Genomic DNA, 56,403 nt, shown 5'->3' on the forward strand with positions numbered 1-56,403 from the left:
ACCCAGGGTCTTGAACTTAATGACGAGTTTGGAGGGTACTATGGTGTTAAATGCTGAGCTGTAGTCGATGAACAGCATTCTCACATAGGTATTCCTCTTGTCCAGATGGGTTAGGGCAGTGTGCAGTGTGGTTGAGATTGCGTCGTCTGTGGACCTATTTAGGCGGTAAGCAAATTGGAGTGGGTCTAGGGTGTCAGGTAGGGTGGAGGTGATATGGTCCTTGACTAGTCTCTCAAGCACTTCATGATGACGGAAGTGAGTGCTACGGGGCGGTAGTCATTTAGCTCAGTTACCTTAGCTTTCTTGGGAACAGGGACAATGGTGGCCCTCTTGAAGCATGTGGGAACAGCAGACTAGGATAAGGATTGATTGAATATGTCCGTAAACACACAAGCCAGCTGGTCTGCGCATGCTCTGAGGACGCGGCTGGGGATGCCGTCTGGGCCGGCAGCCTTGCGAGGGTTAACACGTTTAAAAGTTTTACTCACGTCGGCTGCAGTGAAGGAGAGTCCGCATGTTTTGGTTGCATGCTGTGTCAGTGGCACTGTATTGTCCTCTAAGCAGGCAAAAAAGTTATTTAGTCTGCCTGGGAGCAAGACATCCTGGTCCGTGACAGGGCTGGTTTTCTTTTTGTCATCCGTGATTGACTGAAGACCCTGCCACATACCTCTTGTGTCTGAGCCGTTGAATTGCGACTCTACTTTGTCTCTATACTGACGCTTAGCTTGTTTGATTGCCTTGCGGAGGGAATAGCTACACTGTTTGTATTCGGTCATGTTTCCGGTCACCTTGCCCTGGTTAAAAGCAGTGGTTCGTGCTTTCAGTTTCACGCGAATGCTGCCATCAATCCAAGGTTTCTGGTTTGGGAATGTTTTAATCGTTGCTATGGGAACGACATCTTCAATGCACTTTCTAATGAACTCGCTCACTGAATCAGCGTAATCGTCAATGTTGTTGTTGGACGCGTACCTATGATAAAAATTACAGACCTCTACATGCTTTGTAAGTAGGAAAACCTGCAAAATCGGCAGTGTATCAAATACTTGTTCTCCCCACTGTATGTTTGGGCCAAACAGGCCTTGATGTTTGGGCCTTGACAGGCCTTGATTTCAACGTCCACAGACGTCTGTGATTTACTTTTTTATTTGAATGTCTTTTCAACGTCCATGGATATCGGCGTCAGACAGTGCTCACTGGGAGAGCATTTGGACTGCCTGAATAAACACCTGATACTGCAACTTTAAGCAAAGATTACCACTATCATCATGGCCATCAATGCAAAAGTTTTAGTTATGCAGGGATTTCTTGAATGGGAATTTGGCCTAAATCATTTCGGAGGCTTCCCAAACTGTGACAGCAAACAAAGAATGTTGATTCTAATACTAATGTAAAACAGCAAGCCTTTGTTGGACCTTTACCTGTATAATGCATTCTGGTGCATTATAATGCATTTTAAGACATTATGCCCAACTATAATGTTTAATCATATCTTAATGATCCTGACTTGAGTCTGTTGAAATGTTCATACAAAGAGACAGACATTACTAAGGCTCATACTTATATCAAGTTATAAAGCAGTATAACTGCAGACTTTAAGTGGGAACCTTAGGAGTCTGGTCGGTGTGTGGTACTGTAGATTGTTCCAGTCAATAATATTATAGGAACATGAGGGAAATGTGCAGAGAAGATGGAATTCATTCATTTGGTAGCGTCCTCTTTTAGGCCACAAGTAGAGAAATCCTTGGAAAAGGTATCGTAAAACCATTTATAATCCAGAGGAGTGGATAACTTGCAGAAATACTCGCAGTCAATTCAGGGCTCATGTTTTGTTGGGCTTTGTTTGCAGTATAAAATAAACAGCCACCACAAAAGTTGGGATCCGTGAAAGGTGAAACAGCGCCCCTTGTCGCCCCAGGCGCATTTGTTATAGTCATTATATTTTTTTATGGAGGCGGTCATGGTGTTCTTCTCCTCTGCTTTTCTATCGTGCGTGCAATGATGTCCAAAATTATGTGCAAAATTATGTGCAAAAACAATGTTCATCGTTTGAAGTAATGTCAAATATGGTTTAGTATGAAGTTGTCTAGAAACTGCTTCCTCAATAGACATCCCTGATAACGCTTGTTGTCATGGCTACATTAGCTAGCTAAGCTCATGCGCAGAAACCGGTCGTCGGGTCTAATGGTCGTGTTGCACCGAACTACACATGTGCCTGCCATCAAATCAAATGCATTTATTTGGTATAAAGTTGTTTTTGACAACTGAAAACGTGTCAATTTGTCCCTTTCAAAAGGTTGGAGTAATAACATGTTCAGCTACTAAAAACGTTGTCTCGGATCTAGGTTGTGCCTTTAAGAAATCGAGAAAAAAAGAAGAACATCTCATTGACTTCACAAACCCCAAACCTCTTGTTCTCATTGACCTTCAAAGGTAGCTGGCTTGCTACTTGGCTTGGCTACACATATGAATGGGAAAATCTCACTAGTTTTTCACGCAAAACACTTCAATTATACATGACCAAATGACCAAAAACACTCATCACAGTGTAGATAAACATGTCATATCTACATTTTGAAAACAAAACCATGCCTTTTAATTTTACAGAACTGAAATCAGGATAAATAGACACAGAATAGCGTTGGCTTCTTTCAATGGTCACGGACCAAGGGGCAATGGTATGCCTCCTCCTAGTGGTAGTTCTAAGTATACTAATGTATATTAATGCAAAACCATGGAGTACTAGCTAGTATAATAATGTTGTGCACAAGAAAACTGATTTCATTTGATCACAAATGAACCGCTTCCGAGTATATTACTCGCTAATGTTCATTCTCTGGATAATGAAGTTGACAAGCTCAGAGCGTGGATTTCTTTCCAGAGAGACATCAGGGATTGTAACATACTCTGTTTCACGGAAACATGGCTCTCTTGGGATATACTTTCTGAATCCGTCCAGCCAGTTTGGTTCTAAGTTCATTGCACAGACAGGAATAAATATCTCTCTGGAAAGAAGAAGAGCGGGGGTGTATGTTTCATGATTAACGACTCATGGTGTGATTGTGGTAGCATAGCATACAGGAACTCAAGTCCTTTTGTTCACCCAACCGAGATTACCTCACAATCAAATGCCGACCATATTATCGCCCAAGAGAATTCTCTTCGGTTATAGTTACAGCAGTGTATATCCCCCCTCAAGCCGATACCACCAACGGCCCTCAAATAATTTCACTAGACTTTATGCAAACTGGAAACCACATATCCTGAGGCTGCATCTATAGTAGCTGGGGATTTTAACAAAGCAAATTTGATTAAAAAAAGGCTGCAGAAGTTCTATCAACACATTGACTGCAGTACTCGCATTGCTAAAACACTCGACCACTGCTACTCCAACTTTCGGGATGCCTACAAGGCCCTCCCCCGCTCTCCTTTTGGCAAATCTGATCACGACTCCATTTTGCTCCTCCCTTCCTATAGGCAGAAACTCAAACAGGAAGTACCCATGCTAAGGACCATTCAACGCTGGTCTGACCAATCGGAATCCACGCTTCAAGATTGTTTTGATCACGCGGACTGGGATATGTTCCAGGCAGCCTCTGAGAATAACATTGACGAATATACTGATATGGTGAATGAGTTTATCAGGAAGTGTATAGAAGATGTTGTACCCACGGTGACTATTAAAACCTACCCTAACCAGAAACCGTGGGAATATAGCAGAATACAAACAGTGTAGTTATTCCCTTTGTAAGACAATCAAACAGGCAAAAAGTCAGTATAGAGACAAAGTGGAGTTGCAATTCAACAGCTCAGACAATCAAGGACTACAAAAGGAAAACAAGCAACATCGCTGGACAAGCTAAACACCTTCTTCGCCCTCTTTGAGGATAACACAGTGCCATTGACGCGGCATGCTACCAACGACTGTGGGCTCTCGTTCTCCGTGGCCGATGTGAGTAAGACATTTAAGCGTGTTAACCCTCACAAGGCTGCCGGCCCAGACGGCATCCCTAGCCGCATCCTCAGAGCATGCACAGATCAGCTGGCTGGTGTGTTTACGGACATATTCAATCTCTCCCTATCCCAGACTGCTGTTCCCACATTCTTCAAGATGGCCACCATTGTTCCTGTACCATAGTAAGCAAAGGTAACTGAACTAAATGACTATCGCCCCGTAGCACTTTTATTACAAGTACTTGGGAGTATGGCTAGACGGTGCAATGTCCTTCTCTCAGCACATATCAAAGCTGCAGGCTAAAGTTAAATCTAGACTTGGTTTCCTCTATCGTAATCGCTCCTCTTTCACCCCAGCTGCCAAACTAACCCTGATTCAGATGACCATTCTACCGATGCTAGATTACCGGAGACATAATTTATAGATCGGCAGGTAAGGGAGCTCTCGAGCGGCTAGATGTTCTTTACTATTCGTCCATCAGATTTGCCACCAATTCTCCTTATAGGACACATCCCTCTATACTAAACTGGTGATCTCTTTATACCCGTCGCAAGACTCACTGGTTGATGCTTATTTATAAAAACCCTCTTGGCCCTCACTCCCCCCTATCTGAGATATATACTGCAGCCCTCATCCTCCACATGCAACACCCGTTCTGCCAGTCACATTCTGTTAAAGGTCCCCAAAGCACAAGCATCCCTGGGTCGCTCCTCTTTTCGGTTCGCTGCAGCTATCGACTGGAACGAGCTGCAACAAACACTCGAACTGGACAGTTTTATCTCAATCTCTTCATTCAAAGACTCAATCACGTACACTCTTACTGACAGTTGTGGCTGCTTTGTGTGATGTACAGTTGTCTTTACCTTCTTGCCCTTTGTGCTTTTGTCTGTGCCCAATAATGTTTGTACCATGTTTTGTGCTGCTACCATGTTGTTGTTATGTTGTGAGGCTACCATGCTTTGTTGTCACGTGTTGCTGCCTTGCTATGTTGTTGTCTTAGGTCTCTCTTCATGTAGTGTTGTGTTGTCTCTCTTGTTGTGATGTGTGTTTTGTCCTATATTTATGTTGTATTTATTTTTTATTTTAAATCCCAGGCCCCCGTCTCCGCAGGAGGCCTTTTGCCTTTTGGTAGGCCGTCATTGTAAATAATAATTTGTTCTTAACCGACTTGCCTAGTTAAATAAAGGTTAAATAAAAACATTAAAATACACACAATCATATTTCATGTGATGATTCACATGTTCTATTGTAAATATTTTTGTTTTTCTGTCTGTAAGGATGTGCTGTTGCTATGTTTTCGTTGTGCCTGTTTTTTGTTGTTGTTGATGACCATGTGTGAGGTCATCAGATTTTAATCGTAGGCAGCACCCAGTAGTTGAAATACATACTGTAGAGGAGTCCAGTACATGTAATCACAAAGCATCTTAGAGTAGGAGTGCTGATCAGTTTAGCTTTATAAATCATAATGAATAAGAGAGGGGACCTGTACCTACATCAGCACTCCTAATTTGAAAAACTTTGTGAATATGGGTCAAGACAACTCACAGCATGATAGACAGAGGTCTAATGAGACAGACAGGTGCAGTTGCGGCCAAATATATTGGTCGTTGGTAAACACAGCTCTGACCTGTACTGCAAAATGAGTCCACATAACATTCTCTCAACATTGGGGTCTTCCTACGTTTACCAACAACCTAATTAAGAATTGAAAGAAAATGACACCCTCCCTATAATCAAACATGGGGAGGTTGGTTATTGCTGTGGGGTTGCTCTGCTGCCTCTGGTACTGGGGGCCTTGAACGTGCGCAAGACATCATGAAATCAGCAGATTATCAAGGTGTTTTGGAGTGCAATGTTCAACCCAGTGTCTAAAAACTCTCTCAGTTGAAGGTTGTGTGTCTTCTAGCAGGACAACAACCCCAAACACACATCTAAAGCACCCTGGAATGGTTCCAGAAGAAACACTGGACTGTTCTGGAGTGGCCAGGAAAGAGTCCAGATGTGAATCACATCCAAAATCTATCGCGAGATCTGAAAACAGCAGTTGGCGGAGGACACTCCTCAAACATTGAAGAATTAGAGCAGTTTGCTGCTGAAAAGTGGGCCAACGTGCAGGTATAAAGGTGCAGCAAGCTCATTGATTGCATATTTGTCAGCAGTTATCTTGGCTAAAGGATGTGCAACCAAATACTAGCTCCGGGGTGCCAATCATTTTGCCCATGCCATTTATCTTTTCTTCTTCTTTTTTTTTTACAAGAATAAAATGTATTCTGCAATGTTGAAAATCCAGTAATTTATTTTAGAAGAAATAGGGAATTATTTAAGAAAAGTGCAAGGGTGTCAATGTATTTGGCCAGAAGAACTGTACATGTAGCTGCATTTTGAATTTACCACCATACACAGTGTCCAAAAAAATTAGGAACACCTGCTCTTTCCATGACAGACTGACCAGGGGAATCCAGGTGAAAGCTATGATCCCTTATTGATGTTGCCTGTTAAATCCACTCCAATCCGTGTAGATGAAGGGGGGAGAATGGTTAAAGAAGGATTTTTAAGCCTTGAGACATGGATTGTGTATATGTGCCATTCATAGGCTGAATGGGCAAGACAAAAGATTAAAGTGCCGTTGAATGGGGTATGGTAGTAGATGCCAGGCACATCAAGAATTGCAACGCTGCTGGGTTTTTCACACTCAACAGTTTCCCACATGTATTAAGAATGGTCCACCACCCAAAGGACATCCAGCCAACTTGACAACTGTGAGAAGCATTGGCGTTAACATGGGCCAGCATGCCTTAGGAACGCTTTCGATACCTTGTAGAGTCCAGGCCCCAACGAATTGAGGCTGTTCTGAGGACAAAAGTGGGCGCAACTCAATATGTTTTGTACAATCAATGCATAGTTCAATATATCATTTTTCCAACCCCGTATTTGACAACTTTTACCTCTACTTCACCTCATTCCTAAAGAAAATCATGTACTTTTTACTCCATACATTTTCACTGACACCCAAAAGTACTAACTACATAATAAATGTTTAGCAAAACAGAAAAATGGTCCAATTCACAGTTACCAAGAGAACATCCCTGGTCATCCCTACTGCCTCTGATCTGGCAGACTCACTAAACATCATTTGTAAATGATGTCTGAGTTTTGGAGTGTGCCCCTGGCGATCCGTAAATTTAAAAAACAAGAAAATGGTGCCGTCTGGTTGGCTTAATATAAGGAATTTTAACTGATTTATACTTTTACTTTTGAAACTTAGCTATATTTAAAACCAAATACTTGAATAATTTTAATCAAGTAGTATTTTACTGGGTGACTTTAACTTGAGTAATTTTATAATAAGGTATCTTTACTTTTGGGTACTTTTTCCACCACTGCATATACGGTGCTACTGAAGTAAACTGGGAGAACGATCAATAAGTTGTCAACTGGCCATCTCTCCTCTCAGATCATTCTGTTCTTGGGGAGTATTGGTACCCATCTCATGTGTGTGTGTGTGAGTGAGTGAAAATGTAGCCCAATCAGAGATGATCTTTACCTTAGGGCCAATGATACCATGATGTCACCGACTTCATCCATTTATAAATATAGATCTCAACAGCACAACAACAGTCTGAGGAAGGCTCCCTCAGTCCTACCAATCACAAAGGTTTGTATTTCAGATTTCGGTGTACAGATCTATGGACTTGTTAGAACTGTCACCTCTGATTTTTTATATTTTTTACAGATTTTGAATAATGTTAATTAGATAAACATTTAGTTTCTTGTAATAATGATGTTCTAATAGGTTCTCCTCTCAATCTCTTCTTTCTTTTCAAAGGCACTCAGTATGGCAGTAACCAATGAAACCTTTCAGGAGACTTCTTTTATATATGAACAGATGATTGTATTTGAGATGAATGAGAGGACTATGGTTAAAGTGGCAGTGGCAATCCTGATGGCTGTATTTTTTATCTGCATAAATTGCGTGATGATTTTTGCTATGAGTAGCAGAATTACTTTTATGGAAATTCCCCGCTACATTCTCTTCACACATTTGCTATTAAATGACTCCATGCAGTTGCTGGTCAGCTGCCTTATGTATGTGTTTGCCTTGGTTTATCTACGATTGGTAAAGGTTGTCTGTGGACTGTTTGTCATGTTTGGCAGTGGCATGTCCCGTGTTGCCCCACTTAACCTGGCGTTGATGTCTCTAGAACGCTATGTAGCCATCTGCCTCCCTCTACGGCATAGTGACATAGCCACACCCAAAAGATCTGGCATTGCCATTGCTGTCATCTGGCTTGTCATATTCATAAATCTTATAATTGATATGCTTTATTCTACAGTAAAAGATCCCGGCTTTTTTGTTACCCCAATATTTTGCACACGGCAGAAGTTATTCATTGCGTTGTGGCAGATGCAAGTGTTTCAGGGGTTCAATGCTTTTTGCTTTGTAGCTGTATCGCTCATCATCATTTACACATACATTGCCATAATTGTCACAGCCAGGTCTGCCTCTTCTGACAAAACGAAAGCCAGTAAGGCCCACAAGACAGTGCTGCTGCACCTGGTTCAGCTGGGCCTGTTGCTCTCCTCTTTTCTGTACGCACCCATAGAAAGTGCACTGGCCAGTGTAGGCAGTACTACCATCTTTATTGACCTGCGATACTTAAACTTCCTCTTCCTCATCATCCTGCCAAGATGTCTGAGCCCACTCATCTACGGGCTGAGGGATGATGCCGTACGACCCCTGTTCCTACACTACTTAACTTGCAGAACTAGAAAGGTCAAGGCTGCTGTGATGGTACAATAGAAGAAAACCTGGCACTATTTTTCTTCATGTTCCTTCAAGCCAGATAACTGACCGGGTAAGTTAAGACAATTGGGAGCCCATCGTCAGTCTGGTACACTGGCAGAATAGTCCCTAATGGGTGTCTCTTTCACCATGGAAGTAAACAGTGCATAAACCAGACATGCAACAGAACAGAAATTAAAAGATCTGTAGAAATTGTCCTAATGCATTTTTAATCATCATTCTTAAAATCCAACAATGTTATTAAACACATAGCACAACATGGAGTTACCCAAAATTGAACAAGAAACATGCAAGCCATCACAGGAAAAAAAAAAAAAAAAAAAGGTTGAGTGGGATGGGTGAAACCAAATCCCTGCATTATTAAAAAACAAAAAGGCAAAGTCATATTGGCAAAAGATCTACATGTACATTTCGCAAAGTAATACCTAATTTTCAAAAGATTATTTAAATTTAAGAACCAAAGTGCTGAGAATTTTGCAGTTGTACAGTGCTCAAGTTTATTTAATTTATCCCGACCTATTTTCTTCCAGTTGGGAGTAATTTGCAGAAGATGGTGTCCATGATGCTCCAGGCAACTCCTCCATAAGTGCTGTTTGGGTCCAGGGCAAAACTGGGACTTTTCTATGTAGTTTACTATTTATTTGGATCCCATTCCCATTAGCTGTTACAATTTGACAACAAAAAAACAAGAACACGAAAGCATAAAACACATGCCTTTTGGTTTTCCTGTACCAGTTAGCATCCCATTAGATATCAAAAATAATTACTTATACAGTAACTACCAATATTGGTGTATCGTTAATCGTTACAAAACTTTATATTGTATGACGTCCATAATTTATGAGTAGATTTTTTTAATGTACATATATATACATTGAGGGTTTTGTTTTTTATTTGACAGAGTAGAGAGATAGAGTCACAAAGGCAGTGGGACAGATTTGTACCCCCGCCGACACTGGCAAGCATGTGTTGTAGGCAGCAGTCCTAACTGCTAGACCACCCAGGCCATAAATCATGTGATTTTAACAGTTCAGAGAAGCGATACATGTTTGTGCAGGTCTTAACAATGAGATTGTACATTGACTATTGGACAAGCAGACTTAAAAGTAATAAACAATATTGTAAACAAATGTGTGATATGTTTCTATTCGAGTTAAATGAGTCTTACCACAGGAAACCCTCCTTGAGTTCAGTGAACTTGTGACGGACCATGAACGAGGCCAGAGCGTCTGCTACCTGGGGAAACAAAAGCAATATGGATTTAGTTCGCAGACTTTACGTCCCAGACATTGAGAATAGGGTTTGGCGGTATACCATATTTAACTACATACACCAGTATTTATGCACGGACCGGTTTGGGTTTTTACATTACCTTCTATAACGGTATTTGAATATTTTGTTTGTTAAATGTGATGCGCCGTGTGTAACGTCCATTTTTACAGTTTACTCCGCTACTTGAGACTTGAGTCATCCCTCTCTCCATGCCCCTTCCACACAGACCTAGTCCCATCCTGTCACTCAAGGAGCGCATGTTGTTGCTTGACCATGAGACACTTTAGTTTAGTCTGCATGCTCAAAGCAGCACATGTAACAATGTTGATGACAATGATGCTATTTCCACTTTGATCTTAATATAAATCCACAAGTGTTCTATAATTACAATATTAGTTTTTGATTCTTACATCTGCAAACAGCTAGTGTGTATTTTCTTAGCAAGTTAAGCTAAAACGTGTTAGCCACTCATGCTAAATCGCTAGTTAGCTGGCTATGGCAGGAGACTAAACTCAGCAAAAAAGAAACATCCTTTTTTCAGGGCCCTGTCTTTCAAAGATAATTAGTAAAAATCCAAATAACTTCACAGATCTTCATTGTAAAGGGTCTAAACACGGTTTCCAATGCTTGCTCAAATGAACCATAATCAATGAATGAACATGCACCTGTGGAACTGTTGTTAAGACACTAACAGCTTACAGACGGTAGGCAACTAAGGTCACAGTTATGAAAATTTAGGACACTAAGAGGCCTTTCTACTGACTCTGAAAAACAAAAAGAAAGATGTCCACGGTCCCTACTCATCTGCATGAACGTACCTTAGGCATGCTGCAAGGAGGCATGAGGACTGCAGATGTGGCCAGGGCAATAAATTGCAATGTCCGTACTATGAGACGCCTAAGACAACGCTACAGGGAGACAGGACAGACAGCTGATCATCCTCGCAGCGGCAGACCACGTGTAACACAGGATTGGTACATCCGATCATCACACCTGCGGGACAGGTACAGGATGGCAACAACAACTGCCCGAGTTACACCAGGAACGCACAATCCCTCCATCTGTGCTCAGACTGTCTGCAATAGGCTGAGAGAGGCTGGACTGAGGGCTTGTAGGCCTGTTGTAAGGCAGGTCCTCACCAGACATCACCAGCAACAATGTCGCCTATATGCACAAACCCACCGTCACTGGACCAGACAGGACTGGCAAAAAGTGCTCTTCACTGATGAGTCGCGGGTTTTGTCTCACCAGGGGTGATGGTCAGATTCGCGTTTATCATCGAAGGAATGAGCGTTACACCAAGGCATGTACCCTGGAGCGGGATCAATTTGGAGGTGGAGGGTCCGTCATGGTCTGGGGCGGTGTGTCACACCATCATTGGACTGAGCTTGTTGTCATTGCAGGCAATCTCAACGCTATGCGTTACAGGGAAGACATCCTCCTCCCTCAAGTGGTACCCTTCCTGCAGGGTCATCCTGACATGACCCTCCAGCATGACAATGCCACCAGCCATACTGCTCATTCTATGTGCGATTTCGTGCAAAACAAGAATGTCAGTGTTCTGCCATGGCCAGCGAAGAACCCGGATCTCAATCCCATTGAGCACGTCTGGGACCATTGAGCACGGCTAGGGCCATTCCCCCCCAGAAATGTCCGGGAACTTGCAGGTGCAGCAAGAACTGGCAAATTTAGTGCAGTCCATGAGGAGGAGATGATGCATTAAGTACTGCAGTGCTGGTGGCCACACCAGATACTGACTGTTACTTTTAATTTTGACCCCCCCTTTGTTCAGGGACACATTATTCCATTTCCATTAGTCACATGTCTGTGGAACTTGTTCAGTTTATGTCTCAGTTGTTGAATCTTGTTATGTTCATACAAATATTTACACATGTTAAGCTTGCTGAAAATAAACACAGTTGACAGTGAGAGGACGTTTCTTTAATTGCTGAGTTTATAAAACAGTGTTAAGTACCTCAATGGACCGTAAAGGTAATCACTCCACAAACTATCACCGTGCCCTTAAGGAAAACACAAATATTATGGACACATTAGAAATAGTGGATATTTGGAGATATTTGAAAACCCAGACCTAGTGAGATAGACCGAGGAGACTTAATCAAGCTAGTCGTCTTGACTACTGTCTCTTTCTCTCTTGCTTCAAAGTTGTAAAAAGTTTTGATAGGAGACAGAATGTGATCGGATCATCATCTAATTGGCATTCACATAACTCTTATAGATTTTCGACGGGGATATTGGAAATTTCATCAAAGTTCACTGGAGGATAACTTATTTTTGAACTAAGACAAAATAATTTTAACTGAATTTGTCCAGTATAATATAGGTTCAGCAAATACCCTTATTGTTTGGGTTACCTATAAAAGTACCTTCAGAGGTCATTCAATTCAATATTCATCAATAATAAAAAAGCAGTTTCTGGCTAAAGAGACAAGACTAACAAGGTAAATCCATGCACTAATAGTACAGGTAGATATAAATAAAAACTACAGAGATACAAAATAAGTAAGAGGAAAAACAAAAATAACTTGAACTTTTTCAAGTACAATCTAATGTAATCTATTACAAAAATAAAGCAAAAGATCTGAAAAATGCACAAAATTCTTCCTTTATCTCCAATACAGGAACGCTAACAAAAAGAATATGCAGAAACTCGTTACTGAATACAGAGTCATCTATGATTCTCCGAGTAATATTTTAAAAGAGGAAGCTAATTATTTTAGGCAGATGTTCTCCTTTCTGTCTCATCCTCTCCCACTGAATGAAGATTACGGTAAGGAATTATTTCCAGTACTTAATTGAGGCTATTAAATCCTTTCAGTCTGGAAAAACCACAGGGCTTGATGGCATACTGGTAGAGGTATATCAAGCCTTTTTTGATAAACTAAAAGCCCCCTTGTTAGATTGTTTTAAACTACTCACATAGAAATGGCAGTCTGTCAGGTACTCAGCAGGAAGGTCTGAGTTCTCTTTTACTAAAACAAGATGGCTAAGACCCAGATGGCAAATATAAAGACCCAGTCTATCTAAAAAACTGGAGGCCCCTTACACTTCAATGTTGTGATGCAAAAATACTAGCGAAATGCATAGCACTTAAAAAAGGGTTTTACCAGGTATTGTTCATCGTGATCAGACAGTTTTTTTTACATGGACGATACATTGGAGATAATATATGACAACTACTAGAAATAATAGATCATCATGAAAGCCAGGCCTGGTATTTATAGCGGATTTTGAAAAGGCATTTGATCAATTAAGACTGGATTTTATTTATAAATGCCTGGACTTTTTCAATTTCTGTAATTCTCTTATAAAATGGGTAAACATAATGTAAGGCAACCCCAAGTGTAAAATAGTAAATAACAGCTACTTCTCAGAGAGTTTTGAATTGTCAAGAGGCGTTAAACAGGGGGTCCGCTGTCACCATATCTGTTTGTTATGGCCATCAAAATGCTAGCTCTTAAAAATCAGGTCTAATAACATTAGAGGATTAGAAATCCAAGGCTTAAAAACAAAAAGGTGTCCACGTATGCCGATGATTCAAGTTTTATATTAAGTCTGGAAGCTAGATCCCTGCAAATGTCTCACTGAAGATCTAGATAACTTTTCTGTACTCTCTGGACTAAAACCTAATTATGATGTGTACAATATTATGTATTAGATCTTAAAAAATACAACTTTTACATTACCTAGCAATTTACCAATAAAATGGGCTGATGGTGAAGTAGACATACTTGGTATTCATATCACAAAAGATAGAAAACTAGTAAAAATAGACATGTGCTGGTTGATAAAATACCTGTATTTATGGGAAAGATGTTTGAAAAGGGTATTTTCTTCTTAAATTATATTGTAAATTGGAATGGTAGAGTTTTGTCCTTCATGGAGTTATGAGAATTGTACGGGAAGGTTTGCTCAATCCAAGAGTACAACCAATTGATTAAAGCATTACCCCAAAAATGGAGGAGGTGGGTGGCAGCGGGAGGAGGTGGGGGACTGGTCTGTCTGCCCAATATAAAGGATCAAAACTGGCAGAGGAATAAAAATAGCATAAATAGGAAAGTATACCAGTTTCATTTGAGGACCAGGATGTTGACAACTGTGCCATACAGATTGCAAATTAGTTGGGGAGAAATGTTTGATGTACCGATTCCATGGTACAGGATGTATGAGTTGATATATAAAACAACGCAAGATTCAAGACTTCGTGCTTTTCAGCTAAAATTATTATATAGAATTCTTGCCACCAACAAAATATTTGGGGCATAAAATCATCGAAGCTCTGCAGATTTTGTTGTCAGGATACAGCATCAATAGACCATTTATTTTGGTATTGCCCTCAGGTAGCCGGTTTCTGGTCTCAGGAATGGCTGAAAATGCATAGCATTGATCTAAAATTGACCCTAGAAATAGTATTGTTAGGAGATCTGGAGAAAGTGGGCAAGTCCATTACTAATACTCTTAGCAAAAATATTTATCTTCAACTCGCAATCTGTGGATTCTATTCGATTAGATAGATTGAAATTGTACGTTAAACATCACAGCATAGTTGAAAGATATGTGTTGCATAGAAACCCGAAGAGGGTGGCCAGCAGAGATAGATGGGATGGTCTGAGGGAAGCTGAGGGTTGGGATCTGGAATTGGAGACAAGCGGGAGTGGAGTTGCTGTGCGGGAGATATGATCGTCAAAGTAAAACTTTTTTAAAAGTCTAAATAAACATAATAAAAAGTCTGTTTGAATGACACTGAGGGGCAGTGTTTTTACAACTAATGCCGGTTTGCCTGAGGCTGATGCCGTGCAGGTGTTTGTACACATGCATATACACACTCTCATTCCAATAAACGCATTGAAGAACACACACATACCGTACATGTAATAGTGCCAGACATGCACACAAACATATACAGTTAGCATTGCTTTTATGATTTGAGTGGTCCTTGATGTCCTTTGTTTAAAAAATAATAATAAATTATATAAAAAAAATGTTTGCTGTTTTCTTCTGTCTTACTTTTTTCTCTTTAGTTCATTCGCTTGGATGTTGGTGCATTGGGGGCTTCTTGGGGGTGGGGAATGGAATTAATAGTATTTATTATTATTATTATTATTATTATTATTATTGGGGGTATGACTGTGGGAGGGGTCTCGAACGGTTGAGGAACAGCGGGGGGCTTGGAGGGTTCGGGTTTAAATTTTTGGGCCTGGTGGGAGATCTGTCAACGTGCCCTTGAGCTGGGAATTGACCCTGGATGCTTCTGTGTGTCGCTCTGAATGGGATCTGTTGGATGACTGGTATGATGTAGCTGTTGAGCGGCTTCACTGCAAGTACATTGTATGTTTCGGATTTCCAATAAAAAATAAACGAGCTAATAAAAGTACTGAGTCAGAGCAAACGTAGCTAGCTAATACAGCCTGATACCAGTACTGGTGAAGGCTTAAATCAGCATGTTGTTTGTGCAACAGTATCTTCTAAATCAAAGAGGAATAGGCAAAGCATGAATATGTTGGCTGTATGAATAAATATTTAATGTAGCCAAAGATTGTAGGGTCCCTGAGGAAACACTGAACATGACTTTGGTTCCTACCCTGTCACAATAACTCATCCATAGCATTTTCATTCGTTGTCATGTCAAACACTGTACTCAAAGTGCCCACTATTAATTATATTCTAACTATATAATTATAATAAATATTCTATTTCCAAAAGTTCACCCAAGTGTTTTGATCTAAATCGCAATTGCAACATTTGGATAAAAATAAAGCCTAGTATTTTTGCCCATATCATGGCAGTGTGGAAATGATCTCAAATGAGTGCAGGAAATGCAGAAATTGACAGAAATGCAGGAAATTATTTTAGGTTGAAGTTGAATTGAACAGTATTTAAAAATATATATATATATTTTTTCACCTTTATTTAACCAGGTAGGCTAGTTGAGAACAAGTTCTCATTTACTGCGACCTGGCGTATAAAACAAACGGAAAAAGACCCATTGAAATCATTTGGAATGTATGTCTTGCCACCTTAGGGTCACGCACTACTCAAAGCAAATTTTGAACTTTTATTAATCAAAAACATAAAATACCGTATTTTATTTATTTAAATAACATGATATTTTGGCCATATCGTCCAGCCCTAATTGAGAATAGTATTTTGTGTGCAATATTACTTTCCCTGAACCTCGACTATCGCAACAAAATAGAAAACAAAGACATGCCAACTTGAAGTCATAGTTTCATGTCGGGATTTGGATGAACGTACATTTTTTAACCATTAATTCCGCGTGGTTCAAATCAAAGTTTATTTGTCACGTGCGCCGAATAATACAACAGGTGTAGTAGACCATACAGTGAAATGCTTACTTACAGGCTCTAACCAATAGTGCAAAAAATGTAGTCAGTGAACAATAGGTAGGTAAAGAAATAAAACAGTAAAAAGACAGGCTATATACAGTAGCGAGGCTATAAAAGTAGTGAGGCTACATAGACACAGGGTTAAAACAGAAACAACTCAATGGGTTAAGTTTAGGCATTCATACCAAGTGGTCAAGGTTAGGGCTATGGTTTGGGGAAAGCATAAAAATGTTTATATAAAACTTTTTTTTTTTTAAAAGGGCTTTAATTTAGTATCATCAAGTACTCTCCCTGCTTGCTAGACAATTGTGAACTGCCGGGCACAGTGGTCTAAGCAGCGCGCTCTGGATCTGAGCGTCGTGTGTTCCAGCCCAGAGCTCTGCCGTAGTTTTTAATTTTTGGGGTGAGCGCCGAGGACAGCATATATCGACATTCTCTTTTCAAACGTCCAAAATCGACATGTGTTTCTAGTAACCTGCCTGCACATGCACCAAGCAGTTGTTTAGCCTCATACCTTCATATCCAGACGGTTAAAACCCACTCACTTTTTCAGGGGCGTCCTCATGGACAGCATGGCCACACTGAGGGAGCACCTGCATCTGGAACTTCCCTGAACACAAACAGAACACAAATCTTCATGTGCAACACACTTCTATTGGATTTAAAGGATGTGACAGTAAACCAACAAGGAGTGGGTGGGGGAAGATCTACAGTGGGATTTCACGGTCACTATCAGCGCCATAATTGTAAACAACCAACCAACCTAACACACATTAATCTATGAGGCCGTCCTCACCTTGCATCTGTCCAATTGTGAGATCTTTATCAAGCCTGTCCACACCTGTAAAGAGGGAAATGTTATATCAACAATGTGTGCTCTAGTCCAATGTCAAAGACAAAAAGGTATTTTAATTATATTGAAAACAATTTAAAGTCATGTGGATTAAAACTGACTTAACTAAGGGACTCACCAGCGAGCAGGAGCAGTTTTGGCACAGGGCAGGAGAGGAAGAGGGCAGACAGTCCACTGAACCAGCCCTCCCAGTACTTCTCTGTCTTTGACAGATCAATCTGCCAGGTATAGAGGCTCTCCTTCTTCACCTAAAGAAGACCAAGAGACAGTTTATTTAACTAGGCAAGTCAGTTAAGATCAAATTCTTATTTACAATGACGGCCTACCCCAGCCAAGCCTTAACCCAGACGACACTGGGCCAATTGTGCGCCGCCCTATGTTAATTTACTCTTCATGTACACACTACAACAGACTGTGTAAAGGTGGGAAATGTAATACACTTCCCCAAGATGACATATGCACCCAGATGTATACATCAACTGGGTTGTTCCAAGAAAAAAAATGGCCTTTTATATATATTTTTCACCCCAGCACAAGGTGCATCTGTGTAATGATAATGCTGTTTAATCAGCTTCTTGATATGCCATACTTGTCAGGTGGATGGATTATCTTGGCAAAGGAGAAATGCTCACTAACAGGGATGTAAACAAATGTGTGCACAACATTTTAGAGAAATAAGCTTTTTGTGCTCATGGAAAATTTCGGGGATCTTTTTAACTCATTAAACCAACACTTTACATCTGTATACATTTTTTGTTCAGTATAAATAAAGGCTCGCTAAGGGGCCAAAATTCAGTATTTTGACCTCTCTCCATCAACACTATCACTTCCAGGAAGATTTGAACCAGAATTGAAAAGCCCTAGTTATTTTGTTGCTTTCGATTAATTTCTTATTTATTTCATCTGATTAGTTATTCATTTGTCCCACATTTTATGGTCACCCCTGTAACGTGAACTGAACTCTCATTTTAATATGGTAAAACCATTAATAAAAAATAAAAAAAAATGTCTAAAGAAACAAGTTACACTTCTCAACATGCACCGCATTTGTGGAATGGCCCAGCCACTAATGCCTAAGAAGACTCGTGTATACAAACCCACCTGAATACATACAGTACATTCGGAAAGTATTCAGACCCTTTCCCCACATTGTTGCGTTACAGCCCTATTCTAAATGTATTAAATAAAATGTTTTCCCATCAATCTACACACAATACCCAATAATGACAAAGCAAAACAACATTTATAAACGTTAGCATTCAAAATTTTTAAAACAGAAATACCTTATTTACAATAAATAATCAGACCATTTGCTATGAGACTCTAAATTGAGCTCAGGAGCATCCGGTTTCCATTTTATCATCCTTGAGATGTTTCTACAACTTGATTGGAGTCCACATGTGGTAAATTCAATTGATTGGACATGATTTGGAAAGGCACACACCTGTCTATTTCAGGTCCTACAGTTAACAGTGCATGTCAGAGCAATAACCAAGCGATGAGGTCGAAGGAATTGTCAGTAGAACTCTGAGACAGGATTGTGTCGAGGCACAGATCTGGGAAAGTGTACCACAAAATGTCTGCAGCATTGAAGGTCCCCAAGAACACAGTGGCCTCCATCATTCTTAAATGGGAGACGTTTGGAACTACGTAGACTCTTCCTAGAGCTGGCTGCCCGGCCACACTGAGCAATCGTGGGAGAGGTAGGTGGTCAGGTAGGTGACCAAGAATCCAATGGTCACTCTGACAGAGCTCCACTGTGGAGATGGGAGAACCTTCAAGAAGGACAACCATCTCTACAGCACTCTACCAATCAGACCTTTATGGTAGAGTGGCCAGACAGAAGCTACTCCTCAGTAAAAAGGCACATGACAGCCTGCTTGGAGTTTGCCAAAAGGCACCTAAAGGACTCTCAGACCATGAGAAAGAAGATTCTCTGGTCTGATGAAACCAAGATTGAACGCTTTGGCCTGAATTACAAGCGTCACGTCTGGAGTAAACCTGGCACCATCCATATGGTGAAGCATGGTGGCGGCAGCATCATTCTGTGGGGACATTTTTCAGCTGCAGGGACTGGGAGACTAGTCAGGATCGGGGGAAAGTACTGAGAGATCCTTGATGAAACCTGCTCCAGAGTGCTCAGGACCTCAGACTGGGGTGAAGGTTCACCTTCCAACAGGACAGTGACCCATAGCACACAGCCAATACCATGCAGGAGTGGCTTCGGGATAAGTCTCTGCATGTCCTTGAGTGGCCCAACCAGAGCCTGAACTTGAACCCGATCGAACATCTCTGGAGAGACCTGAAAATAGCTGTGCAGCGAAGCTCCCCATCCAACCTGACGGCGCTTGAGAGGATCTGCAGAGAATAGGAGAAACTCCCCAAATACAGGTGTGCCAAGCTTGTAGCATCATATCCAAGAAGACTGTCGTGGAAATTCAGTACTGAGAGAGACTTGGTCTTGGTAATTTCTTCAAAAAATAATCTTTATTTAATATCGATTAATTATTGCAATAATGAGACCGTCAGCCCACGAGTCTTGATGGACTGTTAGGCGGAGAGTCTAGCCTTTACAGACGATGCAGTTTTCCTATAGCTGATACCAAGATTGCTTAGTCAGTCACTTCTAACCTTCCCATAAGCCACCTTGGTTATCTACACAGGATGGTATTTTACTTAGCTTCCCAGATGCCAGGAAGATGAGACAGTGTGTGTTCTCTCTCTCTCTCTCTCTCTCTCTCTCTCTCTCTCTCAAATTTTTTATATAAATTTGTAAAGATTTCTAAAAACCAGTTTTGCTTTGTTATTATGGGTCAGTGTGTAGATTGAGTGGGGGGGAAATGGTTTAATCCATTTTAGAATAAGGCTGCAACGTAACAAAATGTGGAAAAAGTCAAGGGGTCTGAATACTTTCCAAATGCACTGTAAGTATAAAATGTAGTTGTTTTTAAATCAACAACATTTCCCACTAATCAGCTCAGCCCTGACCTCTTGGTCGTCCTCCTTCTTTCTCTTGTGATTGGATTCTCCTTCCTCCTCCTCCTCCTCCTCCTCCTCTTCAATGATGACTTCACCGATGCTTTTGGAGACACCTGGACTGTTAAGGGGTTCCTCACATCTATGGAAGAGGTAAAGACTTATTTAGTTACAGGTCCTGAACAGTCACATTTGAAAGTCCAGACTTACTTTTTCACCTGGCCTCCCATGGACACCCGGGCTGACTCAACGTTTCGGATCTGTCCACTCTTCACACTGATGGGGGATGGACAAGTTCAGAGAACACATTACTTGGATTATGCTCTATTAGTAAAGCATTTGAGTATTTTTACACTTCAGCGTGTATAGACAGCATCTCACCTCCACTCAATGGCATTCTCCACAGACTTAAAGGTCTTTGGTCGACTCCTGAGGAAATTCTGCATACTGTTCAAGGCATCCATTGCAGTGCCTGAATAAATACAGTAACACAAATATGATTAACTAATCAGTCAATCAATAAATTGATGAATACGCCTAGCTGTGTCATATCACTTTACTAGAAAGCATATAAAACAATTAATTAAATCAATTCTCTTTTTTCAGCTCCCCAATTGCTGCTTGTTTGATCATCAAAAGTCCCGATCATGGGACAAAAAAACAACAACACAAGTACTATACTCACCTTCCACGACGTCAATGACACAAAGGCCAAGTAACGACGGCACGTGGTTGGCTGCAGCGGTATGAACTGCTATAGCTCCACCCATGCTGTGTCCAATCATCATGATCGGAGGCGGGTTTTCTCCATAGAGTGCCTCAACCACTTTGCCAATGTCCCTGGTGGAGACAACACCAGCATCAACCAACTGTAGGAATGATCTCACTCATACATACCAGCCTTATCCAGCTCCTCAAACAACCAGACAACAGAATATGGACAATATAGGAATCTCTGTCCCTTAGTTTCCATAGTAGAGACATCAGTTTCTTCCCACTGGCACTTTGTTGATATAAACACTATGTTGGGGATGCAGCAAGCCTGTTGTTTTCTCCTTGCATCAAACAGCAGATTAGTGTCTCAGTAGGAGGCAGCAGCAGATGGTTCATCTGACTCAGTCCTCTCTCTCCAGCAGGTTCTCTTCACCACCCTGCAGTACACCTATACCACTGCCTCCTGTCCTGTCCTGTTCCCTCCCATACCATCTCAACAACACAATACCTCCCTCATCACTCGCCCTGCAGAACACTCATCTCTGAATGACAGAGTGTGTGGGTAATTTTATCTGTAAATGTTAGTAGCCAAAATATTCCTGACAACTTACTTGGCCATTGTTTCTGCTGAAAGATCATCAGAATTCTTTACTTTGGTGTCACCTGTGTGGGACAGAAAATTGTAAAAAACTAAATTTAATTTTAAAAAACGAATACTATTGAGACGATTGAATGTGAGGTAACCAGATGAAATGTGTGTTATCATGAGGAAGAGTTAGCCACTCACCATGGGCCCTGAGGTCCATAGCCACCACCCTGCAGTTAATTCTGTTGTATATCACCTCCTGAAAACACAAACCAACTCTGTGTAAACGGTTAACTCTGGCCTGAATGCAGTGTCAATCTGTGCTATAAGGCAGGCTCACAAACATCCTGCTCCATATTCAACAGTCACTTAACACAACCTTAAATGCAAGACATGTTGTGATGGTACAGTGGTTCCTCCTTTAAAAAGTTGCATTATACTGTAGCACACCTTGCGGGCTGCTGCAGCATTCTATGGCATGTTATTTAATTGTCAGCCATTTTTTTAAGTTATTGCAAGTTAGTGCTAGTTTGACCACCAGAGCAACTTTGAGAAGCATTTAATAGTCTCCCATATTGGCATTACTAGATAATTGAAAACCTTTTTGTAATAACATAGTATATGGGATTGATTAATGTGGCTTAATTAATTTGATTTATATTATGGTGTTTCTATTCCAAGAAAGACGAAACCCTCAGGATTTCCATTAGGATGGAATTGAAAATATTGGAAAAATATTGCGCTGTTCAACGTGATGGTCGGGAGTAGGCTACAGCATAAGAGGATTGGAGGATTCTAAATTAATATCTAAGGGGCATAACATTTCCACACCCTAGTTGTAGTGTAAGCAATACTCATTTCGCCTATGGCAGGCATATGGTATATGTTTTTCAATGACGTGACTCTCCGCTAATATTTACATTTAGAGGATTTTACATTGATATCTAAGGGCCATTTTCCGTTAGCATCTGTGAGAATATCTAAGGGGCTTTTATATAATTCTAAATTAATTAATAATAAATCACTTGTTTAAAAAGTAAAGATATTTTGGAGATTTCGTTTTCATTTAACCTAGAGTGAGAGAGAAAAAGGCCATTCTTGAACATGGGGTGAGACATTCTCACTAATTTGTAAATAGAGCCAGTTTGCCATTTAGAATAATTTATTTCAGGAGAAACCTAACTTGATTATTTAGCATACATCACTTGCTTATATTCTGTCAACACTTATCTTAAGAATATAATTGAACATTTGTTTCTCCATGCTTGTCTCAGAGCAGCGCAAAAGTGCTGAAATAGACATCCACAGCAGGAAGGCGCAAACAAACATACACACACATAAATAAATGATATTTTGGAGATTGTCATTTTCAAAACAAAGACAGTGAGCAATTGTAATCTGAATCAAAGGCCAAAATAATATTTATAAAGGCCAAAATATAGCTCTGCTAATAGCCATAATGATGCTGTACAACGTGACCATGTGTGTTTGAAAGAGTATTTTCCAGTAAGCAACAATTTCTATGCCTTCATTAGACAACCTTGTTCCAATATTTCTGTATTTCAGTGATATTTATTCCCATAGTAATTCATTATGGATCAATAACTAAATCAACATCTGCATTTTGAAAGAGTATTTCTATCATTATTTTATTAATGACAATAAAGATGCTGATGAAGAAATACAGTACAATATGTTTTACATTTGGATAATGAAAGCATTTTGAAAATATAAGCCACCTGCATTTGTTTATTAGGCTACTGTGCAGTCTGACAAGTAAACATAGCCTACAATACACACAATTCAGTTTCACTGACAGCCGCAATTTATTTGTATTTTTTTCGATTTATGTCACCCATTCATTGTCAGAGACACAGTAGGACCAAAAAGCAGAATCAGAACTAACTCCCCCTTGTGCTGGTCTGGAGCAATGACGTGGTGACGCAGGGTACCGTACTAAATCACAAATTACCTCTAAGTCCCGCAGCGTAATGTTGCAACATTTAAAGGAGGAACCACTGTAGTGTGTACATAGAGCACCCATCCTGTTTTATCTGGTATTTGATAGTATTACTCACAGTGAACACAGCCCAGGAGAGAGCAGAGTGGCCTCCTCCATGGAGCAGTAGAAGCACAGGACCATGCTGGCCACTGCTATAGATTCTGAACGTGTGCAGAGTAGTCAAGGAATATAGAGTCTAGACACATCAGGGCTTCTGTTAAAGCCAATAAAACTTGCCAGGAGAAAAAATATATATCCTATGGCAAAATAATACTTTATATTCATTGATGGAAATACCAATTGATGGCAATACAGTAGACCCTCATGCTTATCGGTCTATAGGATAATTTCCACAACTTTGTGGAATTCGGCCTCGAGTCATCGTGTATCTTATTTATCCAACAACTAAAGTTAAAAAATACCGTCCTCACACTGTCAACTGCGTTTATTTTCAGCAAACTTAACATGAGTAAATATTTGAATGAACAGAACAAGATTCAACAACTGAGACAAACGGAACAAGTTCCAAAGACATGTGACAAACAGAAATTGAATAATGTGTCCCTGAATAAAGGAGGGTGGGGTCAAAATCAGAAGTAACAGTCAGTATCTGGTGTGGCCACCAGCTGCATAGAGTACTGCGTGCATCTCCTCCTCATGGACTGCACCAGATTTGCCAGTTCTTGCTGTGAGATGTTACCCCTGCAACACATTGCGTTGAGATCGCCTGCAATGACAACAAGCTCAGTCTGATGATGCTGTGATACACCGCCCCAGACCATGACGGAACCTCCACCTCCAAATCGATCCCCCTCCAGAGTAGTAACACTCATTCCTTTGACGATAAACGTGAATCTGACCATCACCCCTGGTGAGACAAAACCATGACTTGTTAGTGAAGAGCACTTTTTGCCAATCCTGTCTGGGTCCAGCGACGGTGGTTGTGTGCCCATAGGCAACGTTGTGCCGGTGATGTCTGGTGAGGACCTGCCTTACAACAGGCCTACAAGCCCTCAGTTCAGCCTCTCTCAGCCTATTGCGGACAGTCTGAGCACTGATGGAGGGATTGTGCGTTCCTGTTGTAACTCGGGCAGTTGTTGTTGCCATCTGACAAGTTAACATAGCCGACATACAATGCATACTAGAGGCCAACCGATTAATTAGGGCCGATTTCAAGTTTTCATAACAATCGGTAATCAACATTTTTTTGACACCGATTATGGCCGATTACGTTGCACTCCACGAGGAGACTACCTGTTATGCGAGTGCTGCAAGGAGCCAATATAAGGTGCTAGTTAGCATTAAACTAACTTATAAAAAACAATCTTAACAATCCCTTGTTAACTACACATGGTTGATGATATTACTAGTTTATCCTGCGTTGCATATAATCAATGCGGTGCCTGTTAAATTATCATTGAATCACAGCCTACTTCGCCAAACGGGTGATTTAACAAGAGCATTCGCGAAAAAAGCCCTGTCGTTGCATCAATGGTGTACCTAACCATAAGCATCTACACCTTTCTTAAAATCAATACACAAGTATATATTTTTAAACCTGCATATTTAGTTAATATTGCCTGCTAACATGAATTTCCTTCAACTAGGGAAATTGTCTCACTTCTCTTGCGTTCTGTGCAACAGAGTCAGGGTATGCAGCAGTTTGGGCCGCCTGGCTCGTTGCGAACTGTGTGAAGACCATATCTTCCTAACAAAGACAGCCAACTTCGCCAAAAGGGGGATGATTTAACAAAAGCGCATTTGCGAAAAAAGCACAATTGTTGCACGAATGTACCTAACCATAAACATCAATGCCTTTCTTAAAATCAATACACAGAAGTATAATTTTTTTAAACCTGCATATTTAGTTAAAATATATTCATGTTAGCATGCAATATTAACTAGGCAAATTGTGTCACTTCTCTTGCGTTCATTGCATGCAGTCAGGGTATATGCAACAGTTTGGGCCATCTGACTCGTTGCGAACTAATTTGCCAGAATTTTGCATAATTATGACATAACATAGAAGGTTATGTAATGTAACAGCAATATTTAGACTTATGGATGCCACCAGTTAGATAAAATACAGAACAGTTCCGTATTTCACTGAAAGAATAAACGTTTTGTTTTCTAAATGATAGGTCATTAATATGGTCAAATCCGTAAACTAATGCTCGTATTTCTGTGTGTTATTACATTATAATTAAGTCTATGATAGCGCAGTCTGACTGAGCGGTGGTAGGCAGCAGCAGGCTCGTAAGCATTCATTCAAACAGCACATCCCCGCGTTTGCCAGCAGCTCTTCCCAATGCTTCAAGCATTGTGCTGTTTATGACTTCAAGCCTATCAACGATTAGGCTGGCAATACTAAAGTACCTATTAGAACATCCAATAGTCAAAGGTATATGAAATATAAATGGTATAGAGAGAAAGTCCTTTAATAAACGACAACCTAAAACTTCTTACCTGGGAATATTCAAGACTCATGTTAAAAGGAACCACCAGCTTTCATATGTTCTCATGTTCTGAGCAAGGAACTTAAACGTTAGCTTTCTTACATGGCACATATTGCACTTTTACTTTCTTCTCCAACACTTTGTTTTTGCATTATTTAAACCAAATTGAACATGTTTCATTATTTGAGACTAAATTTATTTTATTGATGTATTATATTAAGTTAAAATAAGTGTTCATTGTTCATTCAGTATTGTTGTAATTGTCATTACTACAAATATATATATATATATATAAAAAAATTGGCCGATTAATCGGTATCGGGCTTTTGTTGGGTCCTCCAATAATCGGTATCGTTGTTGAAAAATCATAAATCGGTCGACCTCTAATACATACTGTAGTAAACATGGGAAAGTGCCTAATTCCTTACATAAGGGAGAGCAGGCCATGTCCAGACTTTCCTGGTGACCTCAAGTACCCTCAATAATGGCTGAAATAGAGAATGCGGGCAAGCGGGAGACCGGGGTTCAATTCCCCGATGGGGAGTATGGAGTAGGCTGTCCCTGTAAATAAGAATTTGTTCTTAACTGATTCCATGTGTGTTATTTCATAGTTGTGATGTCTTCACTATTATTCTACAATGTAGTGTTGGATTCAACATTTTGAACATTGAGATATTAAATAAATGATAGAGAAGAAGCATAGAATATTAGGAGTGAAAGAGACGACTGGGTTTTAGGTCAGAAGTTAATGGTTTTCTGTAGAAAGCCAGATGGCGTTGGAATGTGTTGGGGGAAGGGAGGAGAGCACTGCGTTGATACAGGAAAGAGATGCACCTCTGTGGATTAGGTAAGGTCAGGAGGCGAGGTCAGATCCCCTTAAGGGAGTAATAAGGGTTTGGTATCCTGTTACCCTTTTCCTGTTGAACCATAAGATGTAAGGATTGGAGGGAAGGAGGAGTGTCTTAAGTGGGATGTATATAACGGTGATGGTGAGAAATGTTTTGCTGTCTGAACACAGCTGTACAGAACCTTTGGGAAGTATTCAACTTGGTTAAGCTTCTCTAGTGTCCATGAGTCATTTACTCTGAAAAATAAGAACCTAGCAGTAGAAAATAGTAAAAATAAAGAAATCCTGGAGTGAGAAGGTGTCCAAACTTTTGATTGGTACTTGCTTAATTCATTTGATTAATTACAGAAATGTCACAACAGTTGTTGTTGTACCGGTCCCACAGGTGTGATGATCGGATGTACCGATCCTGTGCAGGCATTATTACACATGGTCTGCCACGGAGAGGACGTTCAGCTGTCCGTCCTGTCTACCTGTAGCACTGTTTTTGGCGTCTCACAGTACGGACATTGCAATTTATTGCCCTGGCCACATCTACTGTCCTCATGTCTCCTTGCAAGATGCCTAAGGCACGTTCCTGCACATGAGCAGGGACCTTGAGCATCTTTCTTTGTATTTTTCAGAGCCAGTAGAAAGGCCTCTTTAGTGTCCTAAGTTTTCACAACTGTGACATTAATTGCCTACCGTCTGTAAACTGCATGTTTATTAATTGTTTATTGAACATGCATGGAAATCAGTGTTTAAACCCTTTACAATGAAGATCTGTGAAGTTATATGGATTTTTACAAATTATCTTTGAAAGACAAGGTTCTGAAAAAGGGACATTTCTTTTATTTATTTATTTATTTATTTTTTTAACCTTTATTTTACTAGGCAAGTCAGTTAAGAACAAATTCTTATTTTCAATGACGGCCTAGGAACAGTGGGCAGAACGACAGATTTTGTACCTTGTCAGCTCGGGGATTTGAACTTGCAACCTTTCGGTTACTAGTCCAATGCTCTAACCACTAGGCTACACTGCCGCCCCTACTGCTGAGTTTATGTGCACAACATACAGAACCGATTTTAAATGGGGATTTATTTTGCTTCTCCATAGCCCATAAATTGAATAAAAATTGTAAAAGCAATTGCCTGTTAACAACAGTTTCAGTGCATAATAAAAAAAAAGCTACCATTTTTATTGGTAATTGAAGCACCATTAAACTGCAGGCAACAGGCTATCAGTGCATCATCCACTACTTTACAATGTGAACTGGAAGCAGTATGCATTTAAAAAAAAAAAAAAAAAGTTCATTGTTTGAAACCTGAATGTTTTACTTCATATGAGGCATGTCTTAGCTTGCGTCAAAGCAGCCCATCTCTAAAGCGCTCCACCAATCAGAGTGGTGACGAGAGTGGACAGACAGTTCTGGTGTGGCTTCTGAGAGATCCATGATGAAAACCTGCTCCAGAGGGCTCAGGACCTCAGACTGGGGCGAAGGTTCACCTTCCAACAGGACAACGACCCTAAGCACACAGCCAAGACAATGCAGGAGTGGCTTCGGGACAAGTCTCTGAATGTCTTTGAGTGGACCAGCCAGAGCACGGAGTTGAACCTGATCTAACATCTCTGGAGACACCTGAAAATAGCTGTGCAGCAACGCTCCCCATCCAACCTGACAGAGCTTAAGAGGATCTGCAGAAAAAACTAATGGAGAAACTCCCCAAATACAGATGTGCCAAGCTTGTAGCATCATATCCAAGAAGACTAGAGGCTGTAATCGCTGCCAAATACCTAAGTAAAAATCTATAACGTAACAAAAATGTGGAAAACGTGAAGATGCACTGCATCTACCGTAGCTTTGATTGGACTGTCAATATCATACTTTCAAAATTTTAGCAGGCAACCAGTCATCATGAATCATGTCAACAATCTACTGGCAAATCGTTTACAACCTTGACATAAATTTAGATAAAACGTATCGGTGCTCATCGGCCAAACATTAAACAACAAGTTGGAAATCGCAAATTCAACAATGAGTGGTTTGGAAGGAATCAGTGGCTAACTGCAAGAGTTGCAAAGCAATCACTATTTTGCGTCCCCTGCCTGCTATTCGGTGGAGGGAGTGTGGTCTCAGTTTAAATTATTCTATTGACTACGCCCGTCCGAATAATTTTGCACACCCAATTTTTCAGTTTTTGATTTGTTAAAAAAGTTTGAAATATCCAATAAATGTCGTTCCACTTCATGATTGTGTCCCACTTGTTGATTCTTCACAAAAAAACACAGTTTTATATGTTTATGTTTGAAGCCTGAAATGTGGCAAAAGGTCGCAAAGTTCAAGGGGGCCGAATACTTTCGCAAGGCACTGTATATGGAGCCCACCGCATTGTTACAAAATGTGGGCAGCGCATGGTGATGCAGTACTCAGCAATTAACACATCCTCCATATGGAGTCTCTGACCACATTTTCAGTTCAAGCATAAATTGTCTTACAATTTAAATGTCTCAAATGGCCGGTAAATTAAAATCTTCCCGGTCACGTTGTCCAGTGCCACATTATATGCTCATGATGCACTGGATCGGGATTTACACACTGTATGAAAGGCTTTGTATTACTTTTCAAAAATAAGATACATTATTCATGGTTCTATTCAATGTGTAGAAGTACAGTACCAAGCTTATGGGCTCCGCAGTAAAGGATATATCTTTGCCGTTATCGTTTTCCACTTCAACATCTTCCATCGTTTCAAAGTATTGACTCCAGGACAGAGGGGAGAAATCTCTCTTCCGTCCAGGTCTGTCTCAGGTAGAGTACAAGAAACACGAAGATTACACTGTTTGTTTAAAATAGTCAGTCCTACATTATCCTCTAGTTCAAGCCCAGTAGTACACACTGAAATAACAAAAGTGATGAAAATGGAGGCAGCACAACCCATAAAAGAGTCGTAGCTAGAAAGCTTAGCAACTGCTTTCAGAACCGTCACTTGACTCAAGTTACTGATGATGACAGCCTTCTGACCTGCCAAAACCAGCTGTCTGTCGCACTTGAATGGAACAACAAGTGAATAAGAGCATTGTTCACGACAAGATACTAGAATTGAAACGCATCACTAGTTTCAGTACCCAATGTCAACTGTCAGATTGAACTGTTACTTTAGCTAGCTTGCTAACGTTATCCATTTAGCTTGCTAGCAATGTTGTGAACTTAGCTAGCTAGCTTTGCCACAGTTAAAAATAGAAAGACTGTTGTTGGCTCATGTTAGTTAGCTATGCATTCTCCAGTTGCAGTGCTTAGTCACAACTATCAGAGAAAACCTCGCCAAGCACCCCAACTACTGAACTGACTATGAACTCACCCCATTCTCATTTTAGACCCAGACTGCAAACCTCCTGGCACGGGAGGTCTGGAGGCTAACAAATTCAAATGCAGCTGTTTCTCCATTCAGTCGAACGCGGGGCCAAGGCCGTTCAGTCAACTACCAAATCTTGCCCCTCCTTCTAACCAACCATACGCTACGATTTTTCTTCCAATACCGGGTAGCTTTTTCGCAGCAACAAATTGAAAAGAAATCTGCAAATGCAGCTAATATTGTTCTCATTTCACGACACAACCAATCCTCTCCCACAACCCATTTGCCACATTGCACTCTGGGATATGTCTGCACACTGTACACTATTCTCAACTAAAACACCGAGATACAGACATACAAAAACTACATTTCCCAGAAAACATGGCTTGACATATGTAAATAGTAAAAGATGACGTAATCATTTTTACCGAAATTATAATCATTATCATAATACCAACTGTTATGATCATAATAGTCATAACTGGAAACCTAATCATCATCATCATCCCTGGGGTGCAAGTTAATGTAATACCTCTATGGGTGAAAGGCATCAGTCCCCTGCATACAGGTATGTACACATATGTGTGCAAGTGTGCACCAATAAAAGGAGGTGAAGTATATTACTGGTGGGCACTACCATACAGTAACCAGTAGAATGCAGTGTGATGCAGGGCAGAGATGAGCAGTGTCCTTTTTATACACACCTGACTCCTCAGTCAAAGCAATTAAGAAATAGCCTCAATTCTGACATGTGCAATGATGTGTGTATGCTCTTGTGTGTCTGTGGTAACAGGGATTGTTACACCATGCCATCATCATCATTGCTTCAATCTCCCCCATCATTCCCTTCCACCCTGACCAGGATGAAGGTTGATATTTCTGAGATTCCCTTGTGAGGTGCTGAATGCCATGAGGTAACAGCACACATATTATGTAATCATGGAGAACACAGGTAACAACCCCGGTTACTGCTATGTTCTTCAGTTAACCTTCTATACTCAAATAATGTCTTCCTCTATCCTGAAAGCATGCAAACTGTCATTAATGAAAATAGAGTCATGTAATATGGTCATGTCATCTATTAAATTACCTAGGTGACTCCTACTACTAGAGAATATCCCTCACTGCAACAAAGCACTAGAGGGCAATACAGAAGATATTATCAGACCAGTATAACCCTGTAGAGCTCTCTCAGGAACAAACTGTCCTTGGCTACAGAGAGTGACTGAGTAATAGACCAATTATTGTTTACGGTTCCCCTCTACACTGTACCTAAAGTACATACAGTATAACACCCTTGGTTTCCGTATCATAACTCAGCAGACATAACAGTTGTTGGTGAAGTTGTGGCTTATTGATGTGATAGAGAACCACAAAGCTGTGGTTTGTAAACTTCCTGGTACTGTTAACTTGAAAGAGATGGTGGGAGACTATCATTGAGCACAGACATGAACACATACACACTCTCTTGCTCGCTTCAAGCACGAACACACACTCAAGAAGTCTTTCAGATGTCAGCTGTGACGCTCTCCAGTGTTTAAAGGGCCTCTCATACTAGTAATACTAGTGACACAGCAGGAAATGAACCGTCAGGCTTATAGAATCAGAGTTTTACATGGAACAAACAAATCCCCAATGTTCCTCAGAGGAACCTATTTCACTGTATCACAGCATTCACTTTCTGCACATGCAGCAGGTGCTCAATGTACCACATGTATACTGTATGTACTTTTACCCATTACTGAATCAGCGTACAAGGCCTTGTAGACATTTTGATTCCAATATGTTTTATATAGTATCAGTGAAACCAAGTACTGGCAGGCAGACTCTGGCTGCTATTGCCATGGTTTTCATGTAGAGATGTAGTGCACAACACCAATCAGTAGGCCATAGGTGCTGCCCAAAATGCTTGGGACATTGAACAAACACCTGCTTCTGAATGCTTGCAGAGCATCCATTTTCTAATATAGTAAGTCAAGAAACGCCCTTCTCCTTTGTTTACTCAGTTTGCCATTTAGAGGAGCAATGCTGTACTGAAGTGACTATTGCTACGAGAGGACATGATTTGATTTTAACAGACAGTACTAGTATCTGCCATCCCAGACTATTATTTATCCTCACTCAGTGTTGCTGTATTTTGTGCACATCACATTTATGTAAGTTTGTTTTGTCTCATCTTTTATTTATGCAAGAAGAAAATATCCTTTTGGTTGACTAAATCTAATTCTGATGATTGATGTTTGATCCAGTTTGTAAAGACCAAAACAGTGTTCCTCCTAACTTAGCCTCTTGATGGGCTGCAATTGTGTATACACATTCCACTCTTACTCTTGCCTTTCCTATGCATCAAGGGAAGCATGCAAAACTGTGTCCTATTCCGAAAGACTGCAAAGAACCCATTACTCCTGCCAATAGTCGACCAATTAGTCTACTCCCTACACTCAGTAAGATATTGGAGGGTATTGTGAGTAGACAAATGTGGGAGTATATGGAAAAGAATGATCTGATTACAGCCAATCAGCATGCTTATCGCAAAAACCATTCCACTACCACTGCATTGGTTGACATGACTGACCAGTGGCTCAATGCTATGGATAATGGCAGGTTTGTAGGTGTACTATTTTTAGATTTCAGTGCAGCATTTGATTTAGTGGATCATGAAATTATTTTGACAAAATTAATGCATTATGGTTTTAAGGAGGTAGCATTGAATTGGGTACAGTCATATCTAACGGACAGGAAACAGTCCACCTATATCAATGGTTCATTTTCTTCCCCAAATGTGTTAAACTGTGGAATACCGCAGGGCAGCTGCCTTGGGCCACTTCTCTACTTAATATACACCAACGACCTTCCCTATGCCTTGGTTGAAACTCAAGCTACTATATTTGCAGATGATACTACAATTTATGCAGCAAGACAATCAGTTCAACAGGTACAGCAAGCTTTGCAAGGAGATTTGGAGATTATCAGGAAATGGGTTTGCCAAAACAAACTTGCTTTAAACACCAAGAAAACCAAAGTTATGTTGGTCTTTCAACTAGGAAAAGGCCAAAACAGCATGGGATACAATTAAATATGGGAGGAGTACAAATTGAAGAAGTGGCAGAAACCAAACTACTGGGAGTGCAGCTAGACAACTGCTTATCATGGTCGTCTCAAATAACTAATCTATGTAAAAAAAAAAATGAAACAGCATGCATAATCAGAAGGATAGCTAAATATTTACCAGGAAAAATCCTTCAGCAAATAACACAGGCATTGGTTGAGAGTCAAGTGAACTATTGTTCGGTGGTCTGGGGAAATGCATCATCTAGTGAAGTTAGGAGGCTGCAGAATGCACAGAATAAAGCAGCAAGGATTGTTTTAAGGCGGAGATATGGTTCTTCTGTTGCAGTCATGCGCAATGTTCTTGGTTGGTCATCAATCGACAAGATCATTGAAAAAAACATGCGTATCTTATTTTATAATATACATCATTTAAAACGGCCAAGTTCTATTCACAGTGGTATTCAGTTGGTAAGAGACAGACATTCCGTAAGTACTATGAATAGATTGTCCACCATCTATGGCAATAAAGAAATGGAATAAATTAACTGAGCAAACTAGAAACCTTTCAATATATAAGTTTAAACATGATTTAAAAACAATGTAAATATAGTATATAGAAATGTTGTGGGACTATAGTAGATGAAGAATCAATATTTTTTTTTAATATATTTTTTTTTAGATTGAGTATTTATTGAGTCATTATGCTAGTGTATTATGTATGTTTGTAATAGTGTGTTGTATGTGAAAGTGTGTTTGTATTATAAATTGTATTTTAATGTTAAGGACTCTTGGAAGATTAGTCCAAATGGGGACTAAAAGAGATCCTAATAAAATCAAAATCAAAATCAAAATCAAGGGGAAGAATGAACAGATGTTGCTCTAAACCAGTGGTTCCCAAACTTTTTATAGTCCCGTACCATTTCAAACATTCAAACTCCAGCTGCGTACCCCCTCTAGCACCAGGGTCAGCACACTCTCAAATGTTGTTTTTTTGCAATCATTGTAAGCCTGCCACACACACACTATATGATATATTTATTTAACATAAGAATGAGTGTGAGTTTGTCACAACCCAGCTCGTGGGAAGTGAGAAAGAACTCTTATAGGACCAGGAAACAAATAATAATATAATAATAATCAATAATTTTGCTTTTTACTAAGCCAGCTTACATATAAAACCTTATTTGTTCATCAAAAATTGTGAATAACTCACCACAGGTTAATGAGAAGGGTGTGCTTGAAAAGATGCACATAACTCTACAATGTTGGGTTGTGTTGTAGACAGTCTCAGTCTTTTTCCACACACAGTCTATGCCTGTATTTATTGTTTTTGTGCTAGTGAGGGCCGAGAATCCACTCTCACATAGGAACGTGGTTGCAAAGGGCATCAGTGTCTTAACAGCACGATTTGCCAATGCAGGATACTCTGAGCGTAGCCCAATCCAGAAATCTAGCAGTGACTTCTGATTAAATACAATTTTCACAGAACCGCTTGTTGCAATTTCGATGAGGCTCTCTTGTATATGGATAACGAATCCAGTTGTCTGTGTCATCCGTTTCCAGAAAGGACCTGCGTAATTGCGCACCCAACTCAGGTGCTTCGCTATATCACATTTGACATTGTCCGTAAGCTTGAGTTCCTTTGCACACAAAAAATCATACATTGATGGAAAGACAGGAAGAAGCCACTGCTCCAAAACCGCCATAAAAAAAGCCAGACTACGGTTTTCAACTATACATGGGGACAAAGATCATACTTTTTTGAAGAAATGTCCTCTGGTCTGATGAAATAAAAATAGAACAGTTTGGCAATAATGAACATTGTTATATTTAGAGGAAAAAGGGGGAGGCTTACAAGCCGAGGAACATCATCCCAACCGAGAAGCACGGGGGTGGCAGCATCATGTTGTAGAGGTGCTTTGAGGCAGGAGGGACTGGTGCACTTCACAAAATAGATGGCATCATGACAAAGGAAAATTATGTGGATATATTGAAGCAACATCTCAAGACATCAGTCAGGAAGTTAAAGCTTGGTCGCAAATGGGTCTTCCAAATGGACAATGACCCCAAGCATACTTCCAAATTTGTGGCAAAATGGCTTAAGGACAACAAAGTCAAGGTATTGGAGTGGCCATCACAAAGCCCTGACCTCAATCCCATAGAAAGTTTGTGGGCAGAACTGAAAAAGTGTGTGCGAGCAAGGAAGCCTACAAACCTGACTCAGTTACACCAGCTCTGTCAGGAGGAATGGGCCAAAATTCACCCAACTTATTGTGGGAAGCTTGTGGAAGGCTACCCAAAACGTTTGACCCAAGTTAAACAATTTAAAGGCAATGCTACCAAATACTAATTGAGTGCATGTAAACTTCTGACCCACTGGAAATGTGATGAAAGAAATAAAAGCTGAAATAAATCGTTCTCTCTACCATTATTCTGACATTTCACATTCTTAAAATAAAGTGGTGATCCTAACTGACCTAAGACAGGGAATTTTTACGACGATTAAATGTTAGGAATTGTGAAAAACTGAGTTTAAATGTATTTGGCAAAGGTGTTAACTTCCGACTTAAACAGTATAAAAATACTTTTGCATATATAACACACTGTGGCTGTGGAAAGGCACTACTCCCAATATAAGTGAACCCCAAATAAATGTAGTTCTCATCATATTTGCGCCTCTTCGATGGTCCAACGCCCCTGTCTGTTGTTCGTCGCTTTCTTGGATAAGGGGTCAATAGCTCTTCAGCTGCATCAGATTCACAACTGTCCATGCTAGCTGGGCTAACAACAAAATAATGACTGATGCTAGCATTGGATGTGCTTGTGGAAACAGAACAACTTGTGTCGTCGACAGGTGCAGGTGTAGTACTGCTGGTAGTAGCAGTACTACCAGTAGAGGTAATATGTGACTCTAGGAACGAGGCCTTGCTTTTTTATTTACCATTCATCCATTCATCCATTCAACCATTCATCCATTTTTTTGCTTGAAAAAACCTCACCCAAATGTATAGCCCTGTTGGCTAATATACATGGGCTGTTTGAAAATGTGGAGAAAAAAAATATTTAAAAAAGATTTGTGATAAATGTGATGATAAATGATAAATGTGAATCACATTTTTATTTGGCGTACCACACAACGTGCTTAGTCATTGCCGATAATGATGGGAAAAACAGTGGACCTGAGGATTTATGGTGGATATGGACCATATGGTTCAGTTTACTCTCATCTGTAACAGGTGATGTATCCTTTAGAAAGGAGGGGGGACCATCTAGGGCATACACTATATGTTCCTCTCCCTCACATGACCTTGTAAGATGTATCTCATCTCTCAATCCATCCCACACGTATCCCTACAACCTCCCCTACCACTCCCCCAACAACAACCACTGAGGAGCAACTCCGTCCACCAGTATGATCAGTGGTGGAAAAAGTATCCAATTTTCATACTTGAGTAAAAGTATAAATCATTTAAAATTCCTTATATTAGCCAAACCAGACAGCAGGATTTGCTTGTTTTTTTTATTTAGGATAGCCACACTCCAACACTCAGGCAACAGTTACAAATGAACAGTGGTGGAAAAAGTATCCAATTGTCATACTTGTGTAAAAGTAAAGATACCTTAATAAAAAAATACTCAAATAAAAGTGAAAGTGATCTAGTAAAATACTACTTGAGTAAAAGTCTAAAAGTATTTGGTTTTAAATCTACTTAAGTATCAAAAGTAAATGTAATTGCTAAAATATACTTCAGTATAAAAAGTAAAGTATAAATCATTTCAAAATCCTTATATTAAAACAACCAGATGGCACAGTTTTCTTGTTTTTAACATTTACAGATAGCCAGGGGCACACTCCAACACTCACACATAATTTACAAACTAGGTATTTGTGTTTAGTGAGTCTGTCAGATCAGAGGCAGTAGGATTGACCAGGCATGTTCTCTTGATAAGCACGTGAATTTGACAATTTTTCTGTCCTGCTCAGTATTCAAAATGTAACAAGTACTTTTGGGTGTCAGGGAAAATGTATGGAGTAAAAAGTATATTATTTTCTATAGGAATATGATGGAGTAAAAGTAAAAGTTGTCAAAAATATAGACAGTAAAGTAAAGTACAGAAACCCAAAAAACGACTCAAGTAAACTCTGCAAAAAAAGAAACGTCTCTTTTTCAGGCCCCTGTCTTTCAAAGATAATTCGTAAAAATCCAAATAACTTCACAGATCTTCATTGTAAAGGGTTTAAACACGGTTTCCCGCGCTTGTTCAATGAACCATAATCAGTGAATGAACATGCACCTGTGGAACGGTCGTTAAGGCACTAACAGCTTACAGACGGTAGGCAGTTAAGGTCACAGTTATGAAAACTTAGGACACTAAAGAGGCCTTTCTACCGATTCTGAAAAACACCAAAAGAAAGATGCCCAGGGTCCCTGCTCATCTGCATGAACGTGCCTTAGGCATGCTGCAAGGACGCATGAGGACTGCAGATGTGGCCGTACTGTGAGATGCCTAAGACAGCGCTACAGGGAGATAGGACAGACAGCTGATCGTCCTCGCAGTGGCAGACCATGTGTAACAACGCTTGCATAGGATCGGTATATCCGAACATCACACCTGCGGGACAGGTACAGGATGGCAACAACAACTGCCCGAGTTACAATAGGAATGCACAATCCCACACAAGCGCACAGAATGGGACCACTGAGAGCTGAAGCTCGTAGTGCTGAAGTGCTGAAGCTCCATGGTTTCCATGGCCGAGCAGCCGCATACAGGCCTAAGATCACCATGCGCAATGCCAAGTGTCCTCTGGAGTGGTGTAAAGCTCGCCACCATTGGACTCTGGAGTAGTGGAAACTGGAGTTCTCTGGAGTGATGAATCACGCTTCACCATCTGGCAGTCCGACGGACGAAACTTGGTTTTGCGGATGCCAGGAGAACGTTACCTGCACCAATGCATAGTGCCAACTGTACATTTTGGTAGAGGAGGAATAATGGTCTGGGGCTGTTTTTCATGGTTCGGGCTAGGCCCCTTGGTTTCAGCTAAGGAAAACCTTAACGCTACAGAACACAATGACATTCTATACGATTCTGTTCTTCCAGCTATGTGGCAACAGTTTGGGGAAGGCCCTTTCCTGTTTCAGCATGACAATGCCCCTGTGCACAAAGCGAGGTCCATAAAGAAATGCTTTTTCGAGATCGGAGTGGAAGAACTTGACTGGCCTGCACAGAGCCCTGATCTCAACACCATCAAACACCATGGGATGATTTGGAATGCCGACTGCGAGCCAGACCTAATCACCCAACATCTGTGCCCAACCTCACTAATGTTCTTTTGGCTAAATGGAAGTCCCCGCAACAATCGATAAAAGACAGTACTGTGCAGCCGTCTTCATCGACCTTGCCAAGGCTTTCGACTCTGTCAATCACCATATTCTTATCGGCAGACTCAGTAGCCTCGGTTTTTCTGATGACTGCCTTGCCTGGTTCACCAACTACTTTGCAGACAGAGTTCAGTGTGTCAAATCGGAGGGCATGCTCTCCGGTCCTCTGGCAGTCTCTATGGGGGTGCCACAGGGTTCAATTCTCGGACAGACTCTTTTCTCTGTATATATCAATGATGTTGCTCTTGCTGCGGGCGATTCCCTGATCCACCTCTACGCAGACGACACCATTCTATATACTTCCGGCCCGTCCTTGGACACTGTGCTATCTAACCTCCAAACGAGCTTCAATGCCATACAACACTCCTTCCGTGGCCTCCAACTGCTCTTAAACGCTAGTAAAAACCAAATGCATGCTTTTCAACCGTTCGCTGCCTGCACCCGCACGCCTGACTAGCATCCCCACTCACTGGATGGTTCCGACCTTGAATATGTGGACATCTATAAGTACCTAGGTGTCTGGCTAAACTGTAAACTCTCCTTCCAGACTCATATCAAACATCTCCAATCGAAAATCAAATCTAGAGTCGGCTTTCTATTCCGCAACAAAGCCTCCTTCACTCACGCTGCCAAACTTACCCTAGTAAAACAAACTATCCTACCGATCCTCGACTTCGGCGATGTCATCTACAAAATTGCTTCCAACACTCTACTCAGCAAACTGGATGCAGTTTATCACAGTGCCATCCGTTTTGTCACTAAAGCACCTTATACCACCCACCACTGCGACCTGTATGCTCTAGTCGGCTGGCCCTCGCTACATATTCGTCGCCAGACCCACTGGCTCCAGGTCATCTACAAGTCCATGCTAGGTAAAGCTCTGCCTTATCTCAGTTCACTGGTCACGATGGCAACACCCACCCTAGCACGCGCTCCAGCAGGTGTATCTCACTGATCATCCCTAAAGCCAACACCTAATTTGGCCGCCTTTCGTTCCAGTTCTCTGCTGCCTGTGACTGGAACGAATTGCAAAAATCGCTGAAGTTGGAGACTTTTATCTCCCTCACCAACTTCAAACATCTGCTATCTGAGCAGCTAACTGATCGCTGCAGCTGTACATAGTCTATCAGTAAATAGCCCACCCATTTTTACCTACCTCATCCCCATACTGTTTTTATTTATTTACTTTTCTGCTCTTTTGCACACCAATATCTCTACCTGTACATGACCATCTGATCATTTATCACTCCAGTGTTAATCTGCAAAATTGTAATTATTTGCCTACCTCCTCATGCCTTTTGCACACAATGTATATAGACTCTCTTTTTTTTCGACTGTGTTATTGACTTGTTAATTGTTTACTCCATGTGTAACTCTGTGTTGTCTGTTCACACTGCTATGCTTTATCTTGGCCAGGTCGCAGTTGCAAATGAGAACTTGTTCTCAACTAGCCTACCTGGTTAAATAAAGGTGAAACAAAAAATTTTAATAAAAGAAAATGTCCCAACATCTAGTGGAAGCCTTCCCAGAAGAGTGGAGGTTGTTGTAGCAACTCCATATTAATAACCAGGATTTTGGAATGAAATGTTAGACGATAAGGTGTCCACATACATGTAGTATATATCCTCTCTCCTCCTGTGTGTGAGTGAGTGAGAGAGTGAGTGAGTGTGTGTGGGTGTGGGTGTGGGTGTGCGAGTGTGTGCGTTGCTTGAGTTAAACAGTACTACTACTAGTACTACTAATACTGTATCTCTGTACTGGGATCCTGTGTTGCTCTCACTAGTAAACCCATACTATTCTTTCTAGTAATCCCCTCATTAGAAGCAGGAGCCTCTAGAATCCAAATGCACAGAGTGTGGTACCCTAGTACAAAACTGCACACCAACTAAGCATTTGATGTCTTTTGGACATCTTTTTTTGGTCCAGTCCAGACCAGCCTTGATTTCAAAGTCCACGGATGTTGATTTTTGTTCCGGACCAAATCTAAACCAATCATAGACGTATTGTATTGTACCCTACTTTACTCTAATGTACTATACTCTACTGAATTAAACTATACTGTTTGGTCGTGTACTGTACTGTATTCGACTGCACTCTACTAAATTAATCTGTACTGTGCCGTACTGTACTCTACTGAATTAAACTATACTCTCCTGTACCATACAGTACTGAATTAAACTATACTCTCCTGTACCATACCATACTGTACTGAAATAAACTATACTCTCCTGTACCATACCATACTGTACTCTTCTGTGTTTTAGTCTGCTCTGCTGTACTTTTTTTTTTACCTTTATTTTACTAGGCAAGTCAGTTAAGAACAAATTCTTATTTTCAATAACAGCCTTGGAACAGTGGGTTAACTGCCTGTTCAGGGGCAGAACAGCAGATTTGTACCTTGGCAGCTCGGGGATTCGAACTTGCAACCTTTCGGTTACTAGTCCAACGCTCTAACCACTAGGCTACCCTGCCGCCCCGCATATCCTTGTCTCACATACTAAACTGAGCTGTACTGTACTGTGATGATCAAACTTGTGAAACATAGCCTAGACATCTATGATTCGTTCAGATTTGGATCTGGTCCGCATCTAGTTTGTTTTACATTTGAACTTTGGTCATTCTGCAGGCGCTCTTTTCCAGAGTCACTAACAGTCAGTGTATTCAACTAAGGTATACTGTATAAACAGCATAAGATGTATTTTTTACGTCCTGAAAATATGTCTTCCAACCTTTCATTCAGCACCTGAAATGCATGTGATGTCTGGAAAAGACATCTAAAATAAGTATTTTCAACACCATTTTGCTTACTCGGCACTTTCCTCTCTCTGTATTTTAGCCTTCCGCCCCAATCTCACCCTCATTGTTCCAGAACAGCATGTGCTACATTGTTCCAGAACAGCATGTGCTACATTGTTCCAGAACAGCATGTGCTACATTGTTCCAGAACAGCATGTGCTACATTGTTCCAGAACAGCATGTGCTACATTGTTCCAGAACAGCATGTGCTACATTGTTCCAGAACAGCATGTGCTACATTGTTCCAGAACAGCATGTGCTACATTGTTCCAGAACAGCATGTGCTACATTGTTCCAGAACAGCATGTGCTACATTGTTCACAGTGTCAGTAACCAGTTTTCCGTTCTTTCTTCCATATCAGTGGTGTAGTGGAGGGTATACCCAGGTATAGAATGGTGGTGCCTCCCGAGTGGTGCAGTGGTGTAGTGTAGGGTATACCCAGGTATAGAATGGTGGTGCCTCCCGAGTGGTGCAGTGGTGTAGTGTAGGGTATACCCAGGTATAGAATGGTGGTGCCTCCCGAGTGTTGCAGTGGTGTAGTGAAGGGTATACCCAGGTATAGAATGGTGGTGCCTCCCGAGTGTTGCAGTGGTGTAGTGGAGGGTATACCCAGGTATAGAATGGTGGTGCCTCCCGAGTGTTGCAGTGGTGTAGTGGAGGGTATACCCAGGGATAGAATGGTGGTGCCTCCCGAGTGTTGCAGTGGTGTAGTGGAGGGTATACCCAGGTATAGAATGGTGGTGCCTCCCGAGTGGTGCAGTGGTGTAGTGGAGGGTATACCCAGGTATAGAATGGTGGTGCCTCCTGAGTGGCGCAGTGGTCTAAGGCACTGCATCTTAGTGCTCGCTGTGCCACTAGAGATTCTGGGTTGGAGTCCAGGCTCTGTCGCAGCTGGCCGCGACTGGGAGGCCCATGGGGCGGTGCACAATTGGCCCAGCATCGTCTGGGTTAGGGAGGGTTTGGTCGGCAGAGATATCCTAGTCTCATCGCGCACTTGCAACTCCTTTGGTGGACCGGGCGCAGTGCACGCTGACGCTGTCGCCAGCCAGGTGTACGGTGTTTCCTCCGACACATTGGTGCGGCTGGCTTCCGGGTTGGACAGGCATTGTGTCAGGAAGCAGTGCGGCTTGGTTGGGTTGTGTTTCAGATGACGCATGGCTCTCGACCTTCGCCTCTCCCGAGTCCGTACGGGAATTGCAGCGATGAGACAAGACTGTAACTACTACCAATTGGGGAGGGAAAAGGGGTGAAAAATAAGAAGGAGGAGTAGTCTACCATGTCCAGAAGAAACTTCACTATTAATTTTCAGGATTCAGGTTAATTCAAACACCATTGTAAGCTTTGTTTTACTATTGACAGTAACAGCTGTTTTCGGAGTTGTATATCAATTAGTGCTCCATAAATATTTGTCATCTGATGTATTCGTTTCAGTCTCTGAATTGTTTAATCAAACTTTTCAACGCCAGTTCCTGATATCAGGGCATAAATACTGCAATCTGTGTCCTGAATTATCCTAGTGTGCTCCCAGCTATATCCTGTCTGAATTAGTTTCCCCCGGTTTTCCTTGGCTAATCCACTGAGGCACAGAGTTTCTAAACCAAGGTGCAATACAGGAGACTTCTGGGAACGCTTGTGAAACAGACCAAGCCAGGGTTTGGGGTTTGAGAAGTCAATGAGAGAAGCGAAAAATGATTTCTTAGTTAATTTTCTCAAAATGTAAAGGCACAACATAGATTCAAGCCAATGTCTTTAAACACTTAACTCCAACCTTCGGGAAAGTGACAAACTGACACGTTTAGATTTGTCAAAACAACTTTCAATCAAATGAGTGCCTTTGATTTGACAGCCTGCTCATGCGTAGTTCGGCTAGATGACCATTAGACCCGATGACGTGTTCCTACGCATGAGTTTAGATAGCCAACGTTGCCATGACATCTCTTACAAGTGTGATCAGGGATTTCTATTGGAGAAGCAGTTTTATCCTATCTCCATACTGTCTTTGACTGAGGTATAATAAGAACTGGAGACTGTGTCCAAGATGTCCACTTGTTAAGGTAACAGGTTGCATCCGGTTTATACAGACCAACATTACCTGTGCACTAGCACTCAGTGCGCACAGGGAGCAGCGTGAGTTGGGACAACGTCATCCAAAAACATGGCAGACATTGGATGAATATAAAGGCCTCGGCGACAATTATTTGAATAATTCAATGGATGTTTTGTGCACAAAGCTGATGACAAAATTGTTTAGTCATTTTCTAATCTGACTTTCTATGTGGCCGTATGGACATTTTCTTTCTGGGCCGGGAGTCAGTTAAACTGCAGTAACGAATCAAAACCGTAGGAGTCGAAACCGTGCTTCTAGACCAGAACCCTGGCCCTTTGGGCTAAACTAGCGGAACCATTGCCAAACTTCCTAAATACTGCATTCTCAACTTCAAAACTGTTTTACTAGTTATACAATCATGTAAGAAATTAGCTAGAAAGAATCTTGGCGAAGGATATCATTGCTACGTAAAGCGGATCCAAGTTCAGTTTTGAGATGCACCAGCGTCATTGGCGTAGCGTTAGTTTGACATTTCTGACTGGTCTTGGAACTGTGACAATGGGCAGTCTGTCTCCGCTTGGCTCGGTGGCATACAGTGCATTCGGAAAGTATTCAGACCCCTTGACTTTTTCCACATTTTGTTACGCTACAGCCTTATTCTAAAATCTATTAAATTGCTTTTTTCCCCTCAATCTACACTCAATAGCCCATAATGACACAGTAAAAACAAGTTATTAGAAATGTTTGCAAATGTATTAAAGATAAAAAACTGAAATATAACATTTACATATTTATTCAGGCCCATTCTTTAGTCAGTACTTTGAAGCACCTTTGGCAGCGATTACAGCCTCAAGTCTTTTTGTGTATGATGCTACAAGCTTGGCACACCTGTATTTGGGGAGTTTCTCCCATTCTTCTCTGCAGATCCTCTCAAGCTGTCAGGTTGGACGGGGAGCTTTGCTGCACAACTATTTTCAGGTCTCCAGAGATGTTCGATTGGGTTCAAGTCTGGGCTCTGGCTGGGCCACTCAAGGACATGCAGAGACTTATCCCGAAGCCACTCATGCAGTGTCTTGACTGTGTGCTTAGGGTCGTTGTCCTGTTGGGAGGTGAACCTTCACCCCAGTCTGAGGTCATGGAAACAGCATGCACCTGATCTCAATTTCGAGTCTCATTAGCAAAAGGTCTGAATAGTTGTGTAAATAAGCAATTTCTGTTTTTTTGTTTTTAATACATTTGCAAACATTTCTAAAAACCTGTTTTTGCTTTGTCATTATGAGGTATTGTGTGTAGATTAATGAGGACATTTTTTATTTAGTCAATTTTAGAATAAGGCTGTAACGTAACAAAATGTGGAAAAGGGGAAGGGGTCTGAATGTATATGGTGGGTCAGTGCCATGTGGGCATAGTGGATAGATGACTGATATAGCATGGTCATCAGATATGGTACAACATCAAACAGTTTTTATATTTGGTAGAGTAAATCCATGTAAAATGTCAATTGAAAGTTCTCACTGAAGGGTTCAACAATCTGTACTACAACAACCTCCATTTCATACGATTGATCCGATATGATGGTGCCAGTGCCACACTCTTGAATACGCCCTGTCAGCCTGTCTCACTGCCCAACTATTTCTGTCATTGTGCAGGGAGGGTTGGCACAGAATGTGGAGCTGGGTCATCATCCTACACCACTACATGCCCTCTGACCCCCACCAACTGACCTAGTAAAGACTAGGGGCTGATGGTGGAAGTTTGCTGTAAGCTCAAATGTGATACGGGCTGTGGGTACCTGGGGAGAGCTGGCGGCTGGGTAGCCAGCAGATTCCGACCCCACCGTCAGCTTGTTTACACTGAGCTGCATTGTGGTGTGAACACAATCATGTGCAACTCAATAACGTGACTTGGCAGAAAGCACCCCATATCCCACAGGCTACGTGTTTGATACAGCCTCGTGCATCTGAAAACAGGAACATTGTCTGGTATGTCTGGGAACCTGGCTGGGTAGTCAGCAGATTCTTACCCCACCATCAGCTTGTTTACACACCAGTGACCTCTAACCTAGTCTATGCTGCAGACATCCCTTCAAGCTCTCTCTCACTCTGAGACAATTTTCAACAAATTGATTACACTTTATTTTTCTATTTTGTGTTGTGCTCATACAAAGGTGTTAGTTGTCTTCATGTGTGAGAGCTTTGCTGGGGGGCCAGTGGCTTGAAACTTGATCCCAGATATTTCCATGAAGCCCTAACTCACCCCTCTTAGTAAACAACTTACAGCATATTAGGTACATGTCACAAGGTGGAAAAATGACCAGGTTCTTAGGATCTGGGTTGAGCAGTTGAGTGACGTAGAGACAAAGGATCAGTTTCAAAAACATTTATTTTAGGGCATGGTTCTTTCCATAACTTAAGAATCTTCTGCTGCTCCATTACATTGTATCAATAAATTGCTTTAAAAACTATGCAGGAATAAAACACAAAAACATAACAAAGGAAAATACACAAGCCCAGGAGGCAGGTTGTCCATGGTCTATTAACTTCCATTGTCCTACAACCTAAACCATCTCACACATAGCCCAGCAAACAGTAACCTGCCAGGCCCCTGGACTGCATCACTTCCCATGCTGCATCCACCTAAAACACAGAAAAAAACAGGGTTTAAATACATGCTACCTGTCAAATCAATCAGTCCATTATCCAATCAAATCGCTCATTTAGTCAATTAGGCAACTTGTCAAACCTGTGAGGCTATGACACAAGGTGACAGTGCTCAAGGTTTGTAAAATATTTGAACTGATAATATCTTACTTTGCAGTTTGCATATATAGACCATAGGTCATGTTCTGATCTCTTATGTCCATAGAGGGAGCAGGTGTACATGTGTATCATACTATCTGAGAAATGAATTGCAGTCAAAGGAGGCCTCACACAAAAACCCACCCTCACACAAACGTCCAGTCACACGGCAGTTTTCCGTCGGGTCAGTGGGCTTTACTAACCTCTTAAGGATGTACTGACCGATATATTTATAGTGATGCAGGAATGATCTATTTCACCAGCCTGAGCCAGAGTACATAGTAGACTGAGGGAGGAGGGGAACGAGACATCTGGTGGCTGTGTGAGGCAGCCATGTCTGGAATCAGTTTCAGTTTTATAAGAGAAGAGAAGTGGGGGCAGGGCAGGCTTGTGAGCGAGAGGGTAGGGTGGCTGTTTACCAGAGTGTGTGCGTAAAGGTCATAGGATGTGTCAAGGAAACTGGTTCCAGCCAGAGAGAGAGAAGACATGCAGGTGGCATCAGAAGTCTCTCCTCCCCTGTAGTAACGTGTCACAGTGTACCCAAACTACAGTACATGCCTGTGATTCCTGTGTTCGTGCCTTGTGGAGCTTGAACAAAGTCAGAGCTATGGTGTAGTGGTGTGTTCCAGTGCTATTGGGTGGCAGTTGAGTTTGTTAGTAGCTAGGTTTCCATCCAATTGACAACAGATTTTCAAGAGAATATTAACAAATCTGCATAACTCAAATTTGCGCATTTTCCCACCAGAGATGTGTTTCCATCAAATTGACTTATTGTGCGATGGCATAGTGTACATAAAAATAGCTTTCGCTATATACCGAATAAAAAGTACAAGTTAAATGGGTGTCCATCGTATTTTCAACTCTAATTATTTTTTTTCACTAAATGTTTTGCATTATACAGTGCCTTCAGAAAGTATTCACACCCCTTGATTTTTTCCAGATTTGTTGTGTTATAGCCTGAATTTAAAATATATTAAATTGAGATTTTGTGTCACTGGGCTACACACAATATCCCATAATGTCAAAATGGATTTGTTTTTTGAAATGTTTACAAATTCGTTAAAAACGAAACGCTGAAATGTCTTGAGTCAATAAGTATTCAACCCCTTTGTTATGGTAAGCCTAAATAAGTTCAGGAGTAAACCTTTGCTTAACAAGTCACATAATATATTGCATGGACTCACTCTGTGTGCAATAATAGTGTTTAACATGATTTTTGAATGACTACCTCATTCCCCAAGTTGAGCAGTGAGGTCCCCAAGTTGAGCAGTGAATTTCAAACACAGATTCAACCACAAATACTCACTCTAACTTAAAAGATAAGGCCAAATATAAACTGGAGTTGCTAACCAAGACAGCATTTAATGTTCCTGAGTGGCTTAGTTACAGTTTGACTTAAATCAGTTCGAAAAGCATGGCAAGACTTAAAAATGGCTGTCTAGCAGTGATCAACAAACAACTTGACAGACCTTGATGAATTTAAAAAAGAATAATGTGCAAATATTGTACAATCCAAGTGTGTAATGCTCTTAGAGACTTACCCAGAAAGACTTACAGCTTTAATCACTGCCAAAGGTGATTCTAACATGTATTGACTTAGGGGTGTGAATACTTATTTACATTTGATATTTCTGTATTTAATTTTCAATTAATTTTCTCAAATTAAATTTGCTCAAATGTTTTCACTTTGTCATTATGGGGTATTGTGTGTAGATGGGTGAGATGTAAAAAAATCCATTCTCAAAATGTGGAATAAGTCAATGGGTATGAATACTTTCTGAAGGCTCTGTATAAGGTTCATTTGAGTAAAGTCAACCCAGACAGTGAAGGGCTGTCCCAGGCCAGCACGATGCTTGACCTTTCTTTGGGACTCAAATAGAAGTGCAAATGGATGTTACATAAGGCTTTGCCATTTACTCATCATACTGGGTGAAATATTTTATCTGTGTATGGACTGTTTCTAAATATAAAATCAGCTGGCTAGAAAAACATTTTCTGCTCAGTGTGCGTGTGCATGCATGTGTGGGAGAGAGGAAAAATAAATATTAAAAGTTAAACTAAAGTCAGCATTAAGAGTTAAGTGATGGAGCAGAAAAGGAGGCTGGAGTGCAGTGTATGTGGAAGGAAGCAGGGATGGGCGAAAATTCCAAAATACAGATACAAAATACCATAAAGATCAATGTATCAAAATAAATGTCATTAAAGCCACTTCACAACACAACACTAAACAATATATTCATTGCATTATAACGATGGCAAACGGTCCCCTTAAACTGTTAGGGCCTACTTAAAGCTGTCCCAACACCAGAGCTTTCTTTCCATCACTACACCTGGTTATCAGCGGAGCCTTGTCTGGCAGTGAAACAGTTCATTCAGCCTCATTTACTGCCTTTTTATAAAACATAGCTGATATGGCTGTCAAAGACTGGTGTTCTCTGGATTTATGGTGCTTTCAAGACCACTGGGAACTCTGAAAAAGTTTAAATCATGACGTAAGTGATCTTCAGGTTGGAGCTCTAGAAAGAGGCCCGAGTTCCCTACTTGGAATTCCGAGTTGGATGACCATTCAAAATGTATTTTCCCAGTCAGAGCTCGTTTTTTTCAGAGTTCCCAGTTGTCTTAAACTCACTGAAGTCTGAGATTTCCAAGTTTCCAGTTGTTTTGAACACGGCAGAAGTCATGCTGGATTGACAGCATGGCCAAAGTATTCGACCTTTTCTGACCCATGGTGTTGAATGTTTATCCTTTTAAGCTTGGAAAAGAGACCCTTAAACCCAGACTTGGATCACACGTCTACTCCACTGGTGGGCAGGCTAGTGATTGCTTTGAAACGCTTGCAGTTTGCCACTGATTCCTTCTAAACCACTAATTGTTGAATTTGCGATTTCCAACTTGTTGTGTAATGTTTATGGCCTATGAGCACCGATATAATTACTCTTCGTAAGACAAGGATTGAAAAGGATTTGCCAGTAGATTGTCGATGTGATTCAGGACGACTGCTTGTCTAGCTTGCTAGCTAAGATTTTGAAAGTATGATGTTGACATGATCAGTCCAAGCAAAGCTACGGTAGATATAATGTGATTTGACATTGTTTTATCTGTGGCCAATGACCTTGAGCATTCTTGGATGGGCACTTCTAATGTAACTCTATAGCAGCACCCAAGGGGCTTGAATTTTCTAGCTCTCCCCGTATATTTTGCAGTGACAGTGTCCCCATGAGTGACAGAACACCGAGCCAATCACGGCGCAACTAGAGAACATTACCAACCCCTACGCACTGTATTTTCCACTGGCTGCCCCACCACAGAAAACACTGAGCTAGGCTGAAACACTGGCATTTTGAAGCTGCCTTACTCAAAAAAGAAAAAAAAGAGACCATGTTTTAATTATTTTTTTTTACATTGTTTGCAAACTGATATGTGACATATATTAATGCCAAAATAACATGCAAAACAGGCAAAAAACCTGCCCTGAATGAACCTGCCTTGAATAACGGGTTGCCACTGGTCGGAACTAGAAAACTCAGACATTTCCGACTAGCCAGTGAACGCAGCATAGGACTGAGAGCAGTGAGAGTTCTGCACTCACTGACTGAAAAGAAAAGGAAGAGCCATTTTGGAATCCAGACAAGCCCCTCCGCCTGATTGGCTAGACTCTCACCTATTATACAACCCGTGACCAATAACTTGAGTGCGCTTAAGATGTAAGCAGGATACTAGGAGGTAATATGTAAATAAATGTTCTGTGTTAAAGAGGTGACAGATGATGTGTCAATGTTATTTCGTCATGTGAATAAATTAAGCACACAGCTGTTTAGGAACAAAAATGTTTTTCTAAATAAATAAAATTCTATAGCCTATTTGACATTAAATGTAGGCCTATTTCAATAGCTCAGTACACAGCTGTTAGATTTGTGTTTGAAAAAAGAAAATGAGGCCTATAATGGTTTGAATCATTTTCATACCATATTGTTTCTTGTATACTAAATGTAGATATTGTAGGCCTATTATTTTTGGATGTGTTATTTACAAAGGCATACATTAGTGAGACAGCATACATTTTAAGAAATTCACCAAATAGGTTAAATAATTTGGATAAAAACATGGTCTCATACAGGCTTGAATTCAGCCTAATAACCTGTGAAGAGCATGTTTGAAATGGCCCATTGCATAATGTACAACTTCACAAGTTTAGATGCAGATACAGTAAACAACAGCCCAAGACGCACGACCTGAACTTGTTGTCCTACCATAAACACTTGACTTGAGATAAACATAGCATGTGTGACTCACTACGCAGTTTGACGGTATGCCTGAGCTGCAGCGCGTAAGACGAGCCTATAAATTGAGGAGTGCTTTTGTAAAAGTGCAGTACCCTGAAACAGCAAGGCGCAAAACACAACAGGATTAAACTAATTGAGGATTAATTTTTATTTTTGCGGTCATATATTGGATTACATTTTTTTGAACAAAATTCCAAGAGGTAAATATACAGATGAATTGCTTGATATATGACAGAATAAGAGCATTGAATCATTTAACCTACACTTGACTCTATAGCCTGCACTTATAGATGTATTTTTGTGACAATTTTTTTACAAGTAACTAGGTTATTTTGTTGAGTTAAAATTGTTTTAAATTTAAATAGAAGTAGCAACAGTAGGTCTACTTGATGGTAAAATAAGGAGAAATGGTGCCTATGGTAGGACTAGCAGCAACTGTAATGAGTGGTAGCATTTTAAGTTGTAATAGAAACGTTAGCATATTTCATGCCAGATAAAGTCATACTTTACCATCATTATAGTCATAATCATAATAATCAATGAAAGTTTGTTGATGTTCACAGGTAGTGGCATGCTGCTTTGCTGTCTCCAGGCAGATTTTATGGACCAAGGCATTTCATCAGGAAAACATCTCCAAACAAGAAATTTACCTGTGAAAGAGACTTGAAGATTCTCCTCATCAATATCGCTCACTGACAGGTACTACATCCCACTGAGAGCTGCACTGTATGGGAAAACCTTAGCAAATAAATCAAAGCATGTCCCGCTTAGCAGGGGAAGACAGTGATTGACCGCACCATTCTCTGTATAGCTACAATGCAAGTACACTATGTCAGTTTGGATGAACATACTATGCTAGCAGCAGTAATCTTAAACAGACAAGTCTATGTGCAAATTCATATATGATGGAATGGTGAAATGCAAGTGGTCACCTGTCCTTCATGAAAATACCTCTGTGTGATGTGATATAGTATCCAATCATTATCTCTGTGTCCTGTCCCCTCTGTTAACCACAGAGTTGATCAGCAGGCTGATCCTTGTTGTTCTACTGTTGAACTGATTGTCTTGAACTCAAGCAACACATCTCCGGCACAGCTATGGTTGGAATAAAACCCACAGACCTGGCGCCAACGACGGCTGTCAAGTTTGTTGGTGCAGGCACAGCAGCCTGCATCGCTGACCTTGTGACCTTCCCCTTGGATACTGCCAAAGTCAGACTACAGGTGAGGGGCGTGGATGGATGAGAGGCAGGCTAGGTGGCCTTGATTAAAACGGAACATTAAATCTGTACAAATCAGTTAAAATGTAGATTGAATGTGAGGAAGCGCAAGCCGTGGTGAACATCCCCCAGTCAGGTGTCAGCAATCCTATCTACTTTGTATTCCAGATTCAAGGGGAGGCTCAGTTGGGGCATGGGGCCCAGGCTGTGAGGTATCGGGGTGTGTTTGGTACCATCACCACCATGGTGCGTACAGAGGGGGCCAGGAGCCTCTACAGTGGGCTGGTGGCAGGGCTCCAGAGGCAGATGAGCTTTGCCTCCGTCCGTATCGGCCTCTATGATTCCATGAAGCAGTTCTACACTCATGGCTCTGACAGTAGGTTTTACAACCCCTATATAACCTAACGTGTGCTGACCTCTATCTTATACACTTAATTTATTGGGGACCCATAACTAACTGTGCACACCTCTCTTCAGGTGCTAGCATCGTTACTCGGCTCATGGCAGGCTGCACCACCGGAGCAATGGCTGTGATGTTTGCTCAGCCCACAGACGTGGTCAAGGTGCGTTTCCAGGCTCAAGTACGTCTGGCTGACGGGGTGAAGAGATACAACGGTACTATGGACGCTTATCGGACCATCGCCCGAGATGAAGGGGTGCGGGGCCTTTGGAAAGGTTGGTAGCAATCTCACAGTCAGGAAGGAAAAAGGCCTGTCCTAAAATATACTGAGAAAAACGTACTTAAATCTATGTTCCTCTGTTCCAGGCTGCATGCCGAATATAACGCGCAATGCCATTGTGAATTGTTGCGAGCTGGTCACCTACGACATCATCAAGGAACTCATATTGAAGTACGACCTAATGACGGGTAAGGTTACTCTCTAGTTTTGACCAAGAACTGTGTTACATAACATATTAATGTAGCTATGTAATGTCAATGTCATGTATGTTTGATATTTCTCCCCCAGATAACCTTCCATGCCACTTCACGGCTGCGCTCGGTGCAGGGTTATGTACCACCATTGTTGCATCACCAGTAGATGTGGTTAAGACCAGATTCATGAATTCAACGTCAGGCCAGTACAGCAGCGCAATTAACTGTGCCTACACTATGCTGACTAAGGAGGGGCCAACAGCCTTCTACAAGGGGTAAGAGTTTGATCATTAAGGCTTGCTAGAAAACATTTTGAATGACATTATCCTAGATTAGAATGGAAAACTGCTGCACCCGCTATAACATCTGCTAAACTGTGTACGTGACTAATAAACTTTGATTTGAAAACACCTGTCTGCTATGCAGCTATAATAGCATCTCCTTTCCACTCTCTCACAGGTTTGTGCCCTCCTTCCTGCGACTGGGGTCCTGGAACATTGTGATGTTTGTGTCTTATGAGCAGATCAAGAGGACTATGATGAGAACAAAGACTTCCTGGGAGTCACCATTCTGATTTTTTGTTATTTTTCTAATGTTTCTCTGGACTGAGCCTTGCAGGCTTCACCACAGCACAGTGGAAATCACGCCTGTTCTCCCCCATTGTTCCATGAAATGGATTTCTGGAGTGGGCTTCTAACAGTGGTGACATATGTTCATTTTTAAAGCCAGAGAGTCAGATATGTAGGATTCACAGGAGGTATGTGGCACCTTAATTGGGGAGGACAGGCTCCTGGTAATGGCTGGAACGGAATGGTATCAAATACATCCAACACATGGTTTCCCTGTGTTTGATGCCCTTCCATTTGCTCCATTCCTGACATTATTATGCTCCGTCCTCCCATCAGCAGCCTCCTGTGGTAGGATTATCCACCACTATACATGTTAAGGTGTAAGGCCCAAACGGGGCCCATGTAAAATGGACTGGTAGCAATTGGCCTGTGAAACAATGGCCACTTTTAGATAGTAGAGTGGAGCCATAAACCGTTCCTCTTATTCTCCCTCATTCTTTTTCTTTGACCGTGTAAAGAAATGTTTACAGTTGTGCGCTTATAACGAAGTTGTTTATATTTCTATGTATTATTTGTTTACATGTGGCGTTTTCTCATTAAGATGTGAAAGCTTGGTTTATCGCTGGTCGATATCTCATTATCAGGTCATGAATTATGTATATTCCAATGCAAATGCAATACATTCGGTTGACCTAAAACATAAATAAAGCTGCACTTTTTCCCCCAATTGGGTTGCCTTTTTGGACTTAAAATGACATTATAAATGCTAGAGAAGTATCGAACTAACCTCACTTACAGCTCTTTATCTAATGGGAATCGTCTTTCTGTAAAATACGATTTTGACCCCTGAAAAAACAAATGGCCGTGTAAGTGGGGCAGAGACTTCACTCGATACACACCTGCTTTCTTTTACAAAATGGAGCATCTTTATACTTTCTTTATCCTTACTTTAGAGTGGCATACACATACAATAGTGTGCTAAGTGAGATTTAAAACTGCAGACCCAAACCATTGACTTTAGTGAAACCAAATACCTTCTCCCATAATATTTGAGAGACACGTAACAACAGAGGCAAGTTAAGCCAGAAACAGAGGAAATGCTTAAAGTTCTATTAGCACCAACTGATTCTACATGCATCATGCACTCAATTGTTTTTAATATCATTTCATGTTTTAAAGTTATACACTTACTGATCCTCTCAAGGAGCTTGGTCATTACAGCCATGCATTGTTATGTGTCCTTATTATCAACAGGGCAGCTTGTGTCAGTTGAGGAAGCTGATTGTTTCCCAGTGACGGCCCTTCTCAGCCTGTGATTGCTGATAAAGCCAGAGGCTCAATGATGAACCATGTGTGGAGGTGGTGGTAGTCAGGACTCCAATCCTGTGACTAGACTTAAGGCTAAGTCCAAAGTTAGTAAATCCATATATATTATCTTCAGCTTGATCCGATTTATAAATGTCATTATTTTCGTAACACACCCATCTTGTCCAACTTGAGACCAAGTCAAGACCAACACTGGGAGGTGGACATGGGGTCTGAGACAGAGTCAAGACTGAGGCGAGAAAAATGTGAGTCCAATACAAGACCATGACTGTAATGTTGTCAAATCACCACCACAAGAGTTCAAAATGTCCAGTATTTCTGTGTTCATATTTCAGAACAACATATGGATTATTTAGACATTCAGAATAGTGAATAAATGCTGCTGAGGAACAATAGAGCCACTCTACAAATTATTACTAACTCAGACATAGTGGGGAACAATGGACCTTCTAAGCCTTCAGAGAGGGGCTAAGGATTTATATAATAATGATTCTAATAATATAATAATCATGATGATTGTACTATTATTTTCAATTATGTTCTGATTTAATCTCTTCAGGTTTTTTTGGAAAGGAAAGGGTTAACACTGAAGAGAAAAAAAGATACAATCCAGATTTTTCTTTGCTGGTCTCTGGGGAGATAAATCTAGCTAGCTAAATCAGCCATTGGTTAGATGAAGCTAGATAAAGGCATCTTCCATTCAACTGGGCAGAGGAATCAATCAATCACATTTTGACTTAATGGGTGGGAACGTTTTTACAAAAACCTATGGAAACTTCTGCAACAGGTCATTGCATAATAGCGAGCAGTAGTTTTCCCATGGTCTAGCTACCTATCTTTTGTTACTGGCTAGTTTGCAGCGGCTGCAGCAGGTGTTATCAAAGAGGATGTTGTTGCTAATTTGTTAGCTTCTCCCATTTCTAGAATAAATTTCAACAAGAAGTTCAGTTTCAAATGATCATCATCTGGTGAGTAGAACTGTGTTTTCTATTTCAGCGCGTTTGCTGTTGTTACCATCTCTTTGAAGATAACTTATCTGTGTGAAACATTGTTGCATTTAAAGTGGAACTGACAGCATTTTAGCAACATTAAATCTTTTTTTGAAAATGTTCATATACCCCCAGGTAGAATATGACACTTTTTAAAAAACATTTTCTGACAAGCGACCACCTAAGATATTTTCACATTTCGTAGATTCTTAGAATGTTTGGGAATTATGTATACTAAGTCATTTCTGAAAATTCTATAGCAAAATAAAGTGGAAAAGCGGCCGTGCATTTGGACAATTAATAGACACTGCAGTAAATAAAACAGAATAAAAACATTTCTCTTGTCCGGAATCTACACAGACCGTTGCTCTGTAGCCAATCAGAGCTACAGTAGGCCTTTATATAAACAAGCAATTTGCCATACGGGCCTGCCATCATTCCCTTTGAACTCGACCGAGTGTTTACAGGCAGTTGCAACAGCGGGACTTTAGATCACTAGAACACATTCGCCAAAAGCCACAAAATAAACCTGAATGGATTTCTGCAAATATTTAAATGCCACTGGAGTCCTCTTACATTTGGAAACTTTACAGTTCTATTGATCAAACAACCATGAAAAGGTAGTCTCTCTCTCTCTCTCTCTCTCTCTCTCTCTCTCTCTCTCTCTCTCTCTGTTATGCACATCAACAACAATATGAGGGGGAAAAAGTCAGTCACTCACCCACTCCTCCAATGGCATAATATGACATCCTCCTAGCTAGCTAACGTTAGGCTCCGTGTTTTTAGCTTACTACATAAATAGATACTTTAGCCTATTTGCCACATTATGACTGACTTGTGATCGTTACCCTTGCTAGTTTGATTGTATTGACATTCCCAGGAACGTTGAGTCAAATAACCTATTTT

At 40.9% G+C, this 56,403-nt stretch overlaps 3 protein-coding genes across 4 annotated transcripts; 2 read left to right on the forward strand and 1 right to left on the reverse strand.

Annotated features, from left to right (window-relative positions):
• The first annotated feature begins 7,787 nt into the window (after positions 1 to 7,787).
• LOC112251718 (odorant receptor 131-2-like) lies at positions 7,788 to 8,802 on the forward strand. The gene has a single exon (XM_024422671.1). It carries the CDS (start codon positions 7,788 to 7,790, stop codon positions 8,751 to 8,753), a length of 966 nt encoding a protein of 321 aa, XP_024278439.1. The 3' UTR covers positions 8,754 to 8,802.
• Positions 8,803 to 8,946: 144 nt separating this feature from the next.
• LOC112250212 (protein phosphatase methylesterase 1-like) lies at positions 8,947 to 30,472 on the reverse strand. Its single transcript, XM_024420163.2, has 14 exons — positions 30,170 to 30,472; positions 29,517 to 29,610; positions 23,604 to 23,696; positions 21,727 to 21,784; positions 21,551 to 21,602; positions 20,911 to 21,065; positions 20,607 to 20,697; positions 20,436 to 20,501; positions 20,238 to 20,367; positions 17,368 to 17,497; positions 17,193 to 17,237; positions 16,942 to 17,006; positions 9,925 to 9,992; positions 8,947 to 9,417 (listed from the first exon to the last, which is right to left on the reverse strand). Exons 1-14 carry the CDS (start codon positions 30,253 to 30,255, stop codon positions 9,414 to 9,416), a joined length of 1,137 nt encoding a protein of 378 aa, XP_024275931.1. The 5' UTR covers positions 30,256 to 30,472; the 3' UTR covers positions 8,947 to 9,413.
• A 20,125-nt stretch (positions 30,473 to 50,597) lies between these two features.
• Positions 50,598 to 53,909, forward strand: LOC112250211 (mitochondrial uncoupling protein 2-like). Of its 2 annotated transcripts, none has more exons than XM_024420160.2 (8): positions 50,598 to 50,720; positions 51,084 to 51,219; positions 51,537 to 51,743; positions 51,908 to 52,115; positions 52,217 to 52,414; positions 52,506 to 52,607; positions 52,708 to 52,888; positions 53,073 to 53,909. In XM_024420160.2, the coding sequence occupies exons 3-8, from the start codon at positions 51,618 to 51,620 to the stop codon at positions 53,185 to 53,187; spliced, it is 930 nt and encodes a 309-aa protein (XP_024275928.1). In that variant the 5' UTR covers positions 50,598 to 50,720; positions 51,084 to 51,219; positions 51,537 to 51,617; the 3' UTR covers positions 53,188 to 53,909. The 2 variants fall into 2 exon arrangements, with proteins under 2 accessions (XP_024275928.1, XP_024275930.1); XM_024420162.2 differs by having other exon boundaries at positions 50,601 to 50,720; positions 51,113 to 51,219.
• Positions 53,910 to 56,403: the final 2,494 nt, after the last annotated feature.

The sequence above is a fragment of the Oncorhynchus tshawytscha genome, linkage group LG30 (genome assembly GCF_018296145.1).
Source record: "Oncorhynchus tshawytscha isolate Ot180627B linkage group LG30, Otsh_v2.0, whole genome shotgun sequence".
NCBI classification, from domain to species: Eukaryota; Metazoa; Chordata; class Actinopteri; order Salmoniformes; family Salmonidae; genus Oncorhynchus; species Oncorhynchus tshawytscha.

What these genes read in the sequence shown, in the direction of transcription:
- LOC112250212 (XM_024420163.2), bottom strand. Translation starts at nt 30,255, where the DNA reads ATGGAGAAACAGCTGCATTTGAATTTGTTAGCCTCCAGACCTCCCGTG. An exon ending in TCAGCAGAAACAATGGCCAA is followed by an intron (nt 21,066 to 21,550) that starts GTAAGTTGTCAG and finishes TGTCTCCACCAG; the next exon opens with GGACATTGGCAAAGTGGTTG. An exon ending in AGAAGGAGGACGACCAAGAG is followed by an intron (nt 17,498 to 20,237) that starts GTCAGGGCTGAG and finishes GGTCTTCTTTAG; the next exon opens with GTGAAGAAGGAGAGCCTCTA.
- LOC112250211 (XM_024420160.2), top strand. Translation starts at nt 51,618, where the DNA reads ATGGTTGGAATAAAACCCACAGACCTGGCGCCAACGACGGCTGTCAAG. An exon ending in CTGCCAAAGTCAGACTACAG is followed by an intron (nt 51,744 to 51,907) that starts GTGAGGGGCGTG and finishes TTTGTATTCCAG; the next exon opens with ATTCAAGGGGAGGCTCAGTT. An exon ending in GAAGTACGACCTAATGACGG is followed by an intron (nt 52,608 to 52,707) that starts GTAAGGTTACTC and finishes TTTCTCCCCCAG; the next exon opens with ATAACCTTCCATGCCACTTC.
- LOC112251718 (XM_024422671.1), top strand. Translation starts at nt 7,788, where the DNA reads ATGGCAGTAACCAATGAAACCTTTCAGGAGACTTCTTTTATATATGAA.